Genomic DNA, 71,828 nt, shown 5'->3' with positions numbered 1-71,828 from the left:
ATAAAATAGAAATTATACATCTCTTCGTCCATTTTATTATTTTTGGCAAAAGACTTTATGTATATCAATTTTGATATAATATAATATAATATAATATAATATAATATAATATAATATAATATAATATAATATAATATAATATAATATAATATAATATAATATAATATAATATAATATAATATAATATAATATAATATAATATAATATAATATAATATAATATAATATAATATAATATAATATAATATAATATAATATAATATAATATAATATAATATAATATAATATAATATAATATAATATAATATAATATAATATAATATAATATAATATAATATAATATAATATAATATAATATAATATAATATACTCTCTTCGTCCATAAAAGAATGCAATTATGTGATTTGTGTCGATGAAACAAATTCAAATTTAACCAAGTTAATAGTATTTATTTCTCAAGCAATTATATGATTTGTGCCTTTATCATAACAATTTGTAACTTCGCTTAATAATATTTATCAAACAAACGAAAGTGCGACGATTGTGCCTTTAAATTGGGACTAAGGCCTTGTTTACTTCCCCAAATATTTTGGAAAATATTTCAAATTCCCTATCACATCGAATCTTACGGCACATGCATAAAGTATTAAATATAGGTAAAAAAATAACTAATTACACAGTTTGTATATATGTAATTCGCGAGACGAAAAAATAAACATGTCACACTGTTCACACTGTTCACATTTTGCATGTAGGAAAAAACAAACAATTTGTATATAGGTAAAAAATAACTAATCACACTTTTCACATTTTGTATAATTTTTTGTAAGTAAACATGGCCAGGAACGACAATAACTGCTAGCTCGGTGCCGGCCGGAGAAGATCGAAGCTCGGCGCAGCGCAAGTGAAAGGTCCAAATGGCTAGAGGGAGGGGTGAATAGCCTATTTAAAATTTCTACAAACTTCAACTAGACAAGTTGGTTAGTAAAACAAAAGGCGAAGCTATTCTAGCACTAGCACAACTAAGCTATGCAAGCCACCTACACAAAACTAGCAAGAAAGCTAAACACAAGTTACAACAAGAAAGCACAACTACAAACTTGCTACACTCCTAAACAAGAAGACTAAACTAAACAAGCTAAACAACTAGCAAGATAAACAAGTAAGTAAAGGAGTGGAGAGTAGTTGTTATACCAACGTTGTAGAGTAGAGATATATCCAACCAATCACTCACAATCACAAGAGAGTCCTCGGCAAGAGATGACACAAGATTTTTACCGAGGTTCACTTGCTTCCCGGCAAGCTAGTCCTCGTTGTGGCGATACACCCACTTGATGGATCACGAGCTAATTGGCAATCCAAAGCCAAACCCTCAGCGGGTGCCGCACATCCACTCACAAGATGGGGATCCTCCAAGCCACGAGCAATCCACTAGAGTAGCCAATTGCGATCTCCCGCGGGGAAGGCTCAAGAACCCCTCACAAATCACTTGGTGAGGCTCGAAACAATCTCCAATCACGAGCTCAACACCTCCCTTGCAACAAGCCGTCTAGGGCGTCGGAAAACACCCAATAGTAACAAGAAATCCACACTCGCAATCACCACCTAGTGCCACAAGAATGAAATCACAAATGCACAACACTAGGGTTTCCCAAATCCTCTCACCAAAGAGCACCAAGCTATGGGGATGGAGAGGAGAGGGAAGAGATGCTCTTGAAGCTCTCAGATCTATCACTAGAGCTCAATCTCTCACTTGAATGGAGCACAAAGCTTAGGGAGTGAGAGAGGAGGGGAGAGCTTTCTCTACTCTTTGGAAGAGCCACCGGAAGTCAGAAAATGTGTTCTATGCGAAGTCCCAGTTAGAAACAAGGGAAACGAGTATTTATAGTGTGGCACCGGAAGTTCCGGTGCCTGGGACCGGAACTTCCGGTCCGACCAGATCTGACCGTTGGAGCCTCGGTCCAAGCAGATCTGACCGTTGTGGCCAAGCAGATCTGACCGTTGTGAGAGATTCGGACCCACCGGAAGTTCCACCGGAACTTCTGGTCAGAGACCGGAAGTGAATCCTGACACGCGAGGCCATGCGCAAAGGCTCCTATGCGGACTTCCATTCATGGACCGGAACTTCCGGTTATGGACCGGAACTTCTGGTCATGGACCGGAACTTCCGGTCAGACACCGGAAGTGTTTTCTCAAACGCGAGCGCATCTCTCACAGCCCAACCGGAACTTCCTGTCAGGCTGACCGGAACTTCCGGTCAGGCACCGGAAGTCACACCGGAAGTCCCACCGAAACTTCCGGTCCTGCATTTTCAGCACCAACTCAAACCTTGTTAGGATGCTAACTTTTAGCTCCAAACTCCGAATTCGATGATCTTGGACATTTTGGAAAGCTTACTCAGAGGGCTATGCAATCCATATGGATACTCAATCCAAGTCATAATGGATCAAAGCAGTATTTCAATCTAAAAGCCATCCTAATGTCCAGAGAACACCGAAAAGCCTCTTTCTCTTCTCCAAGTTGATCAAAATCAACTTCAACACCTTCTCCTTTGCAAAAGTGCCATCACCACCAAGTGTACACCACCATGTGCATGTGTGTTAGCATTTTACAAATATTTTTATAGGCTTTCTCATGCAACTCACCACGTCACTAAGCGCTAGGTATATGCAAATGAGACTCACACTTAGTGGCACTAGATAACCATTGCAATTAAAGATTTCCCCTCTTTATAGTACGGCTATCTATCCTAAATCCGGTCAATCACTTCTCTACTCATCTTAGACCGGCAAAAGCAAAATCCTATGTTTATACCTTTGCCTTGATCACTTTACTACTTGTCCATCACCATGATCTCCACTTCATGCCTTCTCTCTTTATGACCTTGTGTCCACCACTCATGTCACGTTGCTCCTTCTTAAAATGTGTTGCTATGCCTAACTCAAATCACTTGAACACAAAGCATTAGCAACTTGGTGTCGTTAATTACCAAAACCAAACTTGGGCTTTCAATCTCCCCCTTTTTGGTAATTGATGACAACCATCACAAAGATATGAAATGAAATCATAATGAACTTGAATTGTTTGTCCAAAGCATTTTAATCATGAACCCAATATTGGACAAACACTTCAATTTCACTTTTGGTAGTACTAGCTCCCCCTACATATGTGCTTCCATGAGTTTGGTTCAAGTTTGCACATATGCATGAATTGGAATTTTGGGAGATTTATTACTACCAAAATGATGCTAAGGATATAGAATGGACCTTTGAAGCGTGATACCAATCAGAGTTGCCAATATACCATCCTTAGCACCAATGTAGCTAGACATACATCAAAAACTCAAGATACCTCGTGAGATCACATTATATGTCTAGATACCACATGAAAATAAAAACTCTATACTAGAATTCAAAGCATCATTCGAGTTTTATTTCTAGCAATCATTAATCAAACAAGAGTAGTGAATTTAAACTTGTAATGCAACATCTCATTATGTTAGTGCACATACAAATGCAACAAATGGTTCATGAGCTTGCTTCCCCTATTTGTGTGCTCAAGTTTAATTTATCCCTTTCTATTTTCAAAAGTTTTCTCTCCCTCTTAAGCACTTTTCTCCCCCTTTACGACTTAACTTTGTTTCTCTCCCCCTTTGTCATCAATGACTACAAAGGTTCAAATTTTTAATGAGAATTAAGTCAATCAATGTGAGGGTCAAATTATGGTTCAATCTAGATCACTTGCCTAGAACATGTAATTCGGTTTGATCCAAGAACAAGCTTTTTCACACCTCATGAAGTATAAGGGTTATCTTGACCATGTTGAATTACACATCATAAGCTCATATTCTAGACTCAACACTAGGCTTACAAGCTCACAAACATGTCATATGCTACCACTAGATCAATCAATCATAGAAACAATAGTGGTACCATACATACATCAAATCCTTTTGATTTCCATGAATGAGCCTATTTTCATGCAAGCATGTCTATATGTTCTAAACATGTCCTTAGCAAAGTATGAATGCTATGTCAACCATCTTTACCTTGCTTTGTTGGAGGAGAGGCATGTCATATATAAATATAGGGGTGCACTCATCTCAAGTTGGAGAAGTCAAGTATGTTCAATTCATTTCTCAACTTGCAAAATCTCTTCTCATCAAGTGGCTTTGTGAAGATGTCGGCTAGTTGATCTTCGGTGCCAATGCTTTCAATGCTAATATCACCCTTTTGTTGATGATCTCTTATGAAATGGTGCCTTATGTCAATGTGCTTGGTTCTTGAATGTTGAACCGGATTTTGTGTCATCTTGATTGCACTCTCATTGTCACATAGCAAAGGCACATTCTTAAATTTGATTCCAAAGTCATTCAAGGTAGCTTTCATCCAAAGCAATTGAGCACAACAACTACCGGCACTAATGTAATCGGCCTCGGCGGTTGATAGTGCAACACTATTTTGTTTCTTTGATGACCATGAAACTAGAGACCTTCCTAGCAATTGACAAGTGCCACTTGTACTCATTCTATCAATTTTGCATCCACCATAATCGGAGTCTGAATAACCAATCAACTCAAAGATAGACCCCCTGGGATACCATAATCCAACATCATGAGTGCCCTTGAGATACCTCAATATTCTTTTGGTTGCCTTCAAGTGACTTTCTCTAGGTGAAGCTTGGTATCTTGCACATTTGCACACACTAAACATCACATCCGGCCTTGATGCGGTGACATAGAGCAAACTTCCAATCATAGAACGGTATAACTTTTGATCTACCATGTTGCCACTAGCATCACTACCTAATTGATCATTTGTGCCCATAGGTGTGCTCATTGGTTTAGCTTCTTGCAACCCAAACTTCTTGATCATGTCCTTGATGTACTTGCCTTGACTTATAAAGGTGCCATCCTTCATTTGCTTGATTTGAAGTCCAAGGAAGTAACTAAGCTCTCCAATCATGGACATCTCAAACTCATTTGCCATCATTTTCCCAAACTCTTCACAAAAGTCTTGATTGGTTGATCCAAAGATGATATCATCAACATAGATTTGCAACACAAACAAGTCATTGCCTAGCTTCTTGGTGAAAAGGGTAGTGTCAACCTTTCCCATCTTGAACCCTTTAGAAAGAAGGAAATCTCTCAATCTCTCATACCATGCTCTAGGTGCTTGCTTCAAACCATACAATGCCTTCTTGAGCTTGTACACATGGTTGGGTTTCTTGTCATCTTCAAAACCGGGAGGTTGTTCAACATAAACCAACTCATTTATGAATCCATTGAGAAATGCACTCTTCACATCCATTTGATAGAGCTTGATGTTGTGGGCACAAGCATAGGCTAATAATATTCTAATTGCCTCCAATCTTGCAACCGGTGCATAAGTTTCTCCAAAGTCAAGACCTTCAACTTGAGTGTAGCCTTGTGCTACTAATCTTGCTTTGTTTCTCACAACTACACCATCTTGATCTTGCTTGTTTCTAAAGACCCACTTGGTACCAATCACATTGTAGTTCTTTGGCCTCTCAACAAGCTCCCACACTTGATTTCTTGTGAAGTTGTTCAATTCTTCATGCATGGCATTTACCCAATCGGAATTTTTCAATGCATCTTCTATCTTCTTTGGTTCCTCAAATGAGACAAATGAGTAGTGCTCATAAAAGGATGCTAGCCTTGATCTTGTTTGTACACCACTTTGAATACCACCAATGACTTGATCCAATGCATGATCCCTTGCTATGCTTGTAGGTTGGAGTATTGGGAGTTGATTGCTTCCACTTGCTTGATTTTGATTTTGATCATCATCATGAGAGCCACTAGTACTAGCTTGATTTGTATCAATTTGCACTTCTTGATTGATCATGTGAATGTCATTATCATCATCAACTTGCATTGGCCTTATGTCACCAACATCCATGTTCTTCATTTCATTTGCCAATTGATCTCCTCTCACATCATCAAGATTTTGGGCTTCACTTTGAGATCCCTCAGTTTCATCAAACTCAACATCATGAACTTCTTCTAATGTGCCACTTGCCAAGTTCCAAACTCTATATGCCTTGCTTGTGGTGGAATAACCAAGTAAGAACCCTTCATCACATTTCTTCTCAAATTTACTCAATCTAGTGCCTTCCTTAAGAATGTAGCATTTGCAACCAAACACTCTAAAGTATGCAATGTTGGGTTTTCTTCCATTCAATAGATCATATGGTGTCTTCCCAAGCTTCCCATGGCAATAGAGACGGTTGCTACAATAGCAAGCCGTGTTGATAGCTTCACTCCAAAATGAATGGCTAACATTGTATTCACTAAGCATTGATCTAGCCATGTCAATCAAGGTTCTATTCTTCCTTTCAACTACACCATTGGATTGAGGAGTGTATGTTGGAGAGAATTGATGTCCAATGCCAAGATCATCACACAATTCCTCAATTCTTGTGTTCTTGAATTCACTACCATTGTCACTTCTAATCTTCTTGATAGTGGTTTCAAACTCATTTTGCACCCTCTTGACAAAAGACTTGAATAGATCACAAACATCACTCTTGTCATAGAGGAAGAACACCCAAGTGTATCTAGTGTAGTCGTCTACTATCACAAATCCATATTTGTTGCCACCAATGCTAGTGTATGTTGTTGGACCAAATAAATCCATGTGCAATAGCTCAAATGCCTTTGATGTGCTCATTTCACTTTTCTTAGGATGTGCATTTCCAACTTGCTTTCCGGCTTGACAAGCACTACATGGTTTATCTTTCTCAAAGGTGACATCCTTCAAGCCTCTAACTAAGTCATGCCTCAATAGTTTGTTCAATTGTTTCATTCCAACATGACCAAGCCTTCTATGCCACAACCAACCCAAACTTGATTTGCTAATTAGGCACGATGTCAGTTGAGTGTCAATATCATTGAAATCAACCAAGTATAAGCTACCATGCCTAAATCCTTTGAATATCAAGTTTGATCCATCAACACTAACAACCTCAACATCATCACTTCCAAAGATGCACTTGAAACCAAGGTCACAAAGTTGTGCAATTGACAAGAGATTGAAATCAAGGCTCTCAACTAGCAACACATTTGATATGCTCATGTCATTTGAAATAGCAATTTTACCAAGCCCCTTGACCTTGCCTTTCTTGTTCTTGCCGAAGGTGATAGAATCAAAGCCACCATTTTGACTAGTATCAATTGATTTGAACATACAAGACTCTCCGGTCATATGTTGAGTGCACCCACTATCAAGCACTCAATGCCTTCCTCCGGCTTTGTAATTGACCTACAAGACAAGATCAATTCTTTTTAGGTACCCAAACTTGATTGGGTCCTCCAAGGTTAGCAACTAAGCTCTTTGGTACCCAAATGGCTTTCTTCTTTGAGCCCATCCATGGTGCACCAATGAACTTAGCATGAACACCTTTTGTGTCCTTAGTAAGCACATAGAACGAATTAAGCTTAATTGAGGATACATTTTGCTTTGGATTTCTTGTTCATGCATTGTTGCTCTAAGTGACCAACTTGCTTGCAAGCTTTGCAATACCGGCCATTGTTCTTCACAAAACGTGTCTTATGAGGAGCAAAGGCGGCCTTGCCTTTCTTGGGGTTATAGCCCAATCCCTCTTTATAGAGAGAAGCTCTTTGGCTACCCAAGCACATAAGCAAGCGGCCCTCACCACCATAAGCCTTAGCTAAAGTGTGATTGAGCTCTTTCACCTCCTTCTTGAGAATTTCATTCTCAACTTTTAGTGTGGTGTCACAAGTGAAACCATCACTACTAGATGGGGATGATGTAGATGTGCTACATGAAGGGTTAGTAGAAGCAATAACAATAGGCTTACTCAAGATATCACATGTTATGTCTATGTTGCAAGTTTTAGCTTTCTCAATTTTAGTTGACTCATTTTCACATTTGTTAACTAGAGAGGAATGAGCTTCTTCAAGCTTAGTGTGAGCCTTTTGAAGCTTCTTATGGTCTTCCTTTAGACTCTCATAAGATGCTCTAAGCTCATCAAGTTCTTGCTCAAGGGTTTTCTTATCCTTAAGCAAGGCCTTGCACTCCTTTCTAGTTTCTTTATAGTGATGAGTGCAATCTTCTAGCATAGTGATTAGTTCATCTTTAGTTGGTTCATCATCATCAATATCACTATCACTAGCATGGTCACTCTCATCATCGGATGATACCGTAGTGGCCTTAGCCATGAAGCATGATGGAGTGTCGAAGATGGAGCTCTTTCCTTGAATTGCAATGCTAGCGTGCCCCTTCTTCTTGGTGCTCTCATCATCACTTGAGGAGTCATCACTATCCCAAGTTGCAACATGGGCATCACCCTTCTTCTTGTTTGAGCCTTCCTTCTTTTCTTGCTTCTTTCTTTCCTTCTTGATAGCATCCTCATCGTCACTATCATAGGGACACTTGGCGATGAGATGATCCTTGCTATGGCATCTAAAGCACCTCATGGAATGGTCATTCTTCTTGGAGGAGTTCTTCTTCCTTCTTGCCCGATAGCCCTTCTTCTTCATAAACTTGCCAAATCTCTTGACAAGAGGAGCCATCTCCTCATCTTCATTACTATCACAAGAGCTTGCTTCTTCTACACTTGATGACTCTATCTTGGCTTTGCCCTTGGATGAGGAGGCCTTGAATGCCACACTTTTCTTCTTCTCATCATCCTTCTTCTCACCATCCTTCTTCTTCTTCTTGATCAACTCATCCTTCTCATCATCTTCTCTATAAGCATCATCGGTCATCACTTCTTGAAACACTTGTTGGGGAGTTTATTCACTAAGTGTTGTCTTGACTAGCACGGTGATCAATGTGTCAAATCTCTTGGGCAAGCTTCTCAAGAACTTCATAGAGAACTGACTATCCTTCACTTCTTCCCCAAGTGCCTTGAGCTCATTCACAATAACTTGCAACCGGTGAAACATCTCTGGCACACTTTCATCTTCTTGCATCTTGAAGCTTGAGAACTTTTCTTGGAGGATGTATGCCTTGGCGGTCTTGGTTCCCTTGGTTCCCTCAAATGTTTCTTCTAATTTTGCCCATGCATCATGAGCAATCTCAATGTTCTTGATTTGCTCAAAGGTCTTGTCATCAAGAGCTTCATGAAGAGCACTAATGGCAATATCATTGCATTGTAGCTTCTTCTCTTCAACCGGTGTTGGTGCATTCTCATTTGCAACCTCAAACTTTGTTTCGGTCACTTTCCAAACCTCTCTATTGATTGACTTAAGATGAGCGGTCATCTTGACCTTCCAATAAGCATAATTGGTGCCATCAAAGAAAGGTGCCTTCTTGGTGTTGTTGATATGCAAACTTAGAGCTATTTCTTCACCGTAGGTTGTTAAGCCTCAAATAAACGGTGCCTCGGCTCTGATACCACTTGAAAGGTCCAAATGGCTAGAGGGGGGTGAATAGCCTATTTAAAATTTCTACAAACTTCAACTAGACAAGTTGGTTAGTAAAACAAAAGGCGAAGTTATTCTAGCACTAGCACAACTAAGCTATGCAAGCCACCTACACAAAACTAGCAAGAAAGCTAAACACAAGTTACAACAAGAAAGCACAACTACAAACTTGCTACACTCCTAAACAAGAAGACTAAACTAAACAAGCTAAACAACTAGCAAGATAAACAAGTAAGTAAAGGAGTGGAGAGTGGTTGTTATACCAACGTTGTAGAGTAGAGATATATCCAACCAATCACTCACAATCACAAGAGAGTCCTCGGCAAGAGATGACACAAGATTTTTACCGAGGTTCACTTGCTTCCCGGCAAGCTACTCCTTGTTGTGGCGATACACCCACTTGATGGATCACGAGCTAATTGGCAATCCAAAGCCAAACCCTCAGCGGGTGCCGCACATCCACTCACAAGATGGGGATCCTCCAAGCCACGAGCAATCCACTAGAGTAGCCAATTGCGATCTCCCGCGGGGAAGGCTCAAGAACCCCTCACAAATCACTTGGTGAGGCTCGAAACAATCTCCAATCACGAGCTCAACACCTCCCTTGCACCAAGCCATCTAGGGCGTCGGGAAACACCCAAGAGTAACAAGAAATCTACACTTGCAATCACCACCTAGTGCCACAAGAATGAAATCACCAATGCACAACACTAGGGTTTCCCAAATCCTCTCACCAAAGAGCACCAAGCTATGGGGATGGAGAGGAGAGGGAAGAGATGCTCTTGAAGCTCTCAGATCTATCACTAGAGCTCAATCTCTCACTTGAATGGAGCACACAGCTTAGGGAGTGAGAGGAGGAGGGGAGAGCTTTCTCTACTCTTTGGAAGAGCCACCAGAAGTCAGAAAATGTGTTCTATGCGAAGTCCTAGTTAGAAACAAGGGAAACGAGTATTTATAGTGTGGCACCGAAAGTTCTGGTGCCTGGGACCAGAACTTCCAGTCCGACCAGATCTGACCGTTGGAGCCTCGGTCCAAGCAGATCTGACCGTTGTGGCCAAGCAGATCTGACCGTTGTGAGAGATTCGGACCCACCGGAAGTTCCATCGGAACTTCCGGTCAGAGACCGGAAGTGAATCCTGACACGCGAGGCCATGCGTAAAGGCTCCTATGCGGACTTCCATTCATGGACCGGAACTTCCGGTTATGGACCGGAACTTCTGGTCATGGACCGGAACTTCCGGTCACACACCGGAAGTGTTTTCTCAAACGCGAGCGCATCTCTCACAGCCCAACCCTGACCGGAACTTCCGGTCAGGCACCGAAAGTCACACCGGAAGTCCCACCAGAACTTCCGGTCCTGCATTTTCAACACCAACTCAAACCTTGTTAGGATGCTAACTTTTAGCTCTGAACTCCGAATTCGATGATCTTGGACATTTTGGAAAGCTTACTCAGAGGGCTATGCAATCCATATGGATACTCAATCCAAGTCATAATGGATCAAAGCAGTATTTCAATCTAAAAGCCATCCTAATGTCCGGAGAACACCGAAAAGCCTCTTTCTCTTCTCCAAGTTGATCAAAATCAACTTCAACACCTTCTCCTTTGCAAAAGTGCCAACACCACCAAGTGTACACCACCATGTGCATGTGTGTTAGCATTTTATAAATATTTTTATAGGCTTTCTCATGCAACTCACCACGTCACTAAGCGCTAGGTATATGCAAATGAGACTCACACTTAGTGGCACTAGATAACCATTGCAATTAAAGATTTCCCCTCTTTATAGTACGGCTATCTATCCTAAATCCGGTCAATCACTTCTCTACTCATCTTAGACCGGCGAAAGCAAAATCCTATGTTTATACCTTTGCCTTGATCACTTTACTACTTGTCCATCACTATTGATATTTGGTAACACAATTAGAAAATGATTTGCAAGCGCACGGATATCGGTGAGCATTTCACCCGGGAGGTTATCCAGAGTTATCGTATTTATATTTTTACCACTGGGAGAAAGGGTGCATCTGACTAACCAAATCTATTGCTACTATCCCTTTAGGCTACAAAGAATGTTTCTCGATGTGAGTGATGTATAGAGAAGACTGCAACCGTAGTCTCGTTCTAACCTTGGTAAGGATGATCTAGTGTTCTATTGGGGAGGCTCACGGAATCTAGACACCACAGAGGATGTTCGACCCGCACCTATAAACCTACCCGTCCTACTAACAAGATATGGGATACAAAGGTAACTCGGAAATGTCACGTTCCTCGCTACTACCACGGTCCAGCTAGTCAGGGGATATCTATGAGTACCCTAGCCTAAACACCACGTTTACGCTAGCAAGTGATTACTCTAATACTCAACCAGAAGAGGATTAAAGTAAACTCATAAACCAAAGAACAATAAAATAAGAACTTACTAGAATTAGAAGTCGAATTACTGAAGAATCTTAGAAGCAAGCCTCGGGTTAGGAGACTTGATCCCGCAGGTACAACTCGGAGTAGACACCGACAGGCCGGCCTTCCTCCGATCTACACCTCCACTCTATCTCTCTAAATCTAGTAGAAACTAGAAGATCTATTTCTACTTACATTGGTTGCTAAGCCTAAAAAGAAATATTATTTAGAGAAGAGGTTTTCCTTCGAGGGCACCCCTCAATCTCTATGATAATTTCTTGTCTTCTCCAGGGGCCAGGGGGGTCTCCTTATATAGTCCTCCCCTTCTATGCGTTTTTGGGTCGGTAGGCGATGTGGTACTACGTTATTCTGGATCCAATAGGTCGGTGGAGATCTCCCTAGAGAAAGAGTCCTGATTGGGCTCGGCAGGTGGGCGGGCGCCCAGGTCCTGGCCCCGTTTCGCCTCCGCTTCGGTCTCGTGGCTTCTGGAGTCTTCTAGATGGTAGAAAATTGCGCGGTGCGTTGATATCTCTATGTAATCCTGACATGTGGGCCTTTCTTCCTTATTTCCTGATAACCCCCTGCAGAAATAGACAAACACCAAAACTCGTGGAATTCTGTTAGATAAAACCCTAAGTCTAGATGTTGATTTCATTTGGATCCTTTTCTTTGTTTATTTGATAATTAAATTTGATACTTAAGGACCGTCAACAAACACCATGATCTCCACTTCATGCCTTCTCTCTTTATGACCATGTGTCCACCACTCATGTACGTTGCTCCTTCTTAAAATGTGTTGCTATGCCTAACTCAAATCACTTGAACACAAAGCATTAGCAACTTGGTGTCGTTAATTACCAAAACCAAACTTGTGCTTTCAGCAAGGAGGGTCCTCGGCTCGGGCCTGCAGGGACGAGGGTCGGTGCAAGGAGCTCAGTGGTGACGGCGCTCCGTACGTCCTTGGCTCGGGCCAAGGACAAGGGTCGTCGGTGCCGCGCGTAGAAGAGGAAGGGTCGTCGGAGCTCGACGCGGCGCTCCGTATGGTCCTTGGCTCGGGCCGGGGATGAGGGGTGGTGGCGTTGGCGGCGGCGGCGCTCCTGGGCTCGAGACGACGGCAGCACTCGGCCGGGGACAAGGGTGCGAGGCGGCAGCGGAGAGCGGCGCGCGGCGGAGGAAAACTAGGGCTCAGTCGAACTGGATCAAGGAGGAAGACGACTATTTTCTTATATACACGCGGGGACCTTTAGTCCCGGTGCGTAGCTAGGAACCGGGACTAAATGTAATTTTCAGTTTCTTATTTATTTATGCATACAATACTTTGTTGTTAATTGCATAGTAAATAGAATAATAGGTATTAATTTGTTAAAAAATAATAGTTTCATTTCTTTTTGTCTAATTGCTTACATAATCAATTTGGAAACATAAAATCTTTTCATCACTTATATTAGCAATCTTAAATATGAAAAATAATTAATATTTTGTTAATGCAAAAATGTATTATTTAATTTTAATATCTTAAAGCAGATGTTTTTGATAGAAAAATTTGTTTGTGCAATATTTAAACGTAAATTTTGTTTATTTATCATCATTTATCTCTAAAATCATAATATACGTGATATTCACCATTACATCGGATTATTTTTTAAAATTTTTTTCTCTATTTCTTATTTATTTATTTATGCTTACAACAATATTCACCATTACATCGGATTATCTCTAACAAGTTTGTATTCAAATTTTTTTCATTTGAAGTCATCAAATGGGTCATTTGACCAAGTTTGACCTAAGTCAAAGCATTGGTTTTTAGAAACACACACTTTGACCAAACCCTATATGGTCCCAAATGGAAAAGTAATGAATACAAAGTTTGTTGCACTCATCAAGTTCTACATTTTGTCTAATGGTCAACATTTCTTTTGGAAAAGTTTGAACCACTCAATTTTGAATTTTGAAAGAATTCATAGCCACGCATCGGTTTTCGGAACCCTAGATGGTCTCGAACGGAAAAGTCATGAATACCAATATTGTTCCACTTATCAAAATCTACATTTAATATATAGACCATTTTTGCATTTGACAAAGTGTTGCGAAGGTGTAGTTCAAAATCCACAATTGACACATGTAGTTTCATATAGTTTGTGTGAGATTCAAGAATTGGTGGGTATTGTGAACTTAAACTTTCTCAAATGGAAAAATTGTCTATATAAAAAGTTTAGATCTTGATGATATCTAACAACTTGGTATTCAAAATTTTTTCATTTTAAGTAATTTAGTTTGTCATTTGACCAAGTTTGACCAAAACCCGTCTTGGATTTTGAACAAATGTGCTTAGGATTGCCTCAAATTTATCCAAATGGAAAAATGGACAATATATCAAATGTAGATCTTGATGATCTCTAACAACTTTGTATTCAAATTTTTTTCATTTCAAGTCATCAAATGGGTCATTTGACCAAGTTTGACCAAAGTCAAAGCATTGGTTTTTAGAAACACACACTTTGACCGAACCCTATATGGTCCCAAATGGAAAAGTAATGAATACAAAGTTTGTTGAACTCATCAAGTTCTACATTTTGTCTAATGGTCAACTTTTCTTTTGGAAAAGTTTGAACAACTCAATTTTGAATTTTGATAGAATTCATAGCCACGCATCGGTTTTCGGAACCCTAGATGGTCTCGAACGGAAAAGTCATGAATACCAATATTGTTCCACTCATCAAAATCTACATTTAATATATAGACCATTTTTGCATTTGACAAAGTGTTAGGAAGGTGTAGTTCAAAATCCACAATTGACACATGTAGTTTCATATACTTTGTGTGAGATTCAAGAATTGGTGGGTATTGTGAACTTAAACTTTCTCAAATGGAAAAATTGTCTATATAAAAAGTTTAGATCTTGAAGATATCTAACAACTTGGTATTCAAAAGTTTTTCATTTTAAGTAATTTAGTTTGTCATTTTACCAAGTTTGACTATTTTTGCATTTGACAAATAATTGACACATCTCTTATAATAGCAAACTTAAATGTCATTTCATTATTTGAAATGATATAAAATAAGAAAAACTAATATAAACATCTTAAGTTACAATTGTCACATACACATACTCTATTGCAATCTATTTATTAGGCAGGCACAATAGTGATCTTCTTTTTGACGTATGTTCCTTGGTCATGATCTTGACTCAACCATTGAGTGTCCTCAGCATTTATCAGTATGCTCGGATCTTTGGTCACATTGAAAGGCGTGATTCGGTCATCCCTTTTATAATCTTCTGAAATATCTGACTTGTCCTCAATTCCCACAATGTTTCTTTTCCCTGAGAGAACTATATGGCGTTTTGGCTCGTTTGTTGATTTGTTGTCATTTTTTCCTCTCTTCTATTTTGTAGACATGTCTTTCACATAGAACACCTGATTCACATCAGCAGCAAGGACGAATGGTTCATCTTTGTAACCAACATTGTTGAGGTCCACTGTTGTCATTCCATAGTCTTTGTCAACTGTCACCCCGCCTCCGGTAACCTTCACCCATTGGCACCGGAACAAAGGGATTTTAAAATTAGGTGCGTAGTCTAGTTCCCAAATCTCCTCTATACGGCCATAATATGTTTGTCTGTTTCTATTCGGGTCTATGGCGTCTACGCGAACTCCACTATTTTGGTTCGTGCTTCTTTTATCTTGGCCTAGGGTGTAAAATGTACTTCCATTTATCTCGTACCCTTTGTACGTGAGGATGTGCCATGATGGTTGCCTAGCCAACAAATACAGTTGCTCATCAATCTGGTCATTACCCTGACATTCTTTTCGTAACCAATCACTGAAAGTGTCTATGTGCTGACGCATAAACCAAGCTTCATTCTTCTCTGGGAATTGCGATCGTAGGAAGTCCTTGTGTTTCGTGACATACGGCTCCACCACGGATGAGTTTTGAAGAACTGTGTAGTGTGCTTTATTGAAAGAATCGTCCCCCGTACCGATGTATGTTTCTTTCCTAGTGTTCCCTTTCCACTCAGTCTCCCCTCGTGGCGCGATTCAAGAACACCAGTTGGGTCAAGTTCAGGAATGAATTCAACACAAAACTCAATGACCTCCTCTGTCCCATAGCCCTCGGCGATGCTTCCTTCTGGCCGAGCACGTTGGTGAATATATTTCTTCAGAACTCCCATAAACCTCTCAAAGGGAAACATATTATGTAGGAACACAGGACCCAGAATATTGATCTCCTTGACCAGATGAACTAGGAGGTGTGTCATGATATCAAAGAAGGATGGAGGGAACACTAACTCAAAGCTGACAAGACATTGAACCACATCATTCTGTAGAGCAGCTAGTTCCAGAGGATTGATTGCCTTCTGAGAAATTGCATTGAGGAATGCACATAGCTTTACGGTGGCCAGACGTACATGTGGAGGTAGAATTCCTCTTAATACAACTGGAAGCAATTGCGTCATAAGCACATGGCAGTCATGCGACTTTAAGTTCAGAAATTTCTTCTCAGGCACATTAATTATACCTTTTATATTAGAGGAGAATCCATATGGGACCTTGATGCTGCTTAAGCATTCAAACATGATTTCTTTCTCTTCATTGCTAAGAGTGTAGCTAGCAGGTCTTAAATATTGGCGTCCATCATCTGTCTTCTCTGGATGCAGGTTGTCTCGTTCTTCCATGCGTTGCAAGTCTTGTCGTGCTTCAAGTGAATCCTTAGGCTTACCATATACACCCATGAATCCTAGAAGGTTCACACAGAGATTCTTTGTTAGGTGCATGACGTCGATCGCATTCCGGACCTCTAGAACTTGCCAATATATTGACTTCTTCCACATGGGTGCATGACCCGCTGCATCTTTTGGAACTGGTTGGCTGCCTTGTCCCTTACCAAAAACTACTTTCACATCCTTAACCATTACTTTTGGTGGTTGCTGCCACCTAGATAGATTGGAGCAGCGATAGAGGTCCGACACATATTGGTTATTGTTTGTGGCTAGGCCAATGCTTTTGTGAGGGGTTTTTGAATTATTCCGTGGCAGAGCACTAAAAGTCACTCTAGTATATTGCTCGTGTCATTGAGCTACCTTACTTATGGGTAGATTCTTATAATATCCAACTTGTGGATGATATTCATGCAACACCTTTGTCACACCCTGGCTTTTAAAATAAGACCAGAGTCGTCATATGTGTGCCCAGGAAGTCCACACATACAACAAAGAATAGAAATATTAGAAACAATGTTATATATAGCGGAAAACATATTTATATTAACACTTACAAACATCAGAGTATGCGGAAACAATAGCTAAACTTCTTAGGCTCCATTCTTCTCAGGGACGGTTGACTAGGGGCTCCGTACGCCAAGCACTTCTGATATACTTCTAGAAAACTCCATAATATCTCTGTCCTTCTTCTGAGCAGCATTTCACTACACACTGGGGGTGTGGGGGGAATAGCAAGGGTGAGCTCGTGTCGAACTCAGCAAGCACAGACGGAAAGTAATGACATGCAAGGCTTAAAACAAGGTAAAACTGACTTGGTTTGACTGCGGTAGCATTATAGTTGATCGCTTTTAAATATGATTAGTATTAGAACAACCTATTACTAATTATGAGTAGCATAAACCCAACCCTTAGTTAGTGTAAGTAGTAATTAGCATCTTTTAAAAGACTATCCTAATAATTATAGTAGTCCAGGGATTAACCCCAATTATTAACACAGGATAGCAATCCTACCAACACGGAATAGCCATTCCGCCAAAACACGAGGTAGCAACCTCGCCAGGTTCCATCTCCAAGTATCCAGTGAATCCAATTTGCTCATCAAGTGAGGGTCTGGGCCGCTTGTGACCGTGAGCACGGCTGATATATCAGTTTTACACTCTGCAGAGGTGTGCACGTTCACTCCAAGTCGTGATTCCCATTTGCCCGGGGTCATGACTCCCCAAAACACTGCCAAGGTGAGCAGGCAGGGTCTCACTACGAGACCTTTCACAGGGTCCAACTAATAGGATGCCACTCGCAAGTTTTTGCCGGGGCGCTCGGCAGTCGATACCCATAGCCATGGCGTACCGATCAACCGACAACTTAATATTCATTACCCAAGTTACTTCCTCACGCCTACCCGGAAAGTAACACCCTACTAGTGGAGGTCCTGATAATTAGTCAAGCCAGAGCCATATAGCTTGGAGCTGCACTGTATGTCCTAGGGGGCCGCTCCCTGACTAAGTCCTTATGGAGAGCGGAGACGGGTACGCCCGGCAAACCGGACCACCAACAGTACCCGCTCCCCCTGTCACCACCATCATCACGATGCTCGTAAGCATCCAACATCGCCATCACCGCAGTGACCAAAGATTCAGCACAGTTTAAGCATCAAGTTAAGTAGAGAGTAATTCTTGTTTAAGCATACGTATAAGATGAGTAGAGCAGCTAAGCAAACCTAGTATAGCCTAGACTACCCATATACATAACCCCAGGTGAACAAGGAATGGTAAGTAAAACTAGTCATGTCCTTAGGGTTTGCATTCATTGGACACATGCATATAAAGTAAATGACATTAATGAGTAGGTTCAAAATGATCAAACGGTGTCTGCACTTGCCTTTATTCCCAGTGTATATCTGCTCAGAATTCTTTGGCTTTTTTCTTCTGATCTCCAACTTCTGCTTCGACTGTCGGTCCTCAGCTCCTGGTCTTCACTGTTGACGAACCACGCTTCTACTCGTAGCAACCAAGCAACACAAATAGACAAACAAACAATCACTACTAAGAACAAACATCAATCACAAGAAAAGCTTTGAAAGAGCGCACTAACGACATGACTTATTGCTACGATCGAGACAACGCAAGAACGATTGAGAGCGGAGCTATAGTTAAATAGACACGACTATCGAGGATCGAAGTGTAACGGAGAAGACGACTATACGCTTGGATTATTTTATTAGATGAATTATAGTGACAGATATTCAAGAGAAAAGTCATAAAATGGAGTTAAACAAATCATAATTATCAAAGATGTAGTATAGTTCTAGTCATATTCTATTTATGAATAATAATAAATTATTTAAGTCACTTTATCATTTAAAGTTTAGAAAAGCGTAGGATTTGTGACATAAGTCGAACAAGGCATTTATGAACTGAGATTAGATTAAGTAAGTCACACTTGAAAAGACAAATCACATTGACATTAAACATATTAATATTTGTTTAAGAAAAACTAAAGTTATAAACTTAAATCACTTGTATAGATTAGAAAGGCATTTAATTAGACATTAATCATTTTGTATTTATGGTGAAAACATGAAGTGTCAAACATGGCATGCATCACTGCTAAAGCGTAGTTTACGTCGATACGAACCTAACGCGACAAGAATGGGCTCAAACGGAGTTAAAACACGGATTCTATGGCCAAAACAAGATCAGTGGCAAAACTGTGAATTATCAGAACTATTTTTCATATTTTAAATAATTAAAACTGAATTCTAAAAACAGTTCGGATTGCGGGCACTATTTCTTTAAAGCATAGGGGCTTAAACAGAAAAGGCAAGGGCATTATATTAAATACTTTTGAACTGTTTGGATGGCGGGTTCATTACCGAAAACTGTAGGGGCTTTTTCGCAAAATGGCCAGGGCTGACCGCGTCTGGCCGGTTGACCTGCCACGCGGCGCTTCGGGACTGGCCGGTCCACGACCCGCGCCTGTGGACCGGGGCGGTGGCGGCTGGTCCACCGGTCCACCGTGGACCGGGGAGGGTCGGGCGGCCGGCCGCGACGGCGGCGCCATGGCCGCGCCAGTGAGCTCGTCGCAGCGGCTTTGCGGGGCACGGGAGGCCGTGCCGAGGGCACGAACGCGTCGCGTGCGGCGTGGCGGGTGCAGTGCGAAGGCTGGTCGCACGGAAGAGAGGCCGGGGCGAGTGGGCTTCGCGGCGGGGCGGCTCGGCGACGACGAGAACTCCGGCGACTTCAAAGCTAGGGCCTCGGGGCTTCACGAGCGCGGCTTGGTGGCGGCTAGGGTTCTAGGGACGCGTGCGGGCGGCGACAGGGTGCTATTTATAGGGGGCCGGGATCTTGGGGAGACGCGCCCGGCTCGGAAGCCGAGGCGGAGCGGCGGTGGACTCTCCCGTCCGAATCGGGCGGGAGGTTGGGGGGAAGACGGCTGACGCGCGGGGCCCGGCTGGCAGAGGCTCAGGGCAGGCTAGCAGGCGGGGCCCGCATGGCAGCGGGTGCGCGCTGCGGCGGCTGCTAGCGGGCCGAGGCGGGGCGCTGGGCCGCGGCCTAGCTGGGTGAGCCGCTAGCAGGGAGGAGAGAGGGGAGGGGGAAGCTGGGCCGAGGGAAGGGTGGCCGGCCTAGGAAGAAGATAAACTCTTTTCTTTTTATAAAAATTGATTTCTAATCTATTTTACTAAACCAATTTCAAAACCCTTTTTGAATTCAAAAACCTGAGATTATTTTGGAACTTGTTTTACTATTTTGAAATCTAAATATATTTTAGTCTAAACATATTTCTAAATTGTTTTCCAACTCGAATTTGAATTAGTTTTCAAATAGGACTTTAGGAGTTTTATTTTTCCAAAAACCAACAGGACCTAAACGTGCTCGCCAGAAATTTTGAAATTCATTTTTCTCACACCAGCTAAACAAAGCTAGGGCACAAAGCACACAACAAATAAAACACCATCCACTTAATTTAATAAAAGTTTTAAAATTTCACATTTTTCTCATTTTATAATAACAATAATTAATAAAATCTTGTAATATTTTAGAAAAAAATTTTACATCCTTATTTAATTTAGTATTTTCTAATAACAATCCAAAATTAAAAATTTTGGAGTGTTATAACCTCTTAGCCATCGAATCACTAAATGTTAGTCGACATGGCGGGGAGTAGCGCGCTGGCAAGTACGTAAACCTCAGAAGAAAAAATAATTGTCTTTTGCCCATTGAATTATTTCTCTTGGTTTTCATATTGTGACCATTAATATATTGGTTGATTGATTCATCTCCTCAACACGTGGTATAAACCTCTTCATTCATTCACTTCTTGCAAACTAGTTATAACAAGCTTTTTAGTGTAATTAGTTTTGAGAGCTTGTTTTACCTTTGCTAATTTACCTTCTCACCTAGTTAAGCACTTTAGTGTATTTAGCCTTTGAGAGCTCTTAGTGACTTACAACCTATTCGTTTGGTTGATAAGCCATGATTAAAAAAAACTATTCGCTGATTTAGTAAGAGTACTGTTAAATCGCTGACAAATTCGACAGATAATCTTAAGCAAATAAGCTATTAGCGTTTGATTGTCATAGAGTTTATAGCAACTAAAATTATCGGATAGATGCAGATGTCTAAGGGCATCCCAAACAGTTGTGCTCCCAGCTAGCTAACGTGGTGTGTTTTCCAAAGGTGAGAGATGAGCTAAAAAATCTTGTCGCTGGTAATGAATTCTTTTTTTGACAACATGGTGAAGTTAGGTCTTGTTTAGTTCACTCCAAAAACCTAAAACTTTTGAAGATTCTCCATCACATCGAATCTTGCCGCACATATACGCATTATTAAATATAGATAAAAATAAAAACTAATTACACAATTTGTCTGTAAAATCACGAGATAAATCTTTTAAGCCTCGTTACTCCATAATTAAATTTGTTAAATATATTGTTTTTCAAAAAAATTGGAACTAAACAAGATCTTAAACAAGATCTTAGTTGATAGACTCGCGCACTAAAAGTTCTGTCTCAGTAGGCGTGACCTACATCCATATATGCCGTGGGGTCCGTGATTTTCTTCTTTCTTTGGCCAGGTATTAAATCTATTTTTTTATTTTGATATTATAGCACTTTTATTTGTATTTAGTAATTATTGTTCAACTATGGACTAACTAGATTCAAAAGATTTGTCTCGCAAATTACTGGTAAATTTTACAATTAGTTATTTTTTATCTATATTTAGTGCTCTATGCATGTGGCGCAAAATTCAATATGATGAGAAATCTTGAAAAGTTTTTGAATTTTTGTTTGAACTAATGCCTTGTTTAGTTCCTAAAATTTCTTAATTTTTTTCAAAATTTCCCGTCACATCAAATCTTTAAACACATATATAAAGTATTATAATTATCAAATACAAATAAAAGGCCTTGTTTAGTTCCTAAAATTTCTCATTTTTTTCAAAATTTCCCGTCACATCAAATCTATAAACACATATATAAAGTATTATAATTATCAAATACAAATAAAAATACTACAATAACCAAATCCAAAATTTTTCAGCAAACTAAGAGCATCTCCAGCCCAACCCCCTACTTGGGCCTCTACTCTAAATTTTAGGAGTTTGGACAAAAATCCAACTCCAATGGACATTCTAGTTGGGCCCATATTTTACATGTGCCTTCAAAATTTGATATCAGGCCTCCAAATCTGGCACCCCCCTATCCCGTGGGTCCCACCCACTTTTCCCCTCCCACCGCGTGACCGCGCCTCGTCCGCGAGCGAGCGCCGCCGCGCGCTCGACCGCGCCGCGCCGGAGCACCTCGTCCACCGAAGTCGGTGCAGGAGGCTCGTCACGCCGGAGCAGGAGCTGCGACCGCGACCGCGACCGCACCGCGCTGGAGCGTCTTGTCTGCGAACGCACCGCCAAGATCTGCCACCGTGACCGCGCCGCCAAGATCCGCGAACACGCCGGAACAGGAGCAGTACGTATAGTCCTATTCCCTTCATGCTAGCAGCGGTGGCCGGCGACGCACGCAAGCAAGCAAAGCTAAACAAAGAAACTGATGCTGTTGCTGCTCCCTGCAGGTTCCTCTCCCATGGACGGCGGCGCGTCCCATGGAATCCCCGGAGGCGGGCTGCCTCCCCGTCCGGCGTTGGCTCCCACGCGACGTCGTGCATTCATCGCGCCGCATCCCCGTCCTACCTCGGCTCCTGTCGACACCAACCTGTCTCGTACCCAAGAACGTCCATCTCCCAGCGGTGGCGGCAGCAGGATGCCTTCTCCCGGCGGGCGGCGGCGGCAGCGGCTTACCTCCTCGGCTCTGCAACGACCCGCCTCGACTCGGCCCTCGCGCATTGACCTTCATGGAGCCTCACTCCAACACCTGGGACGCCAACAGCAGCATATGGGACGCCGGCAGCACCACATCATCACCAGCACAAGCACATGTCTACGAGGTTGCCGACGACGACTTCAGCCAGATTCATTGGACGCCTGAGTACTCGGTGAGTTGTGCTAATTTCATTCCCAAGATACATGGACAAAGCAACAAGCAGCCAAGAGTATCTATCTTGAGAAATACTGTTGGTTTCTTATTACTACTTTCAATTCCTATCTTACTTTTATATCAATTTAGTTCTATAGCAACATATGCTTGTTTCAGACTTTGAGCTTGTTTCAGACTTTGAGCTGTCTATACCTTTCATGGTAGTTTCTTTTGAAAATGAAGATCCAAGATTTTTTTGTTCTATGGTAGTTTCTGCAACAGTCCAGGATTACACTACTTTGGCACATTCCAGGATTACACTACTTTGCATGCTGCACTTTTTAATTTGTGAGACTGTTTAGTGGTATATCTTTTGTTGTTCAGTGCAGGCATACATTGTTTCTAACTTTCTATATGCCTTAGATTTTCGCTGCACAAGTCCACTTGCTTTATCTGCCTTTGGTAATTCCCTAGAGGTGATGTTCTATGCTATTTCTGAAAACTGCATTTGTTCCATCTAAACCTGGCTCATTGAACTGCATTTGTTCCCTCTAAATCTGGAAACCAACCAACCCAAATTCATGGTAAGCACTTGATTTCAATCTGTGCAACTAGGTGATTTCCAGGGCTGCAAGTAGTTCAAATTTCTCCTGTGATACTCCTATGATACTTGGATATTATATTTTCCTCACTCTGCATTAGTTAAATGATGGGATCTTTGGGTGGTTTTTCTGCTCAATCACAGCTGCTCTATGGACGTTTCTGCCAAGTGCTATTATTAATATTACCTTATGTTTAAGTGTTTGAACCATGTATTGTTCTCAAGTGCTCTGTCTTGAGCATTTTTAAGCTGCATATTCATTTTCCATACAGATACATGTATCTTATAAGCATTTTATTATGGGATATAATCTAACACTCATATTTTTGTATACTTCTTTGCAGCAAGCAAGGGCTTCAAGTGAACCACTAAGTGGATATTACTCAAATATGTTGACACCAGGAGTTGATGGTGATTTGGAATTGCCAAGGCAGCAGGATACCACTCCAAGTACTGGTGGCAAATCCAAGCGAGGCAGCAACTACAGTAATCTTGAAGATATCCAACTTTGCAAATCTTGGATTAATATCAGCAATGATCCTATCATAGGCAATCAGCAGTCAGAAAAAACTTATTGGGAGAGGATCGCTAATCATTTCCACACGAACAGGGACTTTGACTCCGATAGGACTCCCAATTCACTTGAGCACCGCTTTGGGATCATACTAAAGGAGTGCATGAAATTCCATGGCTACTACGAGGAGGTCGAGCGTCGTCATCCAAGTGGCATTCCATACCAAGAGCATGTAATTGTTCTTGCACTTGGTTCATCCATTATCTTGTCATTGCTATATATCTAATCATGCACTTGATCTTTGTTGCAGCTGCTTGAAGCCCAAGCAAGGTATGCCAGAAAATCCAACGGCAAAAATTGTCAATTCGAACATTGCTGGCTCACATTGAGGCACACTCAGAAGTTTGAATCAACGCTTCAAGGCAACAAGGGGCCAGCCAAGTCCAAAGAGGTCAACTTCTCGGTAAGAAGTGAACAAGAGGACGATGACTCAACCACCCAAGGCCAACAGAGCTCCTCACTCCCTTCAGCTAAGAAAGCCCGACCTCCAGGTAGAAGGCAATCCAAAGAGAAGCTGAAAAACAATGAAGGAGATGACGAGTATAAGGAAATGATGCAAAAACTGATGGTAATAAAGGCCGAGGAACATATGATGAAGAAAGATAGGTGGGAGAAGGATATGATGGTTGAGCAGCGTAGGCTTCGGATAGATGAGGAGCGACTGCAGTGGGAGCAGGAACAAAAGATCATGTTTTGTGATGTGACCACCATGGATGATGATCAAAGGGCATATGTCAAGGCGAAGAGGGCGAAGATTGTCAAGGCGATGAGTGCTAGTGTAGGCGAGACGGCTAGTGGTGAGAGTGCAGTGTAGGTTTTTGTAAACATACATTTGCCATGTTCAGGCAGTTCAATTATGAGTTATTAGTTGAAGGACTTTGTAAACACTTGCTATTTCCAGTATATCTGTACTTGACAGCTGGTTTATTCACAGCTGGTTTATATTATGAGTTTAGTTGACTTATGAACAGTTTTGGCTTTGTGCATCTTCTGTACTGTAGTATGTCTTTGTTCAGTGAAGTTGATAGTGTCTTTATTTATCAGTACTCAGTCTTTGGCTTTGTGCAAGTTGCCATTTCTAGTTATCTGTACTTGATAGTGTCTTTATTTCCATTATATATGACTGGTTGGTGCTTATCAGTACTCAGTCTTCTGGATATGGTTGGTGCTTAGTGCTTATCAGTACTCTCATAGTGGAAGCCTGTTATCTGTTTTTCAGAAACCTATTAGTGAAACCTGTTACTGAAACCTGTTATTTTCTTTAAAAAGCTTTGTTGGATACTAAAAGCTATGATACTACCCCATTGTGGAAGAAAACCAGTTGTATTTCTCAGTTGTAATGAAAAGAGATTCTTTCAGTTCAGTTCAGTGATGCTTTATTTTCAGTTCAGTGAAGTGTAGAAACTTAACTGGCTCAGTTATCTGAACAGTCCTTCCAGGAAATGGTTAAGAGAAGATATTGCTATTCTTGCAGTATCACTGATCAAAGGTTATTCTTCTTCAATTGCTTTCCTGTTGGATTTGTAGTACCTGGGTCAATGTTTGTGGAACAATAGCAAGTTTCTGTTTTTTAAAGGTGTTTACTGTTTCTGTTCAGCTATAGAAACAGCAGTCAGCTGTTGACAGAGTTTGTATAGGTTTTCATGTGGTTTGTGCAGATTTCAATAGCAGTTCCTGTAAATCCAGAACAGTTTATTTGTGCCTCGGCTGCCAACTTCGAACCAGCACACTGATAAAAGCCATGAGTTATTCTTGTGTGCATAAATAACTGTGAATGCATCTTTCAATTTCGAGTCAAAGCATAGTTTACTGATAAAAGCCATGAGTAGCAGTGGGTGATATTTGATTCAAATGGTAATAATGGCCGTACAAAATCACTGCATATTACATAATTTAGTCTTCCCTGTAGACCTACACAGCTGAACTAGGGATTACAAAATCACTAGAATCTCAAACTACCTAGAACTATGAATTGCCCACAAATGCTCTACAAGATCATCACGAAGTCGCTCATGTAAAGACCTATCCTCAATCTCGTCGTGTATCTTCAGGAAGTCCTCTAGCACAAGAGGATTACGACGTTGGTAGTCCACAGGTTGCAACACCGGGATACCCTCTTGATGGTAGTTGAAGTCATCTTCCTCATCTCGCTCATCCTCAATTATCATGTTGTGCAAGATTACACAAGCTTGCATTATGTACCATAGATCTTCCTTGTGCCACATTCTTGCAGGACCCCGCACTATTGCGAAGCGAGCTTGGAGTACCCCAAACGCTCTTTCGACATCTTTCCTCGCTGCTTCTTTTGCCATTGTGAAGTGGACTTTCTTGTTGCCCTGAGGTCTTTGAAAAGCTTTGACAAATGTTGCCCAGGCTGGGTATATCCCATCGGCAAGATAGTACCCCTTTGTGTACTTGTTTCCATTGACCGTGTATTCCACTTGTGGTGCCGTCCCAGAAGTCAGACTTTGGTAGAGTGGAGAGCGGCGCAAAACATTGATATCATTTAGAGAACCTAGAAGGCTGAAGAATGCATGCCAGATCCATAGATCTTGTGATGCAACGGCCTCAAGGATCATGGTTGGCCCATCTTCTTTCCATTCGTATGCTCCTCTCCAACCCACTGGACACTTGTCCCATTTCCAATGCATGCAGTCAACTGAACCAAGCATACGTGGGAACCCTCTTGCACTATTAATTGCCAACAACCTAGCTGTGTCCTGGGCATTGGGGGCCCTCAAGTATTCTTCGCCGAAGACCTCGACGACAGCCTTCACAAAATGCTTTAGACACTCAATGATGGTGCTCTCTCCCATCCTCACATACTCATCCAAAAAGTCGGCTGAGATACCGTAGGCAAGCATCCGAACGGCAGCAAGAACCTTCTGTATGGGAGAGGCACCAAGAGTTCCGATGGCATCGGGCTTCTGACGGAAATGGTCATCATGAGACTCCACTGCATCCACAATCCGCAGAAAGAGCGACCTGGACATCCGAAACCTCCTTCTAAAATGTCTATCACTATATACACACTGGTCCGCGAAGTAGTCCAGGTAGATGCGATTGTGACCTCCCAAAATGTCCCGTGGCACTTTGCGGCGACCTGGCAACGATCCACGAAACTTTTTCTTGCGCTTGTTTCTCCTCGAGCCCTCAAGAAGACCAGCAATGATGAAGAGGTCGTCAACATCAGATTCATCCTCGTCATCCCACCATGGACGAGCTCTAGTTCCAAACGTTGACATCTGCCATAGCAACAAAAAAATACATTAATAAAACAAGAGCAAAGAACTTATTTTGATGACATGACATACTGGCTCTGAATTTGCAGTAAGAAACATCTCCTTGTTCCAACCTTCTGTATTATGTGTTTCAGTCATAGTAAACATAAACATGCAGAGCCAGAGCAATGTGTGGAGACTTGGGACACAATGTGCAACTTATACTAGCAAGAAGTCCCCACAACTACAGGATTCTCTTGAATTTTCTGATGTTTACCTACTCTATAGCAGCCCTGGTTGCATCAAACAGAGGACTGACGGTGTGGTGCTCATGCTTTGAAAATAGGTCTATCAGCGTCAACAACTCTACTAATAAATGATATCGTCGATTTCTGCATTCCTTGACTATGTAGAGACTTGGGACACATTCCTTCATCTGTACTAGTAATTACATGCAGAGGCAAGTCATTTGTGTAGAGTAGAGATTTGGGACACATTCTGCAAAGTGTATTCAGCAAACATGTCTACAGATCTAAAGGAATTTTTCTCTGAAATTTTCAGATGTGTTATGCTACTCAAGGTGAACAAAGGATGTGTGAGTGTGGTGAATGGGTGGTGGTAATTAACAGGTCAGCTCGCTGTCAGCATCACAGACTAGATCTTCTACTAATAAATCAGAATCATTTGTGTCCAGTAATAACAAGTGTATGTATATAACAATTAACAAGTTGGATGCAGCAGGCTCCACATAATTCAGTAGGGGTGCAAGAACAAGATGCTGCAAAATTCAGTAGGGGTGCAAGATCCATCACCGGTGAATTTTGCAATGAGCAAGAACTCAACAGTGAAGAAAACTAGAATTTTCAATAATTTGCAGAGGCAATCACGAACTAACCTTGTTGGACATACTGAGAATTGGGCAAAAGGCACCGGCGGCCGGTCCCTTCCACGTTCAGAACCTAGTCGATGTTGGTGGCGACGAGAATGGGCATCTTGCCTGCAACTGCATGTGGATCGAGATGGAGTCAATCAAGCAGAGCTCGTCGGGCGGCCGGCCAGGAGGGCGGAGCATAGGATGGGATATTCGTACCTTCCGCGGAGATGGAGTGAATCGAAGCTGCGGAGCATACAAGGGCGGAGCTTGTTGGTCGCCCAGTCGTCGGCCGTCACGTCGCCCAGCTGAAAGGTCCTAATATGGCTAGAGGGGGGTGAATAGCCTATTTAAAAATCTACAAAACTCACTAGAGCAAGTGGTTAGTAAATAACAAAGCGTAGCTTTTTGCTCTAGCTCTAAAGGGAGTGTTTGCAAGCCACCTATCCAACAATTCTAGTTGATATGATCACTAGGCACGCAAAAGCTAAGTCACTACTTACACTAGAGAGCTACCTAAAGTTTCTATACAAGAAAGTAAGCTACTCTAGTTTGCGGGAATGTAAAAAGAGATAGTTTGATCTTTATACCGCCGCGTAGAGGGGATGAACCAATCAATAATATGAAGTCCAATCACCGGGAGAAATCCAATGAACAAACACAATGGAGACACACTATTTTTCTCCTGAGGTTCACGTGCTTGCCGGCACGCTACGTCCCGTTGTGTCGACCAACCCTTGGTCGTTCGGTGGCTAAGAGGTGTAGCACGAACCTCGTCCTCACTAGGACACCACAAGAACCTACCCACAAGTGAGGTAACTCAATGACACGAGCAATCCACTAGAGTTACCTTTCGGCTCTCCGCCGGGGAAGGTACAAGACCCCTCACAATCACCGGGAGATGGCCACGAACAATCACCAACTCGTGACAATCCTCCTCCGCTGCTCCAAGCCGTCTAGGTGGCGGCAACCACCAAGAGTAACAAGAAAACCGCAGCCAAATCGATCCCCAAGTGCCACTAGATGCAATCACTCAAGCAAATGCACTTGGAATCACTCCCAATCTCACAAAGATGTATAATCTATGAAGGAGATGAGTGGGAGGTGTTTGCTTAGGCTCACAAGGATGTCTAGTATGTTAGAATGCCAAGAGTATATGCCCTAAGCCGGCCAAACACGTATATATAGCCCCTCAAACAAATAGAGTCGTTGGCTCTTTCACTGGGTGAAATACGGGGTCACCGGACGCTCTTAAAGGGGCACCGGACGCTCAACACCTACGTCCGGTGCTTCAACGTCAGCCGTGTGTCAGAATCTAATGGTAACCTGCAGAGCACCGGACGCTGAGCAAGTTTCCACCGGACGCGCCCGGTGCACACCGGACCCGTGCGCAGAGAGCTCCGCAAATTCGCAGGGTCACCGGACGCTAAGCACCGGTAGCGTCCGGTGCTCACCGGACCCATGCGCAGAGAGGGTCGCAAAACGTCCGCACACCGGACGCTAACCACCGGACGCTCCAAGCTGCGTCCGGTGCCCATCGTCCGGTGCCTAACCCTAACCGAGTCAGGCTGCCTACTCACCGGACGCACAGGAACAGCGTCCGGTGCTACTGAGTCAGCGTCCGGTGAGTGTTCCTCAACGAGAAACACTCCCGTGACTTCTCTAAATTTCCCACCAGCGCAATAGAAAATATGCACTTCATTTTCTCGAAAAGCGCCGAAACTCTACCTCCTTCTCAAAGAGTGCCAACACCATCCTCTCTCTACCCTTGAAACTCTACCTCCTTCTCAAAGAGTGCCAACACCACAAAGTGTGTACCAACAAGTGCATGTGTGTTAGCATTTTCATAAACATTTTTCTTCGAAGGAGTTAAGTTAGCTCACTAGGTTCTAAATGCATGCACATGAACAATGACACCTAGTGGCACTTGATAACCGCTTAGCCAAAGAATTCCCCTCTTTATAGTACGGCTATCTATCCTAAATGTGATCACACCCTCTACGGTGTCTTGATCACCAAAACCAAAACCCTAAGCAATACCTTTGCCTTGATCTCCATAGGGTTTTGTTTTTCTCTTTCTTCTTTTCCAAGTTGAGCACTTGATTATCTTGTGGTTATCACCTTCATCACCATGATCATCACTTGCTCCATCACTTGGCATGTACCAACCTCATTAAGTCTACACACACTTAGTATAGAGGTTAGTATTAGGGTTTCATCAATTATCCAAAACCAAACTAGGGCTTTCACCAGCCGCCGGCCGTCACGTCGCCGAGCCGTCGGTCGTCACGTCGCCCGCCCAACCACCGGCTGTCACGTCGCCCGCCTAGCCACGGCTGTCACGTCGCCCGCCCAGCCGCCGGCCGCAACGTCGCCCAGCCGTCGGTTGCAACGTCGCCCAGCCGCCGGCGTCACGTTGCCCACCCGCGGACAGGGCTCGAGCTGCTCTGACATATGGCTCTCGCTGATTTGCAGGCCGAGATTGAGAGGCCCGTTGGAGTTGGGCTCTGATTTTGGCCCTCAAATTTTACAGGCCGGTTCCAAAAGGGAGATATTGGGGCCTGATTTAAGGCCTGTGGCGTGTTGGAACCAAGCTTGATCCTGGAGCTTGAGTGCGCGAGCGGCTATGGTGGCTCGGCGGGAACACGGTCACCACGACGAGGGCAAACGCTAGATGCAAAAGGAAACAACAAAACAAGAAGTTTATGCTGCCGTATCTAGCGTTTGCCCTCGCTGTGGTGACCGTGTTCCCGGCGAGCCACCATAGCCGCTCGCGCACTCAAGCTCCAGGATCAAGCTTGGTTCCAACACGTGGTATCGGAGCCGAAGGTTGTCGAGGAGGAGGCGTAAGACGGTGGTGAGAAGGTGCTGAAGGAGATCGGTGAAGAAGCTGTCAAGATCCATCGCCATTCAAGATGGCAGCGTCGGGCGAGAAGGAATCTATGGATCGGGCACTCAACCAGGCTGCTAACAACTTAGTGTGGCCGATGCTTACCCATACCAATTATCAAGAGTGGTCCTCGCATATCCAGTGTAATCTAGAGGGCATGTTTCTTTGGGACATGATCGAGTCTGGTGATAAACCGGAGAGGCGCCGAGATCGTTTGGCTCTTGGAGCCATGCTCCGCGGGGTTCCGCAGGAGATGCACTCGATGCTCCTAAATAAGAAAACTGTGAAGGAGGCATGGGAGGCAATCAAGACGATGCGTCTAGGTGCTGATCGCGTCAAGGAAGTCAATGCTCAGAAGCTCTTGGGTGAGTTTGAAGCTGTCTCATTCAAGCCCAGGGAGTCGATTGATGATTTCTCCATACGAATCACGAAGTTGGCAACAGATCTGAAAGGCCTTGGAGAAAAGAGCGTGGATGACTCACGGGTGGTGAGAAAATTCCTCAGGGTTGTACCACCCCGGTACAGCCAAGTCTCGGTAGCCATCGAGATGGTCAAGAACGTGAAGGAGCTCACCATCGAGGAACTGATCGCTCATCTTCGGGCGGCAGAAGATAGATTTGAGCCCTCGGTGGACCAAGTTGCTGAAAAGATGCCCAAGCTTTTGTTAACCGAGGAAGAGTGGGCGGCCAGGAGCAAGAATCATGTCGGATCAGACTCATCGTCTGGGACCGGAAATAAGGGCAAGGGTCGTTTTGTCAAAAAGGAGAAGCCTAGGGCACGCGCCGGCGGTGATGGGCGTGACTCAGGGGTTAAACTCACGTCGATGGGAACACCACGACGGAGAGGTCGTTGTCGCAAGTGCAACATCTATGGGCACTTTGCGAAGGAGTGCAAGACCAAGATGGAAGTGAACGAACGTCAAGAAGCTGCGCATCATGCCACTGGGGACACAGAAGGTGCCCTGCTGGTAGCACAAGTCTGCAATGTTGTGCGGACAGTCGCACAGGGAGCGCAACATGTGTTCCTCAACCAGGAACGCGTATTCCCATCCAAGTACGATGAAGGCGCGTGGGTGCTCGACACGGGGGCCACGAACCATATGACTGGGTGTCGTAGCGCGCTAGCGACTCTGGACGAATCGGTCTGGGGCGCAGTGAGATTTGGCGATGGATCAACGGTGGAGATCCAGGGCCTTGGAGCTATAGCCATTGCTGGGAAGAACAGCGACCATCGGGTACTCACAGAGGTATACTATATCCCATCTCTCAAATGCAATATTGTGAGCCTTGGTCAGTTGGAGGAAGCAGGTTGTCGAGTAGAAATAGATCATGGCATCATGACGGTGTTTGAGAGACATCAGTCCAGCGGCAATGCAGATCTCGGTGTATTGATTAGGGCAGAAAGGAAAAATCGCCTGTACATCATGAAGGTGAATCTGACTGCTCTTGTTTGTCTGTTGTCCAAGATGGACGAAGAAGCTTGGCTTTGGCATGCACGTTATGGACACCTGAATTTTAGATCTCTGTGTGATCTTGGCTCCAAGCAGATGGTGGAAGGGTTGCCGGTAATTCGGCGTGCAGAGCAGGTGTGCAACGGGTGTGCGTTGGGAAAGCATCACCGGACTCCGTTTCCTAAGGCGTCTAAGTACCGTGCAAAACATGGCCTTGAACTGGTTCGTGGTGATCTGTGTGGGCAGATAACTCCACCTACCCCAGGTGGGAAGTCTTATTTCTTGCTGACTGTAGATGATTACAGTCGCTTCATGTGGCTGGAATTGCTCGCATCAAAGTCTGAGGCGTTAGAATACTTCAAGAAGTTCAAGGTGGGAGCAGAAGTGGAGTCTGGCCATCGGCTAAAAGCTTTCAGAACCGATCGTGGAGGTGAATTCCACTCGCGTGCTTTCCTGGTCTTCTGTAATGAACAAGGAATCCGACGCAACACCACCACAGCATATACTCCTCAACAGAATGGGGTTGTCGAGCGACGAAACCAAACCATTGTTGAGATGGCAAGGTGCTTGTTGAAGAGCATGAATGTGCCGGGCAAGTTTTGGGGTGAGGCGGTCAAAACTGCGGTGTATCTGTTAAACCGTTCACCCACTAAAAGCCTCACTAGGAAGACTCCGTTTGAAGTTTGGTATGGGCGTAAACCGAGTGTCAGGCATCTACGCACTTTTGGGTGTAAAGTGTATGCAAAGAGGATGACGCCGGGCATTAACAAGCTTGCAGATCGGTCAACCCCAGGTGTGTTTCTGGGCTATGAGCCTGGGACAAAAGGTTACAGGGTCTATGATCCCGTAAGCAACAAGTTACTCATCGCTAGGGATGTGATCTTCAGTGAGAAGGAACCATGGAATTGGGGGGAGAAAGCTGGGCAAGAAACGGGTGCTGTGGTCGAACTGGCACCAAAATTTTCAGTCGAGTATGCTGACGAATTTCAGGACAACACTGTTCCTGGTCCGACAATACAGTCAGGTTCAGGCGCTGATTCTGCTGATTCTGATACCGATGCAGAGTTCGAACCCATCTCTCCTGCACCTTCAATTCCATCAGGTGGGGGAGCAGTAGAAGCTTCACCTCACACCCCTGGATCGTCAGTCGGGTCCACACAGCAGATTCAGTGGGCCACCCCACCAACAGATGCATCGGAGGGTACCAATGAAGCACCAAGAAGATACAGGACCTTGCCTGATCTGTTTGAGAGCACTGATGAGATTCAGAATTTTGAATATTCAGGGTTGTGTCTTATGGCTTCTGAGGAACCAGCAACGGTGGAGGATGCACTTTCAGAACCTTGCTGGAGAGAGGCAATGGAGTCTGAGATGAAGGCAATCAAGGACAATCAGACTTGGGTTGCTACTGATCTACCACCCAACCAAAAGGCAATTGGCCTTAAGTGGGTGTTTAAGGTCAAGAAGGATCCAGATGGAAATGTGGTGAAACACAAGGCTCGTTTGGTGGCAAAGGGCTATGCACAACGGCAGGGAGTGGATTTTGAGGAAGTTTTTGCACCTGTTGCAAGAATTGAGACAGTGAGGGTGTTATTGGCACTAGCAGCTCAGAGTGGATGGGAGGTACACCATATGCATGTCAAGTCGGCATTCTTGAATGGAGATCTCACTGAAACTGTGTTTGTTCAGCAACCTCCTGGTTTCAACATTGGCAACGAAGGAAAAGTGCTCAAACTGAAAAAGGCACTCTACGGGCTTAAGCAGGCACCTAGGGCCTGGAATGCTAAACTCGATAAGGAGTTGATCTCTCTAGGTTTTGTGAAGAGTAAACTAGAACATGCAGTCTACAGGAGACAGAACAAGAACTCTTTCCTGCTTGTGGGGGTATATGTTGATGATCTTGTCATCTCAGGGCCAAGTGTCAGTGACATAAGGCAGTTTAAGTTGGAGATGAAGACGAAGTTCAACATGAGTGATCTCGGGCTTCTCAGTTACTATCTTGGGATAGAGGTGAAGCAAGGAAGAGATGGAATCTCTTTGAGTCAAAATGCTTATGCAATGAAGATTTTAGAATCTCCTGGGATGTTGAATTGTAATCCTTGTGCAACACCCATGGAAGCAAGACTCAAGTTAAGCAGGAGGTTAGAGGATGAGGTGATTGAACCAACCGCATATAGAAGTGTAATTGGAAGTCTCAGGTACTTAGTCAACACCAGGCCAGATATAGCATTTGTTGTTGGTGTTGTCAGCAGGTTCATGGAGACTCCAAGCAAGGACCATTGGGCTGCTGTGAAGCACATACTCAGATATTTGAAAGGCACAATCAATTTTGGCTGCAAATATGGGCGAGGTACTGACCTGAAACCCTTTCTAATCAGGTTCAGTGATAGTGACTTTGCTGGAGATTCAGAAGACAGGAAGAGTACTACAGGGGTGGTATATTTTTTTGGAAAGAATTTGGTGACTTGGGCATCACAGAAGCAAAAGATTGTGGCTCTTTCATCGTGTGAGGCAGAATATGTAGCAGGTGCAGCAGCTGCCTGTCAAGGAATATGGCTCAGTCGACTCGTGGGTGATCTGATGGGAACAAAGGAGACGCCAGTAAAGCTCCTCATGGATAATATGTCTGCAATAGCGCTAAGCAAAAACCCTGTGCATCATGACAGAAGTAAACATATTGATACTAAGTATCACTTTCTGCGTGAGTGCATCGAAGAAGGAAAGGTGGAAGTGGAACACGTTGGCACTGAAAATCAGTTGGCTGACATCTTCACGAAATCGCTTGGGCGAATCAGATTCATGGAACTGAGGAAGGCGTTGGGTGTCGTCGATGTGCAACAAGTTTAGGGGGTATTTTGTTAGATAAATTGTTGCATAGGTTAGTTACAACTTTGTTCATTGTCATCTAGAGTTAGGGTGCAGGTTGAGCGTGGCCTAGGCGTGCTAGAGTCCACGAACACAACTTGGTTGAGTCCGTTTGCTGAACGTCATGTCGCGCGCTACAGCACGTGGTGCGCGCCGCGGTGAAACGGTGTCGCACACGGTGTTCGTCATGGCGTGGGACTCTCGGAGCGTGTTCCGTGATCCCATTGTATCCGGTTATAAATACAAACATATTTGGTTGGTTGGAGCAACTCCAATCCACCTCCTAAACAAGTCCCTATTCTAAATCTAAGAACTTGATAAAAAAATCAACTCTAACCCACCTCCTATTTGGGCTCCTATTTTTCATGTCCTCCCAAATTATAGTTTCAGCCCCTCACATCTAGAACTCCTATCGAAGGTGGGTTGAAGTTGGGTGCTCTACTTTTTTTATCATGTAAATAAAAATTTAAGGGGATTAATTTAGGGGGCCTTTTCCCTGTGTGCCATTATAAAAGATGCTCAATTTCCTTGTGTCATTAAAAAGTTCGCTCGTCCCTGTGTGACCAGACACTAATTTCTTTTGCCCTGTGTGCCATTCCGTTGCCTTTTGCCTCTAACGGTGGATAACGGCTGAACCATTTGACACTGATGCCCATAGAAAATGAAATTGCTTGACTTCCTCTGTGCCATCTCACGGACAGCAGCTGACGAAAAGGTGTGGATATATATGGTCAGAATTAGATTTCTCCCTTCTTTTTAATGAAATGATATGATATAAAAAGCTTGCAAGTACCTACATCTGTGAGCAACAAAAACAAATAGGCTAAATAAACCTTCAAGAATGGAATTGAAAAGTACGGCTGTTCACTAAAGAATGCCCAATGTTTGATTAAGTTGCTGAATAAGCGAACTACATCAGAAACAGACTACAATGTTTAAGAAAATAATAAGGGTGGAGCAATATTTTATTTAATTTTCTGTTTTTGTGTTACGGGTCTAATGCATGCAGCTCAGTAAGTCGAGGTAGACACACAGAGTGACAGAACACATCCCCAGATAACAGTTTTATTGATTGTCTGGTTTCCCAGTGTTTCTGGCGACATAATCGGCATTCAACCAGGGCCTGTTTATCACAAACTGGCATCGAGCCAATGCTATAAAGTTTGATAGACAGGTCCCGGTGCGAACCAATCACATGTTTTTTTATGGGAAACCAATCACGCATGTTGCACCAAGGTTTGGCGGCTATATCAAACAAGCCGTAGCTTGCTCAATCTTGTTTCTCTTCTTCCCCTGATGAATCAACCTTTGCTGCTGCAGATGCATAGCTTACACTGCTATCCCTAAAGTTCTTGCATTGGCTTGACTGCTCGTAGCGAACAAAGCCAATCTTAATTTTTGTTGAGCAATGTTTCAACATCTGAAAAAAAAAGAGATTTATGCAGTGAATGAAGACATAGTAAAATGAAAGATACGCATTGACTAGATTATTGACAAGAAAGCCATTTACATGAAGGAAAACGCTGATGGGGTGGCGTGCATGCATGCATGCTACTTGATCGATCGATCGATTACCTTGTTCGTCGCAGCAACGCCATTGCCACCGGCGCCAGAAAACCTGGCGGCAACACCCCCGCCGTTGCTCGCCTGCTGCTGCTTCTGCATGCCGCCGCCGTTGTCCGAGCTGCCTCTGCTCGCGCACCCATTCCCGTTGCCGTTGCCGTGATGAGGCGCCGTCTGAGACAGCGGCACCGCGGCCAGCACGGTGACGGGCGGCGCCGCGCCGCCACCGGACCCCGCCGTGTCCTGCGACTCCGCCGGCGGCGGCGCACGGACCACGATCTCCTTAGTGCCCTGTGGATGCGTCGGCGGCATCGCGGGACACTGTATGAAGGAGACCCGTTGTATGAAGGAGACGACGGCGGCGTCGTGGGACTGGGCGAGCGCGTCCTGCTCGCGGGCGAGGCGCGCCAGCCTCCTCGCGGATCATCCGGTCCTGCTCCCGCCGCTCCATGGCCTCGATGAACCGCATCATCTTGCTGCTGCTGCCGCCGAAACCGTCCCCATCGTCCCGCTTCCGCTTCCTGCCATCGCCGCCGCCGGTCTCCTCTGTGTCCGCCGAAACCAGACATACTTAACCAACGAAAGGGCAGTGCGGTTTTTTTCTCAGCTCGGTTCCACACGTCAGAGCACCCAAACGGCCAAAAACAAACAGAAAGGCAACGGAATGGCACACAGGGCAAAAGAAATTAGTGTCTGGTCACACAGGAACGAGCGAACTTTTTAATGACATAGGGAAATTGAGCATGTTTTATAATGGCAGCTAGGGAAAAGGTCCTAATTTAGAAACTTGAGCCGGACAAGGCCACCACGCCAGCCAGCAAAGTTTGACTTTGGACAAACGGGAGGCGATCGGGCGCCACGAGGGAAAAAACGTTGAGTCAAAGGACGGGCGCTGTCAAACAGAACGCAAGCTCACCCGTGCCCCCAAGTCTCCAAGTGAACACAGGCTTCACATCTTGGATCCCGTCGCCGGCGGCCGCCCATGGACGCGGTGGGCGCGGCGTCCTGGATTGTCCAGGTGGTTCTGGAGAAGCTCATCGGCGATGGCATGGACGCCGCCTGGGCCGCCGCCGCGAGCGGCTCCGATGTCGACCCCGGCAGCGACGTGCGCCGCCTCCGTTCCCGCCTCCAGAGTCTGCACCTCGTCCTCTCCGCCGCCCAAGAACGCGTGCCCAGGGCTCGCGGCGAGGCACTTCTCAGCTCCCTGCGGCGTCTACGCAGCCTCGCTGGCGACGCCGACAACCTGCTCGACGAAATGCTCTATTACCAGATCCACCGCCAGCTCCATCCGGACCAGGCTAGTGACTCTTCTTCTTCTTCAATATCAGCTGTCCAATCAGCCATCTCCAAGATTCGGGGTGCTACTACCAAGAGGGCACGCCTAGGAGATAACGATACTACGGGTAGAATAAAGGAAATTTTGGAGCAGATGTGTGAGGCTGGGAATGATGTCCGCGAGGCAATCAAGCTGGAAAAGTTGGATGCTTTTGTTGATTTGGGACGCCATGATGCTTATGTGCATCCACGGGGGCAGACAACATCTTTCTTCACGGAGCTGAAGGTGTTTGGGAGGGACACCGTGAAGAAGCGCATTGTGGCGATGCTGACAAGCAAGGAGGCCTGTGGTGTACATTTATCGGTTCTTCCAATCGTGGGGAATGGTGGCATTGGGAAAACTACATTAGCACAGCTTGTGTACAATGATGCAGTAGTGCAGGATCATTTCAACAAGCGGATATGGATATCAGTCTCCATCCATTTTGATGAAGTAAGACTCACTCGTGAGATGCTGGACTGTCTGTCGGATGGTGTGAGCAAGCATGATGAGATTATCAACCTGAATAAGCTTCAAGAGATTCTTGAGCAGAGTGCGAAGTCTAAGCGACTGCTACTTGTTTTGGATGATATGTGGGAAGACAATGATAAAAGCCGGTGGGAGAAGCTTTTAGCACCCCTGAGGTGTAGTTTACTGAAGGGTAGTGTGATCTTGGTCACAACAAGAAATCACTCTGTGGTGAAAATGATTGCTACGATGGATCCCGTCCATTTGGATGGCTTGGAAGATGATGACTTTTGGCTTTTATTCAAGTCATGTGTATTCGGTGATGAGAAATATGAAGGACACGGGAATTTGCAGATTATTGGGCAGAGCATAGCTAAAAGGTTGAAGGGATACCCCTTAGCAGCAAAAAGTGTTGGCGCGCTTTTGAAAAGAAGCCTTGATGGTGGGCAGTGGATGGAAATATTGCAAAGTGATGAATGGAAACTGCAGCAGGGGCCAGATGATATCATCCCAGCACTCAAAGTTAGTTATATACACTTGCCTTTCCATCTCCAAAGATGTTTTTCGTATTGTGCATTATTTCCCAAGGGTCACAGATTTGATGCACTGGAGTTAGTTCGTATTTGGATATCACAAGGTTTGGTTTCTTCTAAAAACTTGAGAATGGAGGAGACTGGGCATCAATATTTAAATGATTTGGTGGATAGGGGTTTTTTCCAAAGAAGTGCTTATTACTCTATGCATGATCTAATGCATGACCTTGCATTGATAGTTTCATCAGAAGAGTGTCTTGTAATTGATAGTTTTGGTTCAAGAAATGAAACTTTCTTCCCAACTATTCAACATTTATCTATAAATGTGAGATTTGCTTATAAGTGGAACACAGATGATCGAAGATTTAATCCCAATGATATATTTCAGAGGAAGCTAGCTTACATTGGAGATGTGGTGCAAACAAGAAATTTGAGCACTTTAATGCTATTTGGGAAGTATGATGCTGGGTTTTCTGAAACCTTTTCCCATGTATTCAAAGATGTGCATCGTCTACGTGTTCTGAGATTACGCACACTAAGTTATAACAAAGACTTTCTCCTTAGTAATTTCAGTAAGTTGATCCATCTGCGCTATCTTGAACTAATATCCAGTGGTCCTGCTGAGCCTTTTCCAGAGGTTATATGTCAACTTTATCATCTACAGGTCCTTGATGTAGAGTATTGGGTTCACTTTTCTGCTTTACCAGGATGCATGAATAATCTTGTCAACTTGAGACATTTTGTTGCTCGAGGTGAATTGCATGCAATGATTGCTGGGGTTGGTAGATTAAAGTTTCTCCAGGAATTAAAGGTCTTCCGAGTAGGAAAGACTACTGACTTTGAGATAGGACAGTTAAATGGGTTAAGTGAATTGGGTGGTTCACTCGAAATATACAATCTAGAGAATGTGGGAAGCAAGGATGAGTCTCAAAGTGCTGGATTAAAGGATAAAACATACCTACAGGATTTGCTCCTGTCATGGTCCAGTAATCGGTGTGTGGTGAGGTGCATAACTGAGGCTGATGTGCTTGAGGGCCTTCATCCACATTCTAGGCTCAAGCGGCTTCATATAACAGGGTATGGAGGTATTTCTTCTCCGACGTGGTTGTGTTCCAATCTTTCTTTCATCTGCTTAGAGTCTATCAGTCTTGAGAATTGCACAAAATGGGAGATCCTTCCGCCACTTGGACAATTTCCATTTCTTAGAAAACTGTATTTGATTCAGTTGCCTGCATCAAGGGAAGTACCTATGGTGTCCTGTAACTACTGGACTGGTTCTGAAAAGCAGGTCCTGTTTCCATGTCTAGAAGAACTTGTGGTTAGGGACTGTCCTGAACTAAGGGTATTTCCATTGTCACAATGTTCATCTAAAGATGAATGCTTCCGTTCATTTGGCTATCTCCGTGAAGTTACGATCTACAACTGTCCTCGGCTAATGAATTTACCCCCATTTGGTCAGGTGAAGTCTTTATCCACAATATCTATAGAGGGAGTAGGATCATTTCCTTACATCAGATTATTCATGAAAGCATTGTTTATCAAGGGATGTATCGGCCCAAGAACCTTGGATGATATATTATTATTGACTGAGTGCAGTCTGAGTATTATTGAGAAATTGACGATTGAGAGCTGCTTGGATCTTGCATATTTACCATGTGAAAGTTTTAAAAAACTTGTCTCGTTAGAGAGATTGGTAATTGTAGATTGTGCAAGGCTATCCTTGCCATTGTATTCATATAGCCAATATGAAGTCAGGTCTCATTTCCCATCATTACTCAAGAAGCTTGTAATCCGAGCATGTGGCATCACAGGGAAGATGTTAACTCATGTGTTGTCACAACTGCACTTTCTGGTTTGCTTGACAATCATGAAGTGCCCAAACATAACATCTCTAGCAGTTGGTCTGATTACTGGGACTGTCAGCTCCTCAACATCTGACTGCCATAAGCAGACAACTGATGGCTTGTTACAGATCCCATCAGATACCTCACATCGGCTTCAATATTTGTGCATAGAAGATGTCTCAGATCTGGTTCTCTGCAAGGAATTTTTTCATGAATTTATCTCTCTCACTACGCTACGCATAACAGGATGCCCACATCTTATGGTCACAATGACCACTGAGAAAGAGAGATCCAAGCACAGCCATTCTCTTCTACCACCATCACTAAAGGACCTTATGGTTTCTCACATGCATGACAAATTATGGCCCTTCATGCTCTCTAATCTCGCCTCATTGTCCAACTTGGAAATATCTAAGAGTCCAGAGCTGACCTCTCTTGACCTTCATTCATGCAAATCTTTAGAGACATTGATTATCGACAAATGCGTCTGGTTGTCCACTCTAGAGGGCTTGCAGTCCCTCACCAGTTTAAAGCATCTGCGGATTTTTGAATGTCCCAGTTTGTCTAAGCCTTGGGAACCTTCAGCTAATGGGGAGAGCCAGGGCCTTGATTTCCCATTGCATCTGGAGAAGCTTGAGATTGACAACACCTCATTCTTTAAAATATGTATTTGCAAGAAGCTCCCGTTTCTTCAACATGTTGTGTTTTTCATGGTAACGACCAACAGCTGTTTCAATAAAGTATTGAATTGATGAGCTTGCACAATATGTAATGGTTTCTACTTTCTTGTCACTATTATGCAGGCTAATAATGTGAGAGCCTTCACAGAAGAACAAGAGAAAGCACTTTGTCACCTTACATCTCTCCAAGTACTTGACTTCTGCTATTGCCCTGATCTGCAGTCACTGCCCAATGAGTTGTATTGCTTTCAATCCCTTAAGAAGTTGTCAATCAAGGCTTGTCCAGGACTACAATCACTACCAGAAAAGGGCCTTCCAGCTTCACTGCAGGAGCTTTATGTGAGCAACTGCAGTGTTGAACTAAAGGAACAGTGCAGGAAAATGAAAAATGTTAGGCGTGTCTATGTTGATAGACATCGAAGCAAATTCATAACTGTGTGCAAGATGTTGCGTCTCTATTTCAGGTGCCTGTTTCCTTACTCTAAAATGTCCACTCGATTCTTGTGCTTGACGTTCCATAGTTGCATACTATATAATTTAGGGAAGGTACTAAATACATTTTATACATGTTTCTATTCTTTTGTACATTATAATTATATATACAGATAGTAGTGTACCAAACTGATACAGATCGTGGTTGGCTTGCCCATTAACAGGAATAGGAGAAGATGAGACTGGAGCCTAGCAGATTCAATAAGCCTATGGAGTTGAGGTTGGCGCAGAGTTCGAAATCAGGATTTTGCTCAACCACTGTAACTCTTGTTTGCTGTTTCTTCTTGCTTGACATTACTACACAAAAGAGCCGTAGGTTAATATGGCCAAAAAACATGCTCAGTTAGTGCTGCTGTTTGAGTCTAGGGCTCTACGCCACAGAGCGATACTGAATCACACTTGCGATGGAGCTTTTCATGCTCAGATAGTCAGATGGAATCTTGGGAAGGAATTTGTGCACTGGATCAGTCACGAGAACTCTCAAGGTGTGTAATGATATGTAATTATGTGTGATCCATATTTAGTTAGAATACTACTCCATAATCTGCCAGCTTGAACGCCGTTTGCAGTGTGATTCCTTGTTATGCAATCCTTTTTGGATATTGCATCGGAACGCTAAAGTTTGCTCTCGGATAGTTCCTCTGATACGCGGTTTGATTGTTTGAAATATGTGATTCATCATAAGGATTTTGGTTAGTTTTATTTGTTTTACACTAATTTAATAGAAGGTATCTGACTCTGCTCTGAAAGAAGCATTATTTTGTTTTATTGTTGGATATAGTTTACCCGAGAAGCTTGCTTTGCTTCATGGATATTCCCAGCAAATATAATTTAAACTAGCAGGCCCCATGCGTTGCCACGGGACGTCTATTCTAGTGTTATATATTTGAAGTGATAATATGAGAAGTAGCACAAAAGGAAAATTAAGGAACTACTGTTTCAGGTGACGTGTACTATTTTGGCGGTGCAGGAGTGTTCCACAAATACATATATGAAAATAGCATAGGAAAATGTGGTTTAATTATCATACTAAGTAAAAGATTTGTTTGCAGTATTCTGTAGTCTAAGTGTTACACACGCTGAGTTGTAAAAAAAGCTAGGAAAATGTAAGGCTCGTTTCGCTGCAGGATGGTTTCTCTCTCACGTTTACTATTCTCTAAGCTAAGTTTCACAATGTTGAGTTGCTAAAAAAGTTAGAAAAATGTAAGGTTTAATTATCGTACCATGTAAAAGATAGACTCACACTATTCTCTTATATAAGTGTCACACTTGATCAGTAAGCAAGAGGGGGAAAAATAAGGAAACAAAAAATGAAAAAGGGAAAAAACGTTGGCTACATTTACCGGGGCGGAAATGGAAAAAGGGAAGGGGGAAATAAAAATAAGGTAAGTAAAAAAAGAGAAGAAGTGTCTACAACGGCTGAGGAACAGTGTTGAACAGTGCAACAGTAACACCCGTCCGTACATCTAGTTGATTATTATACTAGGGCCTTGTTTAGTTCCGAAAAGATTTCCGATTTCGGTACTGTAGCACTTTCGTTTGTTTGTGACAAATATTATCTAATTCTGGACTAACTAGAATTAAAAGATTCGTCTCGCGATTTACAGATAAACTGTGTAATTAGTTTTTGCTTTCGTCTATATTTAATGTTTCATGCATGTACCGCAAGATTCGATGTGAAGGGGAATCTTGAAAACTTTTTGCTTTTTAGGGTGAACTAAACGAGGCCTAGGCTCGTCTCTTTCACATGCAAATTGCAAAAGCAGATCTGGCCGTTGCATCACGGATGACCGGCACCACGGCCGTGAGAGGCATGCATGCAGCGGACGGACGCAGCAGTGCGGCCCCAGCGTTGATGGCCTTTGGAGCCGCCACCATAGGAGACGCAGGCGCAAGCGCAAGCGCAAGCACAGCCGACAGCCGACAGCTCCATGAGGCTCTTAGGCTTTATTTAGTTCCATTTTTTTTAAAAAAAATAGACACAGTAGCATTTTGCTTATATTTCCTCGTAAATTACAGGTAAACCGTGACTGCAGGTTTCAATTGAGCAGATGTGTGCTCGCGTTCTGAGTTCTGACACTTGACTTGGCAGGGTTGTTATTCATGGCTGAGAAATTCTGATTTGCTATGCCAATGGAACTCAGTCATTTTTAAGTTTTTTTTTCGAGATCGGCGTTCACCTATTTTTTGTTAAGAGAAGAAAAGTCACGGTAACAAATCTAACCCCGACGGCGAGGAGCCATCGACGTTAGGCCAAAACCAAGGACCTAGCTACTGGAAGAAGATACTTAGGATTACATGTCAATACCAAAAGGCGACTAGAGCGGTAAAGCTACAGCAAGGGTCCTAAAACTCGCCAACACCCAATCATTAGCCTCACAAACTGCTCTACAGAAGAGCTATGGAACTCCTGCCGATTCCTGCAAGAATGTCCTGTTATTCCTCTCCTTCCAGACAACACTACGGGAGACAGAGGCTTTGCCGAGTGTCAAAAACACTCGGCAAAGGCCCAAATACACTCGGCAAAGGCTTTGCCGAGTGCCACACTCGGCAAAGAGCACACGACAAAATTCTAGCCGGCAAAGAGGTCTTTGCCGAGTGTTTTTTATCGGGCACTCGGCAAAGAAAAAAATAAAAAAAAGCCGAAAAAATAGAAAAAAAAAATTTTTTTTGGAAGGGCTGCCCATCAGCTAGCACCTGCTAGCGCACCCTCCACATTTTTTATCAGCTTTTTTCCTACAAAATCAACAAATACGCCGCGAGCAGGATTCGAACCTGCGACCGTGAGCTCGAGGGGCTCCCTCCTTCACCACTGCACCAGACCATCAGTTGTGAATACATTACGTTTTGGTTCCTCATGTATCATACTAAATCATATGTAAATTGATTATTTGAGCCTCTAAACGATTTCAAATCAAAAGGTTGTCAACTACAAAGTTTCATAACTTTTTGAGATCTATAATTTTCATTTAGGAAGTTTCTCCATCCGAGGTCGTTTACAAAATTTGAATTTCAAATTTTAGAAATTTAAACGTAGTTTTTGCATGACAACATGATTTCAAATCAAAAAGTTATCAACTACAAAGTTTCATAACTTTTTGAGACCTACAAAGTTTATCTAGGAAGTTTTTTCATCCGAGGTAATTTCAGAAAATCAAAATTAAAAATTTTCAAATAAAGACACAGTTTTAAATGATAAGATAAACTCAAATGAAAAATTTGTCAACTATAAAATTTCATAACTTGTCAAAATCTATAAAGTTTATTTTGGTTGTTTGATCATTTGCTCATCTGACACGGTAATTCTAATATTTTTCACAAATCTTATATCTCTCTCTTGTAGTTCTAGAAACTATAAGAGCTCAAGATAAAATTTGTGAACAAATTTATTTTCACTTTACCAAATGAAGAAATGTCCAAAATAAAGATTATAGATCTTGAGAAGTTATACAACTTTGTAGTTCAAAACTTTTTGATTTGAATTTGTTTAGGGCTTCAAATTTTGATTTGAAATTTTCTTTGCCGAGTGTTTCTTTTTTTGCACTCGGCAAAGAGGGTCTTTGCCGAGTGTAAAAAAAACACTCGGCAAAGAGGGTTCTTTGCCGAGTGTCAAAAAAACACTCGGCAAAGAGTGTCAAAAAAACACTCGGGCAAAGAGGGTTTTTGCCGAGTGTTTTTTTTGACACTCGGCAAAGAACCCTCTTTGCCGAGTGTTTTTTTTTGCCGAGTGCTCTTTGCCGAGTGTTTTTTTCGACACTCGGCAAAGAACCCTCTTTGCCGAGTGTTTTTTTTTGCCGAGCGTTTTTTCTTTAGTGCCTGAAAAAAAACACTCGGCAAACCTCTAGACACTCGGCAAAGAGCCGGATTCCGGTAGTGCAACCTAAGAGACGAGTAGCACCAAGGAGTTGAAAGGTGGACGAAAAGTGGCGTCGAGGCGAAGCCATTGCCGGAGCCACCAATCAGTCACGTTCACCTCGCTGACCGGTGCGAACATGGCTAGGCCTAGCGGCATCAACAACGCGCACCAGAGCTCCTTCGTGACGACACAGCCGATCAACAAGTGGTCTACGGACTCGGCTTTCTGTTCGCACAGCACACAAGCATCGTCATCCTGTAAACATGGCGTTTATGACGCTCAGCCGTCCACAACTGCCGATGCAACGCAAGTCAGAAGAGATTGCAGCTGTGGGGAGGGGGACACTGCAGAGGGCATCAGGTTACACGTGGTTGCTTGGCGTGGTAACTCTGTTGAAACGGGGCAAAATAGTGAGTGCTTCTGCTGATTTGGATTTTGCACTTGTCTAAACTGGGGCATTAATCTCATAAACTCTCTTGCATTGTGATTAGGTCGACAAACATTGGTACGAGGTTATTACTGCAGAAAGAAAGCAATGGTCTGATCTCTGATGCATGTATACTGGAAAGACCGGCGCGGCTCTCCCCTTTGATCGGCTAGTCCTGTAGTTCATATCGCCTGTCGCTTGTTTGTGATCTCGGTCATTCGTCCAGATTAATAAAGGCTTAGATTTAGTCGGAATGGTGTTGTTGGGCCTACGAGTGATATTTGGACCGTTTTCGCGTTTTGGGTTGACCTGAGATTGTCTCAGCCTTTTATGGCTGAATACTTTTCTGTTTTCTTTTTCGTTGTTATGTTATGGTATTGCTTCATTTTATGTATTGCGTGGTTACAATAATGAGTATTGCTTAAATTTATGTCGCTATGTCCACTGCAACCGCAATTTACCTTTCTATAATTAAACTTTAACCAAATGGATGACTGTTAGCTCCTTTTCCTTTCAAAACTTTTTCACCCAGTGCAATTTGAAGATCCTTAACACAATACAATTTCTCTCGTTGCGCATGTATACAATAGAAGCGTCCCTATCAACCTATCTTAATCAGGCCAGCCCGTATAGTCAATCCAGCCCACGATACAGTCACACAAGGTCAACAAAAGGCCTCAATGAAAAAAAAAATCCTTAAGTAGATCATGTAATGTTAGTCACAACAAGCACCAACATTATTCTAAAAGAAAAAACACGAGCTAAGGAAACCGATATCATCTACGAGTCCACACTAGCGTTGTTGATATACAGTCCTACCACATCTACCTGTATTCATAATAATGACAACCACAGATCCAGTCACAACTATGAATCAACTAGTATATATTCATTTGACGGCACAGATGTCCAAGAGGGTACTTATGTTCTGAGAGGGCTTAGGGTAGCCATACCCACTGTGACCACATTACACACACATCACCAGGTATTGAGGTATAACAGTAAGTCTGCAAGAGATAATTATTTCTCTGAAACATTAGCTGGCTTCGCCAGAGACATCAGCAGAATTCAGGGTCTTTACTATAAGCCTGTAACTACTAGTTGATCTTTTGTGCCTTCTCCATCTATCTTTGCCTGTCAACAAAACAGGACAAGCTTTGGTTAGATTAGTAAGTGACATCAACTCAGTATTCAACAATTCTGCAGGTGCAGCACCCACATATTCAGCAATACAACAAGCCTATCTTCTATCCTTATACTAGTTGTATCACTTAAAACCAATAACATGGACCTTTGATACAACAGGTTATCAGCAACCACATTTATTTCTACATTTCACAACAATCATCGTATGGAACTATCAACATGTTTACTTATACATAAAAGCTAGTGGTGCAGTAAGTTATTATCAACATGTCACTGAACAAAAAAAGAGCGACAGGGATAAAACTTGTGCACCATGAAAGGATCTCTTACCACAACCAAAAATATATTTCACAACCAAAAATATATTTCCCAATAACTACTGCAAAAATGCAGTAGAAACTAGATAAAATACTAAAAATGGGCCTGAAATACTACCATGTATAACCAAACTAAGTTTTCCATCAATTTACTCAAACATAAAAGGCATTAATATTATATATAAAAATGTTATGTATTTGACAAAGGCAAACCGAGTATTATTTCGGTTACCAACCAAACATAAAAATATTAACACAATAATGTACAATAAACAGAACAAGATAGATACACAAAGGCCATGTGAAAATGCATGCAGATAAGTGGATTACACATGGCCCTTATTTTCTTACTAGAGTTGTGTATAATCACATTAGGGGAAAATAGCAAACCCCCACCCCCCGCGTGCGGTTTCATACACCACTCCTCAGCGGAACAGAATGCATGTGTGCATTCAAAAGAATAAACAAATGGCCAAACCAAAACACTAAATGGCCCAGACAATTATCTGGCAGTAACCTTCGTATGGGTTAGATCTCTAGCGTCAGCAAGACACAAGAGGTGTGCCTCCTCCAAAGTTAGTCCAAGAACAAGTTGAATGCTAGGGTTAGTCCCACTGAACACAGTCATTGTGGTGATTCCACAAAGTGAATGCCCCCGTTAGCAAGGAGTTGAGACATCTTTATTATGTCCCTGGGCACCAAGGCCAGCAATTCTCAATCACCATCCATAGAACTCCTTATCTTCATGGATAGATGAAAAATGCGGCAAAGCATATCAATGAATTAGGATTTACAGTTGTCCTAAGACTGGGTTCAACTACACATAATTTCAAAAAAAAAAGTACTTTCAAATATTTAGCAACCTCTAGCAGATTTTATGCTAAGTATACATGAAATCTATTGTTCAATAACTACCTATTCAAGCACGTTTCACAATCAGATACTGATTTATGCCACTAAAGGAGCGGTTAACATACTAATAAGAGGCAAAGAAAGCACAACTATGTACAGAACAGCATCTTCATTATAGAAAAGTTTATATGACACATGAACGCAAGATGGCCAGAGAAACTGTTGGGTACCTCAGATATCGCAGTGCTGTGCCTTGTGTGGCATCGCCACCCTACATGCCCCTCCAGAGCTTCAGCGCAAAACTGGGTATAATGATAAAGCAATACATTGACATGGCACCCAATACCCCCACATCAGAGAGCACATAACCAATCCTTTCCCTGCGAGATTCCTCCATTGGTAAAAGCCCCACAAACACAAGAACACTTGCTCCAAGCAGGAGGATGAAAAGGAAAGATGCGAGCCACGCAAGCACGATAGGGTCCTGAAGTGCCTTCCACGTTAACGCTCCAAACATCTGACAAGGAGGACCGAGAGCAAGTCAGCAACAGCAAGCAAACCAAGTCACATTTCCTCGAGTGAAATAATCATATGGACTGGATTTGTATTCATGTTTCAATATGAAACTGGAAAGATGCAAATGCACTCACAAAAATACAGCGCACAAATTAAATTTTCCCTAGAGAAACTAATACAGCATAACTGAAAGCAGCTCTGGAGCAAACAAAGTAAACATTTTACTTTTGAATAACACGACCATATTGAGAGGATATGTATGATTATTCTTTGAAATTGGACAGATTCAGATTAATTCTCCTTTGAAGAAATAACAACACAGGCTAAAATTGAAGGCGCGAGCATGTATATACAGTATCTGATTCCATCAACCCAGAGAATTAGAGCCTAGCCAGCCACTAGTATGCATATATCTACTCGTAAAACTAAAACCCAATCGAATCGAATACCTTCCTGGCTTGGATCTGAATCTCCCTGGCGTGGGTGCGGAGCGACCGTCTGAACCCCGCCGCAAGCATGGCGCGCAGGACCCGCACGGCGAAGATGAGGATGAGCAGCGCGGGGAAGACGAGGGCTCCGATCGAGACCTTGAGGAGCGCCCAGACCACCGGGGAAGAGTCGCCCAAGGCCCGGCGCGCGACGGTCGCGGCGGCCACGCCCGCGCAGGCTACCCACGCACTCGCGAGGTACAGGTACTGGAGCACTCTCGGCACCACCGCCGGCTCCCGCGTCGCCGCCGCCGCCGCCGCCGGCTGCTGCTGCGGGGGAACCTCAATCGCCACTTCGGCGACGGCCATCGGAGCGGCGAGCGGGGGAGGAAGTGGAAATCGTAGGTTGTTGAAGCTCCAGTGGCTGTGGTTTGAGGACTGGAGTCTGGACTCTGGAGTGGAGGGGAAAGTAGGGGGGAATGCGAAGGGGATAGCGACGAACACGGGAGGGGATTTAACACGTGTCGCGTTCTGGTTCGTTCCGAGTGGCCGAGTGAATTTGGGAGAAGTTTTGCGGGCCTTGTTTTACTTCACCCTGAAAACCAAAAAGTTTTCAAGATTCCCCGTCACATCGAATCTTATGGCACATACATAAAACATTAAATGTAGACGAAAACAAAAACTAATTACACAGTTTAGCTGTAAATCATGAGACAAATCTTTTGATTTTAGTTAGTCCATGATTGGATAATATTTGTCACAAACAAACGAAAGTGCTACAGTACCGAAAACTTTTCACTTTTCGGAACTAAACAAGGCTAGTGGGAAACCACTGTGAACGAGTCTCTCGGACATTGACCAACATTTTTTTTATTGTGAGTCGCAACAAAATATTTTTTTTATTGTAAAATATATCATATCATCATATATTTTTATAAAACTAAACCCCACTAGATAAATTCTCTCTTCATGCAAGGTATCTACATCATTCCTCAACCCACTAAATATTTTATCTCTTCATACAAGGTGTCTACATCATTCTCCACTAAGTCCATATCATCTCATATTAATTAAAAAAATGATCATGTCATCTATAACATGTGAAATACTTTAAATCTTTAATCTAGTAACTTATAAATCATGTACATACACTATTTGATTCATCACCGATTCCTCTATAATATAGCCAAATATTAGTTTTTCTTCTATTAACTTAGCAAATTTTTACCTGATCTAATATAATAAAATACATGCAAGTCAAATTCATACATATGTATACATATATATAATATACTAAATATCATATAGTAATGCTATATATATAATAATTTGTTTTTAAGAAAATCTCGCAGCAACGCGCGGGGAATTCACTTAGTATCCTATAAAGATAAACTTCACTAAGCTAATTATTTTGCATCTCCTTGAGCCACATCATTATCTACTCCTCCATACAATTAAATGCCCACACACAAATGGTTTTAGCAGTGGATACAATTATCCAGGGGAGAAGCTAGGCACGAAAATCACTGGGGTCGGTTCTATTGATATCACACAAAATGCACTATCAAATAGTGAATTTATATAGGATTTGCCAAAATCTATAGGGTCGGCTGACCCCCATTAGATACACGTAGCTTCGCCCCTGCAGTTATGATCATACACGTATACTGCTAGCATTATTCTCTCGAGTAACTTACTCTCATCTTCTTCAAAAATTGACTACTAATAATCAAGCTATATATAGATGACTTGATAGACTATAGTGAGACTATATTTATATTCCTCCTTTATACCCGTGACAACGCGTGGGAATCATCCTAGTTTATTATAACAACACGTCATTAGAGTTATAATTTTAAAAAATTAATCATTTACTATTATAATTTATATCATATAATGATATACTCTATTTATTTTAAATTATAAGTCGCTTTAGATCTTCTTTAGTACATTATTTTGATATGCATCTAGATATAATAATAATATGTCTAGATAGAATGAATAAAAAATTAAAAGCACCTTATAATTTAGAACAGAGGAAATATTAATAGAGCAGTTGTTGGTCAAAGTGTTGTCTAAAAAACTGTGGGTCTATCTTAGACAAAGATATTTGTCATGTCATCAAGGAAAGCATTTTAGTATGGTTGTGAATCTTTCCCTAATATATAATTGTTAAAATTTTAGTTCACCAGAAAATTCTGTCCGCCAACTCTTTGTTGCTAGGTTCGGTTCGAACTATGTTTGAACTGGTTCTAGATAGAATTGGTTTGCTATTGGGTTTTATTATAAGATGATTTAACCAGATGATGTAGTAGTCTGGGACGGGACAAATGAAAAAGAATAATAAAAAGGTAAACCAAGAAAATAGAAAATTTTATATCTTTTTTATTTGGATTACTTAAAGATGTGTAATCTATTTATGTTAGGATTAGGATTATGATTCCTAGCTATCAAGGTTACCCTATATAGTGTCAATATAAATCTAGAATCAAACTCTTGAATTAGAATTCCCATTTAGCTTACTCAAAAGATTGAAGTAATCTATTTATATTAGGATTAGTACTCTTCCTAGCTATCAAGGTTACTATATATAAGACCTAAACTGGAATCGTTTGACAAGAGCTATTTTAACTCGTATAAGCACGAGTTATATATAAGTTTGGACGAAAGAAACTTTGCATTGTCGGGTAGCTAGAGGGATACGGGGAGTGACTACACATCTTTCGATTGATTTTGTTTCAATCCATCAATCAGTTTTTGTGTCCAATTGTTTCATGAGACGTAGGTTCTAAAACCAGGCCAGAATCTGGTTGATAAAGGAAAATGAATTCATCCAGAATATACGGTGACCTAAAACAATTGAAGCGATTGAAATTCCAATGAACATCACCCAGATCTTATTTAAATGGGCAACGCGTGCATGCAACGAAATGACCATGCAGCAACAAACCTCACAGGGATCTCACGTGAAAAAAGATGAGCTTCAGAATACGGAAACATAGTATTTATAATATTTAAAAGGGTTAAAAAACGCATGAAAGAAAAATAAAGCCAAGTGGTTGACCAAGCAAAGTGCCTGATCAAGACCAAGTGAAGCAACACTACTTCTAAAACTGACCAAGAGCTAAGTGCCTGATCAAGGCCAAGTGCAAGTGCTTTACCAAGTAATCAAGTATAGACGGAGGAGTTAAAAGGAAATAAAAAATAAATTGAGAAAACAAAAAACAATCAATAGAGAAACAATGACAAAAGAACTACAAACTAATGGAAACATCGCACTAACACACAGTTTCTAAAAATCAGATTGGACCCTAACCCCTCACGCACCTCATGTCAGGAGCCTTGGGCTTGTTTAGTTCACCCTAAAATCCAAAAACTTTTTAAGATTCTCCGTCATATCAAACCTTAAAAGTACATGCATAAAGCATTAGATATATATGAAAATAAAAACTAATTACACAGTTTGCCTGTAAATTACGAGATGAATCATTTGAGCCTAGTTAGTCCATAATTGGATAATATTTGTCAAATAAAAATAAAAATGCTACAGTACCAAAATCCGAAATCTTTTCAGAACTAAACAAGGCCTTGGTCATATGGTCACCAAGGAAAAAACAAAAAAATGATAAACTGGAGATACCGCACGAAAACACTAAAACAATACATCGAGACAACTAAAGAACAGATCAAGGCTCTCCGAGAACAGAACAATAAACAAATAATAGGGATATAAACAACAATGGATCCACAAAAGCTGAAAACACTCAATAATGAAGAACAACTAATATCTATGATTCAACTATTCAAGTAGGTAGCCATCTGAACCTTAAAGGGTAAACTAAAACTCTGATAACCTCAAATTCAAAATGAATATTATGCAAAAAAAAATTTATCCACTAACTGGAACTAATATCCAGGATTTACGAAGCCATCAAAACCCTAACAAGAACTGAAACATTGAATCTCTGAACTCATTCAACTAAAATTAACGGAAACATTAAAACAGAAACATAGTTTCTAAAAAATTAGATAACTGAAACTGAACATTCACACATCATACAATTACATTACAACTTGCAAAAGCTACACTTAAAAAATTTAAATGTGCTGACAATGTGTGCAGAAAATAATGAAATGACTTAAACTAAAATATAATTAAAAAGAACAAAGTAATAACAGGTTAATACTCAATAAAGAAATACATATCAAAAACTAAAACTAATGAACATAATGAAAGGAAAAAACTCAAATTAATGAACTTATCTACTAATTACAGTGCAGACATGTGATCCTAACATAGATAGCGTGCAAGTACTTTATTAGAATGACCATTTGTGTTCATTAATTTACTTACAGTTGTTTAATTCCTGAATGTTTAGGAGCACAACGAACCAATAATTACACGGTGATGCCTTCAGAGCTCAAGCATATCGAATCTTTAGACGCATATATGAATTATTAAATATAGATAAAAATAAAAAACTAATTACACAGTTTGGTCGAAATTTATAAGACGAATCTTTTGAGCCTAATTAGTCCATGGTTGGACAATAATTACCATAAACAAACGAAAGTGCTCGAAATTTTTTTGTTTGGGAACTAAACACAGCCTACGACATCAGATATGTTGCTGCTACTATTGCACTACTCGTCGATGTCCATATTCAATGATGGGCGGATGACACAGTGGTGTCATGGTAGTGGCTCCAATCTTGAAGCCATCGAGGGTTTGATCCCTAGTTCCCACACCTAGGACCAAGCTAGCGGAAATCTTTCCGTCCAAATATTTCGACGGGAGACACCGTCGGATAATTTCCGCGCATGACTCCCGCACGAGCTTCGTATGTGACGGGTCCAGGTAAGTATGTTTTCTTTTCTATTTTCTTTTCTTTTTTTATTTTCTTTCTTTCTTAATTTTTCTTTTCAATTTTCTTTTCTTTTCCTCTTCCACTTGTTGTCGTTTAATTTAATTTTTTTTATTTCTTTTAAATTTTTTGGTATATTTTCTTTTAGTTCATGTGTTTTCTTTTATTTTCTTTTTTTCCTTATTTCCTATACATTAATTTCTTTTTTTGTTTCATAGGTGATGTTCTGTAATATATTTCAGGATATTTTAAAGTATCCATGTGATGTTTTTTTAATTTTTCTCTATTACATGTTTTTATTCTTTCTTCCTTATGTGTTTTATCTAGATGTTATTATTTGTACTTACGTTATTTTTTTGTTTTTTTGTGTATATCATATTATAAATTTTACGAATCTAAACTAGAATACCTACTCAATAAAAAAATGTTCTATCTTTATAAAATAAGTGGCCGTTAATTAAATTTATTTAAATATATTTATGTGAGATTTTATTTTGAAGCATTTGCTGCAAGAAATCTGATGGTGTAATTAGAATTTAATTTTTATATTTGGTTTAAGAGTTATGACTTTTTTTTAATTTGTTAAGATTTATTAGCATGTATGGGTGAGTAGGTCCCATGTAATGGGACAGCCTGTCATCTATCTCCATGTTCTCCTGCTTTACCAGTGGCCTTGTGAAAGGTCCAAATAGCTAGAGGGGGGTGAATAGCCTATCTAAAATTTCTACAAACTTCACTAAGCAAGTGAGTTAGTAAAACAAATGGCGAAGCAATTCTAGCACTAGCTCAACTAAGCTATGCAAGCCACCTATACAAACTAGTACGAGGCTAAACACTAAAGCACAACAACAAGAAAGGCTAGTTACACTCCTAAACAAGAAGACTAAACTAAACAAGCTAAACAACTAGCAAGGTATACAAGTAAGTAAAGGAGTGGAGAGTGATTGTTATACCAACGTTGTAGAGTAGAGATATATCCAACCAATCACTCACAATCACAAGAGAATCCTCGGCAAGAGATGACACAAGATTTTTTACCAAGGTTCACTTGCTTCCTGGCAAGCTACTCCTCGTTGTGGCAATACACCCACTTGATGGATCACGAGCTAATTGGCAATCCAAAGCCAAACCCTCAGCGGGTGCCGCACATCCACTCACAAGATGGGGATCCTCCAAGCCACGAGCAATCCACTAGAGTAGCCAATTGCGATCTCCCGCGGAGAAGGCTCAAGAACCACTCACAAATGACTTGGTAAGGCTCGAAACAATCTCCAATCACGAGCTCAACACCACCGCTGCTCCAAGCCGTCTAGGGCGTCGGGAAACACCCAAGAGTAATAAGAAATCCGCAGCAAACTCAAGAATCAAGTGCCACTAAATGCAACTCTCAAAGCAATGCACTTGAATCTCACTCAATCTCACTAGGTTGAGCAATCAAGCAAGGAGATGAGTGGAGGGAGTGTTCTCTAGCTCAATGTATGTCTCAAGTAATCAAATGTGCAAGAGAGAACCTCCCAAAGCCGGCCACCAAGTATTTATAAGCCACCCTCAAAAACTAGTCGTTGGCTGTTTTCACTGGGCTGAAAACGGGGGCACCGGACGCTACTAAGTGAGCACCGGACGCTCGACTCCCTGCGTTCGGTGCACTGGAGTTGGCCACGTGTCCGTCCTGAATCTCGCGTGTCAGATCCTAATGGTCACCTGCGGATCACCGGACGCTCTGCAGGTCCACACCGGACGCGTCCGGTGCACACCAGACTCATGCACAGAGAGTTCGGCAAACCTGCGGGTCACCGGACGCTCTGCAGGTCCACACCGGACTCATGCGCAGAGAGTTCGGCAAACCTGCGGGTCACCGGACGCTAAGCACCGGTAGCGTTCGGTGCTCACCGGACCTATGCGCAGAGAGGGTCGCAAAACACCCGCACACCGAACGCTAACCACCGGACGCACTGAGAGAGCGTCCGGTGCTCAACCATAGCAGGGTCAAGCACACCGGACTCTGAGGCCAGCGTCCGGTGCCTCTGCACTTAGCGTCTGGTGAGTGTTTTTCAGTGAGAAAACACTCTCGTGACTTCTCCAAATTTCCCACCGGTGCAATGGAAAATATACACTTATTTTTCTCAAAAGCGCCGAATCCCGCCGAGCTTGCGAGGCGGGAGGGAGAGAGGAACCCACACCCCTCTCAACCCTAGGAACTCCACCTCCTTTGTAAAAGTGCTAACACCAACAAGTGTCCACCACCAAAGTGCATGTGTGTTAGCTTTTCACAAACATTTTCCAAAGGAGTTAATTTAGCACTTTACTAGATCCTAATGCATATGCTCAAGATGTGGACCTAGTAGCACTTGATTCGAGAGATAACCGTGATTTCCCCTCTTGATAGTCGGCTATTTATCCTAAATCCGGTCAATCACTTCTCTACTCATCTTAGACCGGCAAAAGTAAACCCTATGTTTATACCTTTGCCTTGATAACTTTGCTCCTCGTCTATCACCATAATCTCCACTTCATGCTTCATCCTTTTGTGATCATGTGGCCACCTTTCCATGCCACAAAGCACCTTCATCACATGTGTTGCTATGCCTATCTCAAATCACTTAAACACAAGGCATTAGCAACTTGGTGCCATTAATTATCAAAACCAAACTTGGGCTTTCACCTTGTTTAGTTCTAAAAAATTACAAAATTTTTCACATTCTCCATCATATTGAATCTTTAGACGCATGCATGACGTATTAAATATAGATAAAAATAAAAATTAATTACATAGTTCACCATAATTTGTGAGACAAATCTTTTGAGCCTAGTTAGTCTATGATTGGACAATATTTATCAAATACAAATGAAAGTGCTACAAAGCCAAGTAAACGAAGGGCACAATAATTTACGTGTTGCCACAATTCATAGCCAGTTACGAACGGTCAACATTGTCACGTGCGTCAAAATAATAAAAAAACAGTCTAAATTGTCCACACTGACACTACTACAGAACAGGCCTTTGGTCACTTGCCCAAAATGAACAATAATCTCGGCCCAACCAGCGTCCGGGACAAAAACATATTTAGTCCCGGTTGGTGAGACCAACCGGGACTAAAAGTCCCCTGCCCAACGGCTATGGTGTCGGACATCGGCAGAGGGGACCTTTAGTCCCGGTTGGTCTCACAAACCGAGACAAAAGCCTAGCCTTTAGTCTCGGTTGGTACCACTAGGATTAAAAGCTGTTGTCCCGGTCCGTCTCACCGGCCGGGACTAGTGTTGGAATTTAGACTCGGTTTTTAAAAGGAACCGAGACTAAATGTCCTTCCCCATATTTGAACTCTTCTTCCCCTGGCCGAGCCCATCGATCTTCACTCTTTTGCTGTGTTCTTCATTTGGAGTTGCTTGTTCTTGCTCTCATCTCTGGCTATTGATTCATTTCATCATTTCTACGCGGTCATCGACTTGTTAAGAGGTCACTAGCTTCATCTTCTCAACATTTAGCAGCGACATATGTCATTTCCTAGTGTTATGTATATTGTTTTATTTTATGGTTTTTAAGAGGTCAACAGCGACACGTTTTTTTAGAGAAATAGTGATAATATGTTTTTTTTATTTTAATTAGTTTAGAAAAAAATTAAAAACATATAATACTTTAATTTGCAATTTTTGACCGATTTAATTAGTTAATTATAACTAGTATGCATACCACATTTCATGATTATTTAGGAAAATAGAGAACTTTTGTGCTTTTTTAATTTTGCTTATTTAGAGAAATTAGAAATAGAGAATTTTAGGTTTTTTGTTACTTTAATTTCTCTATCAAAAATTAGAAACTTATAATACTTTAATTTGCAATTTATGACAAGGTTAATTAGTTAATTATAACTAGTATGCATACCACATTTCATGATTAGTTAGAAACATAGAGAACTTTTGTGCTTTTTTAATTTTGCTTGTTTAGAAAAATTAGAAATAGATAATTTTAGGTTTTTTGTTACTTTAATTTCTCTATTAAAAATTAGAAACTTATATTTCTTTAATTTGCACTTTATGACATGGTTAATTAGTTAATTATAACTAGTATGCATGCCACATTTCATGATTAGTTAGAAAATAGAGAACTTTTATGTCTTTTTAATTTTGCTTGTTTAGAAAAACCAGAAATAGAGAATTTTAGATTATTTGTTACTTTATGTATAAAAAATTAGAAACTTATAATACTTTACGTTGCAATGCAGACAATGACACGTCATTGGATGTACAATGCCGATCGCCGCTCCAAAGAATTCATTGATGGTGTGCATTATTTCTTAAGAGTGGCCGAGGAAAACAAGCGGGATGGATTCATATGTCACATGGACGCTCTTGACAAATCTCTAATGAGTTGCTTCTGTCTGTAAGTGATTCTTCCTTTCAATAATGTCTATGTAACTTATCATGTATATATATAACTAATTACAGAAACCCTCTGTACATATGTAGAAACATGATGAGGGACCTCAGAGTTAGAAATGACAAGGAGATTGGATTTGTGGATCCAAATGTTGTATTCAAAGACCACAAGACCCCGTATGTCTTATGGAGAACTCAAACGGAGAGAAATCTACTAAGGTTCTTGATCAACCAAAAAGATAAAAGATATATACTCTTTCCCTACAACTTTAAGTAAGTGTCGTTATCGTGTGTACATTCTATTTAACTAATTAATCAGATCAATATGAAGATATATACTAATTTTGCCTACATATGCACACAAATGCAGCTTTCATTGGATACTAATTGTCATTGATCTCTGGCAATGTCAATTGGTAATCTATGACTCGTTGAGAAAACCACAGGACGATTACCAAGAAATGATAGATATTATCCAAGGGTAACTCTGATCACTATATATTAAATTCTGCTCTTTTAACTTGGTAATAGATAATTAATAATGATCGTTTTATTGCTAGGGTTTGGGCTGGGTTCGTGCAGAAACACCGTCCAGAGTTGAATGCAGCACTTTCAAAGCCCATCTTACTTCAATGGGTTCTACGGCAGACACCGGGCAAACAATTTGTGTGGCTACTATGTGTGCGAGTTTATGACGGTCTATGCCAAAGAACTAATCTTGAGCACCTAAAAGTATGTAACATGTATATATAATAAGTTTATTTCATTTATTTGTTGCTATTTAATAAATCCTATTCATACCTCTAACTTTTTTCTTTAATGTCTATTAAAGGAGATGTGGCTGAAGGAGCAGGTGTTGGATGCGGTGCGCCTAAAATGAATTCAGGAGACAATCACAGGATTTCTTAACGACCAAGTCCTGGATCCCGGCGGTGAGTGCTACTTCAACCCTCAGGAGCCAATGAAACCAAATAACGATGATCATTTGTACGATGCTTGAGTGGCGGAGATAAATTGTGTTGTAAATACTTTGTCCGTGAAGCATATGTGTAAATATTATATTATGGAACTATAGATACATATTATTTATATATATAGTGTTTTATAGTATATTTATATGTAATGCTTTAAATTACATAAATTATAGGTGCGCGTTCCATAAACTACCAGCAAACAATACGCATTCGAAAATAACAATAACATAATCGTAAACCCTAAATGGAAAACCAAATGAAAAGAAAAAGAAAAAAAAAAGAAAAAAGTCTTTAGTCCCGGTTGGTAGCAACAACCGGGACTAAAAGTGGAGGCCAGGTGGCACACCCTGGCGCATCTTTTAGTCCCGGTTGCTGTTACCAACCGGGACTAAAGGTGGACCTTTAGTCCCGGTCCTCGGAACCAGAACTAAAGGTGGGACATTTAGTCCCGAAACCTTAGCCCTGGTTCCGTAGCCGGGACTAAAGGCGCCTGGAGCTAAAGTCTTTCCCTGTACTAGTGTGAAGGCCCAATAATCTAGACATGCCCGGTCTTAGTAGAAAACAATACAATCGAGAAACAGTCCGAGAAAATTACCGGACCGAGAATTCGGTCCGAATGGCCGGACCCCAAGAGGCCCCCTAAGGGGCTCGACAGGTTGTGTTGAGTTTGGAGCTTAGTAGTCCACTCATGAGCAATGGTGTCTCTCTTCTCCCTTACATGAGCTAGAGTTTTTGGCAACTTTTTAAAAAAAAAGTAGTTTAGTGGTGGTCACGGGGCTTAGGCCACCCATGAGCTTAGGGTGTTGGAAATCTAAACACTGACGAGACACCCGAGAATCCAAGCACCTTATTCTTTCCCCTCTATTTTCCCTCTCATCTAGACTAGTATGCCCCCGACTCTAGCTCTGACTCCTTGTAGCTCCTTGCATTGTAAGGTGTCCTGCCAAATGGCCATATGAAAGACAGCTCCTTTGCAAGGAGTCTCGAAGAGCTAGAGACATTCTTGTTCTAAGAAACCAGATGCAAAAAGTGGCTTCTCTCGATTCCTCCTCAAAAAATATAAATTATTATAAAATGATACTAGAACCATTTTTACTAAATGTTTTTCCAACACGGCATCCACTAGAGGTGCTGCTCAACAAGAGCTGGAGTTGGATCCCCTTTAGGAGGAGCCGATGCCAAATTAACAAAACTAGCAGTAGCTCTCATCAATCTAGCACTCAACCTCCTTGCTCAAATCCTAATCAGTGCTGCTACCACTTTCCTTTCTCTTTGTCCAATCTAATCAATGCAAAGCAAGAGTAGCTTGGGGGCTAGGAGTGAAGCTCCACCAGCAAGTAATCAATGCCACTGCACTCCAATCACGGATCTGCGGCTGCTTGCAACGTCTTCTCCACGCGCACTGCCGCAACAGCACCTGCGTGTGCTTGCTTGCCTCCCCTACTTCTCTGCTCTCACCCAGCATAGTCGTCGATGCGATGCCAATGTCTACCAATTCTGCACCATTTTTTTTTTCTCGACCATGCACATTTCACATATTTCATTAAGAGGATAGCAAGATTTACACGGAGTGACCAAAGGCTAGCGAGATGCCCACACTTTGACACCCCCCACAAAGATAGATAGATAGATAGATAGATAGATAGATAGATAGATAGATAGATAGATAGAGATTACACAGGTTGTTATTAACGTACTGGCGACTATGGAGCTCGCAAAAGCTGCTTAAGGCTGTGCCCATGAAGAAGAACGACAAAGAGGCTAGCCCTGCCTCGTTCCATTTGCTACCCTCTTCCAGAATCATTTCAGTTAATCTTGTCGGCATGCACTGGGTCCTCTTGAACATCCTCCTGTATCTCCTTCCAAATGCACCACGTGACCAGCAAGGTGAGAGAGTCAAATCCGCGGCAAAAGATCCCTGGAAATGATTCCCTGGACTTGCAACCACTAGCTGAGTAGCATGTCTGTGCCCATCGGAGCCAACCTGTTCCTGCCGAAGTGCCTGAGAATGGTGAACCATACCTCTCTCGAATACACGCAGCTCACTAGCAGGTGGTCAGCGGTTTCATACTTTCATCACTTGCTTGATCGCACAAACAGCGAATCGTCATCTTGAAGCCCATGCCTCTCCCTTGGATCACCCGTCCACAATCTGCCATGGAGTCCCAGCCAGAAGAATAGCTTCACCTTCGGCGATACTAGTTGCTCTCCAAATTTGCTTTGCTCCGGCCGTCGAAGTCATGCCGAAGAAAAAGGATCGGTATGTGCATGAAGCCGTGTAGCTCCCATTGGCTATCCACTTCCAAACAAATTGGTCGGACACCGAGTGGTCTTTGCCAAGTGCAATTAGGTCTTTGCCGAGTGCCCATTCTCGACAAGCTCCTAGACCTTGACATAGTCACAGAGAACAGGTGCTGTTAGCGCCCCATTGCTGATGGAGTAGTGAGTCCCCTGACAGTGCTTCTTGACTGCTCCGAACAGATGCGGTGCGATTGCTGCAATTGAACCTTGCTGCAACCATCGGTCCGTCCAGAATAATCTGGCCGGCGTGCGGTCAATGAAGCGTCAAACCTCAAACGTCGCCAGTACCTGCCGTTCAGGCTTGGACGGCATAGGACTCCAGCCTCCAGGTCGTCGCTGTATTCGTTCTTCGCATCCACTCCCACCTGGGCCTTAGAGTGAAGCCAACGATCCTCAGGTCGGGTACTCCCAATACCCCATAGCAGGATGGCGCACAGATGACTCACCGGCAGCGACCTTTGTACCACACCAAATGAATGCCTAGCTGATCGCCCAGGCATTGAGGCAGTGGAAACATGAATCAGTATTGCTGATAGTGTCGTCTTCATCAGAGTTAGTCTTCGCCTCATCGGAAGTGGTGAGCAAACCCGCCTTCCAAGTCGGGATGCGCGCAGCGCGCGATTGCGTCGACCAACGACTGTTCTTCAGCGCAACTCAGCCTCTCGAACGATAGTGGTGTGCCTAATAAGTAGTAAGTATACTTGCAAGGGAAGGGGGATTGCCTGCAACTGCAAGGAAACACTGCTTGTAGTTCGGCGACTTCTTCCATTGAGCACCGGATTGGTGAAATTTGACACTTATCAATGTTCATGATCAGGCCTGATGCCCTTGCGAACAGATCAAGAATGGGACCGAATGCAGATGAAGTCCTCCCTTCGCGGCATGCAGCAGGAAAATTACCAGGTCGTCCACGTACAGCGACATACGGTGCTTGATCACCTCCTCGGGAAGCGGCCACATAGCAGACCGCGACTGTCCGCTTGGGCAACTAGCGCATTGAGGACTTCCATGACAATCACAAATAACAGCAACGGATCTCCTTGGCAGTTGGCGCAGTCCTCGCGCCGCGCGTGACAATTTCTCCTTCCCGGTCGTCCATTCACCAACAAGATCCTGATACGTACTGGCACTGGATAGCAGCGACGCGACCCAATCCTGCCACCGCCTAGAGAAGCCAACACGTTCAAGAACTTCAAGCAGGAATGTGTACTTTGAGGAGCACGCAAGGGCGGCGTTGTTTGACATGAAGCCATCTGCACGCCAACTGAACTGACCCGAAGTTATCATGGACCTTCCTTTGGTTGAGCTTAAGAGCAAGGTCAATAATAGAGCCAAGTGCTTGGCTATAAGCTAAGTGATTAAAGTTAAGTTATACAATAAGTTGTCTCATACTTGTCTCTAAAACACATTCTTTTTTCTCTTCTTTCTCACAACACATGCTATTTGGACCCACTACTACCTATGCATCCGTGCCCAGCTTGGTGCTTGCATAGCCAAGCTGTCATCTCTCTCCTCTCTTCTCTCCTCCACATCAGCATTAGCTTAGCTATAAGCCTATTATTGTACCTGCTCTAACAATCTCGGCCATTCTCGGCTGCAGGCGCATGGTAAAGTTTATTTTGCCGGGCAGTTGGCACTTGTGTTTTGCGAAGAAGCACCATCAGTGCATCATTTACCAGGAACAAGCTAGCTTCTGGAATCCAACGACCAGGACAATACAACAATCACTCCTCTCAAATCTCTACTTCTCAAGTATCGCTCAGTTCATCACAAGCCTGCTTCCCTGGAGAGCAAACATTCACGAGCTCACCACATCGCTCGCCTCACACCTTTCCTCTGCGCCTTCCTTCGCGTAGCACTGCAACTCTTCTCGTTTCGTGCATTGGCGGGCAGCAGCACCATAGCAGCTTGGCCACCGCCGCCATTGCCACCACTTGCTTGGCCCTGACACAATAATGTAGGATTACGGAAAAACAAAAATGGCATCTCACTCTATTGCTTATCTTCTCGTATATACCCTCCGTTCCGTAATATAGTGGAATCTCCTTTGTTGCCTAATATACACACGTGCCCAACAACATGAACTGGTGAAAACAAAGGAGATTCCATAATCGTTCATCAAGGAATAAATGTATTTAGGACCACTTCTGTTCGGATAGGATAAAACCAACACAGCGACAATATTCCACACATTCACAATCTGTGTCTGGATACGAATTCTTGCAATATATATACAGCACACCATCAAAATTTGCAAGATAAAGTGCAAAGGCAAGCATTGGGTATCATCTTTGACACACAACTTGGTAGTGTAGTTCATATGTATAGGGAATCAGAATCTTGTAGCCCCAGTAACATGTCTACTCTAATTATTTCAGTATAACCGCAAACTTTGAGAACTTTCAGGCTCATGTGTCACAGCCACTTAAGCATTCCTCGATGCCATTTCTCCTTACCGTCATTGTCTGTTAATAAAACAGAGTACATGTTGGTCAGCATAGTTCATGTATCTCAACTTAATAACAGATGACACACATATGTCAAATAACTCAACTTCTTGCTGTTGCAATTGTAGCTGTTCAAAGGATGTTTTAATTAAAAGTTACAGCTACTAATATGAACCTTAAATGCCCAAGCGAACCACCAACCACATGCAATATGTTTTTAAGCAACCATGCTATGAAACTATTTCGCCTAGTATAATTTGTTTTTGCAATAGGTCATCATCGAAACCAAGCAGCAGGAAAACAATCTCTGAATGATGAGATGGTCGCATCAAAACAACTAATGAAACATGCTTCAAAAGTCAAAATGCAGTGGCGCAGCAGAACCGACAAGTAGAGAACTAACTAAGGGGGTAAAGTTGAGCCCGCTTACTCGCATTATTTAGTTATTTACTTATTCACACAGTTTTGACACTTTAGTTCTTTTACTAAAAATAGAAAAGGGGCAATAATTAAGTTTGTACACTAAAAATGAACAGGTTATGCAGACTTGTAGAGGGAACACATGAACAAGCGTCTATGTGGAGAACAGAGTTAACCCTTCAAAAAAAATTATACAATAGCATCAATGGAAAAATTATCAATGACAGACAGCAGACATTTGAGCAGAGATACTTGCAAACATTAAACACTAATGTGGTAATCCAACTAAACCCAGTTACAAAAGATCATGCTGATGGCTGTGCCTAACCACTTATTTATATGCTTCCTAATAAACAAGATTTATCATTTTTTTTCATTGTCTTGAGATGATAGGTTTCTTGTTGAATTGGGTCAATCGGCCACAAACAGATCAATTCTGATGCCAATGACCAGGTAAAAACTATACGTGCCTGTGGGCTTTGCTGTTAAGAGTAATGCACACAAAACATCCATGTTTTCAGATCGGACGACTAATCGCGATTAATCGTGATTAGTCGTCCTTATCGTAACTGCGTGCTCGATAAGTTTCGTCGATTCGATCAGGTTGATCAGAAACCTTATCGTCCGATTAGATGCGATTAGTCGCGATTAGTCGTCCGATAAGGGTAGCAGGACGATAAGTTGGGCCAGTACAGGAATATTGTATTTAGGCCTGTAGGAAGAATTAGGCCCACCTTAAGCCGGCCAATTAGGGTAAGAAAAGAACAAGAGTGAGTGAGTGAGTGTCCAGGAGGCAAGAGCTCATGTTTGTGGCCAAATCAGGCATCAGCAAGCTGCAATTACATGTAAGTGGCCAAATCACCATGATAATGATTCATTATGCCATGAATTCATATATTTACATCATATATATATAGTATATACATGGTCGATCAGGTTATCTAGGCATAAGGACGACTAAATGTCTGATCAGCCCGATCAGACCGACTAATCGACCCTGATCGATGACTAATCGCGATTAGTCGTCTGATCGGTGGTCAAACAACTAGATTCGATAATACGATCTGAAAACATGGCAAAACATCATGCCCATAATAGAGAATATGTACTAGTACTATGCCACAATAACAAAAGTATAGCCAGAGAGTAAAGGGTGCAGAGACCTCAGACGATGCTGTCAGCAGGTGCATGGCTTTCAACGCCCGGCGAAATCCTCCACAGCTTAAGTGCCAGACTGGGTATGGTGACAAAGCAAGAAAGCACCATGGAACCCAGTATCCCCACGTCAATGACGGCTGTACTGATCCTAGTCGTCAGAGATCCCTTGGTCGGCGACAGCACGGTCAGCACCAAACAACCAACGAAGCTGAGCAGGAGGAAAGGTAGAGACGCGAGCCATCCAATCACAGCAGTGTCACCCAGCATGCTCCCCATTGACTCTCGAGGTATCTGATGAGGACAAGCATTTCCAGGTGGTCAGGCAGGCCAATGAAACACAACAGTTTCAGCGATCACAGGAACATGAATTCCAAATTTCCAATACAGTCTAGAGTCCCCAGTATTGGTTAATCGATCGAGTACAATGTAATCTGGTAGGATTAGGAACAACAATTCGTAAGCAAGTTGAATTTCTGTGGCGTTACCTTGTCGATCCCCATCCCCATGTCGCCTCCGAGATCCGTGACGACCAATCGGAAGGCGGCGCGCAGTAGCAGCAGGACGACGACGAGGGCGAGGAGCGCGCCGAAGTGGACGGCATCGCTGGAGAGCTTGAGCAGCGCGCTGAGCACCGGGAAGCCCATGTCGGAGGCGCCGCCTGACGAGGCCAGGTCGATGAAGGCCGCGGTGGCCACGCCCGCGCCGCCGACCCACATGCTGGCAAAGCATAGGTAGGTCAGCGCCTTGGCCGCGGCCCAGTCGGGGCGCCCCAGCGCCGGAACCGGCGGCGGCGAGGCCTTGGCTGCGCCGCCCGCGACGGCGACCGTCATGGGAGCGGGGGAGAGGGAAACCCTAGGTTCGTTGTGGTGGACGCTTCTTCTCGACGGCAGTGGGAGGGTTTTGGGAAATGGGGCTGGGTGGAGTGGGGAGGGGGATTTGCGAGGAACACGGGAAGGGATTTAAACGTCTAGTATAGCCGTGAAACAAACGGCGTGCGTCCGGTCCATCTACACTAGTACACAGAATGCTCTAGGCGGGGAAAAAAAAATTTTCAGGCGGTTTTAGGTACAAATTTGTACGGTTTGCTTAAAAACCCGCCTGTGTAAAAAGGTCTTTACAGACGGTTCACATAAGAAAACCGCCTGTGTTAATGCTCAATTTACACAGACGGTTTCCTTATATGAACCGCTTGTGTTAATGTATTAACACAGGCGGTTCACATAAGGAAACCGCCTGCACAGGCGGTTTTCTTATGTGAACCGCCTATAAAGACCTTTTTGCACAGGCGGTTTTTGTGCAGACGGTTTCCTTATGTGAACCGCCTATAAAGACCTTTTTGCACAGGCGGTTTTTTAAGCAAACCGCCTGTGATATTCTTTCTATCAATACCCTACAACCCCTTCTTCCTCCTCGGGCAGAACTGTAGCTCGCAGCCACATTCTATTGGAGCACATCTTGGAGGTCTAGTTTTTCCAAAATACAAGGGGGGAGGTTTTGATCTTCGTTTCTTGGAAGGATGTGGCTAAGAAAGGTTAGTTGATGCCTCTAAAGGCTCTTTTTGTGCCCTCTTGCTCAATTAGAGCTACTTTTTGGATTTAGGGTTTCACCATGAGAGAGAGAGTAGAATAGCTAGGTATGGACTATATTTGCTCAAATGAGGTTGCTTAAGATAGTTAGATGAAGTCTCTCCTCTCTTTTTTTCTATGTTTTCTTCTCTAATTAGTGAATCCAAGAAATATATATGTAGTGCTTTCCATGAATGGTGTTTCCATGCTTGGGAAGAAAGAGAAAGATAAGTTTTCTATTGTTTAGGATGTTCATTTTTATGTAAATTTGATTTCATTATGCAATATGTATTTTTCATGTATGAGGTTGCTTAAGATGATGTCTCTCCTCTTACCATTTCCATGTTTCCTTCTCAAATTTATTATAGTGAATCAAGGTATATATTTAGTTGATTCCATCAATGGTGTTTTTCTACCTTGTCAATTTGATTTAGTTGTTAGTTTTTTTATTATTACTTAGGGTTTTGTCTTTATTTTTAATGTTAGCTCCGAGGTCTACAAATTTGATAGATATACAAGTTGGAGGTTTTCATATTCACAAGTTGTTGTTTGAAAGGTTAGATGACAATTTTCCTAAACTACTTGTTTTGCATTGAGATCAATTAATTTACTAATTTTTGCACAGCTCATGATGGAGCGGTCCTTCTAGATGTATAACTTATCAAGACTAGATCCATCATACATACCTGAGGTCCATAGGTTTGTTGATGCTGCTAAGAACCATGCTTTGAGAACAAAGACGAAGCACATATATTGTCCATGCATCGACTACAGAAATATTAATATTTATGAAGATACTGAAGCAATCATTTCTCATCTGGTATGCCGAGGATTTATGAAGGATTACTTGATTTGGACAAAGCATGGAGAGGGTAGCTCGGCACCTTATACAATTGGGGACCCTGCGAATATTGATGTCGACGGTCCAGGCATGCCTGATGAAGGATTTCAGTTTTTGCACGACACACACCAAAGTGAACATGTTGTGCCAAATGTTACTGCTGGTGGTTTTGCTGGGAGAAATGCTGATGACAGAACTCATGTCTTATCAAATGATACAGCCGCGGAAGATTTAGAATTTTTAGAGGCAATGTTGCATCGTCATATTGAACCATCAATGTTATTAATGAAAGGGATGGAGGCCTTGAAGAAGGCGGATGAAGAGCCTCTGTATGATGAGTCCAAAGGTTGTATCAAAGAGTTCACGATGCTGAGATCTGTGCTAAAACTACTGATGGCAAAAGCCAGGTATGGTCTGTCTGATGTTGGATTCGATACGTTCTTAAGTATTATCGAAGACATGCTTCCCAAGGAGAACAAATTGCCTGCTAACACGTACCATGCAAAGAAGCTGATCAGTCCGCTCACTATGGGTGTCGAGAAGATCCATGCGTGCAGGAATCATTGTATCCTATATCACGGTGATGAATACAAGGACTTGGATAAGTGTCCAAAGTGTGGTGCAAGTCGGTATAAGACAAATAAAGACTATCGACATGAGGATTGTGCTGCCTCCATGTGTAAAGCAGGGAAGAAGCGAAAGAAGACCCAGCAGAGTTCAAAACCCACCAGCAAAGATAAAGAAGAGGTTGATTATTATGCGCAGAAAAATATTCCTACTTTAGTGATGTGGTACCTTCCAGTGGTAGATCGACTGAGGAGTTTGTTTGCTAACCCTGACGATGCAAAACTTATGAGTTGGCATGCTTCGGATGAGCACAAAAATGATGGCAAGCTTCGCCATCCAGCCGATGGAAAGCAGTGGCAAGATTTTAATGAGAACCACCAAGACTTTGCCAGCGAACCAAGAAATGTTAGGTTTGCACTGAGTACCGACGGAATGAATCCATTTGTTGAGAGGAGCAGCAAACACAGCACATGGCCGGTGATTCTCAACATCTACAACCTTCCTCCATGGTTGATGCAGAAGCGAAAATACCTTTTGCTAACCATACTTATCTCTGGACCAGTCCAACCTGGAGTTGACATGGATGTTTTCTTGGAGCCCTTAATGGAGGAGATGAAAATGTTATGGATACAAGGTGTTGAAATGATGGACGAGTATTGCAAAGATTCATTCACACTAAGAGCAATTATTTTTGTTACGATCAATGATTACCCTGCTCTCTTCACATTGTCAGGGCAATTCAAGGGAAAGGTTGGTTGTGTGGTGTGCATAGATGGAAACCATTATGTGTCCCTTAATGCATCTAAGAAAATAGTGTACATGAGGCATAGACGCTTCTTATCAAAAGGGCACAGGTACCGCCTAAAAAAGATGGATAAGTACTTCGATAATAATGATGAAAGGAACTCAGATGCACCATCAGGTAATAGCAAAGGCCAGAGAGTTTTTTTCAAAATAGTGAGCAACATCAACTTTGTGTTCGGAAAGAAGACAAAGGATGGAAAACCAAGAAAGGATGTCAAACCAACTCCAGGGGCAACATTCAAGAAGAAGTCCATTTTCTTCGAGTATTTGCCATACTGGAAAGAATTGGACATACGACACGCGATCGATGGTATGCACGTCCAGAAGAACGTGTTCGAAAGCCTAATTGGCACATTGCTAGATATCAAGACGAAGACAAAAGAAGGACTCAATTCACGCTTTGACATGGTACAGTTAGGTATAAAAAAGAGCTTCATCCTGTTCTTCAAGAAAATGGAAAGTACCATCTCCCAGCAGCAAGCTACAACCTCAGCATAGATGAGAAACATGTGATGGTTGAAGAATTTGAAAGTCCCCTCTGGATTCTGCTCTAGTATACGAAGTATTGTGTCAATGAAAGACCTTACACTCACCAACTACAACTCACATGATTGTCATGTAATGCTGACTACTTTCCTCCCTATTGCAATAAGGGCTATAAATCCAGTGTTCTTGAAGATGGCAGTCACACGATTGTGCTATCTTTTCAATAAGGTCACACAAAAGGTAATTGACCGTGATGAGTTAGAATCCCTTCAGGAATTCGCAGTGGAGACAGTGTCACAGTTTGAGATGTGTTTTCCCCCATCATTCTTTGATATCATGGTGCACCTTGTGGTGCACTTGGTTCCACAAATACAAGTATTGGGTCCCATGTACCTGCATGAAATGTGGACGTACAAGCATTTTATGGCAATACTAAATTTCTATGTATCAACTCGTGCTCGTCCTGAGGCATCCATGATAGAGGGGTACTGTACTGAAGAGGCAATTGAGTCTGGAGGACCATTCTGCAATAGTGTCCTAAAAGACCAGGTCGCAATAGGTTTGCCTCCATCAAGGCATGAGGGTAGGCTGCATGGAAGTGGGAGGATTGGACGGAAATCATTCATCCCGCCAGATTACAATACAGTCCTTGAGGCACATCACAGCATCTTACATCAGCTCTCGATAATGGAGCATTTGCTCGGTCAACACTTGAATGAGCTTCGAGAACATAATCCTAGACAAACGAATTATTGGATAATGAAGGAACACAAGAAACAATTGTACACATGGCTAAGGGAGGAGGATATTCCATCTGGGGAAACAATTGAGGAACAAACCATCAAGGCTTTGGCATCTGGACCATCACGCCAAGTGACAACATGGCAAACCTATGACATAAGTGGATTCACATTTCATACCAAATCCAAGGATAAAAAGAGCATGACACAAAATAGTGGTGTTCGATGCGAGGCCATAGACGACGAAACTGGTGATATTATTACATACTTTGGCTTCATCGAGGACATATGAGAACTAGACTATGGTACATTTCAGATCCCCGTGTTTCGATGTCAATGGGTAGAAGATAAACATGTCACAGTGGATAATTATGGGGGTCA

The 71,828-nt window shown here is 42.5% G+C and overlaps 5 protein-coding genes and 1 long non-coding RNA gene across 8 annotated transcripts; 2 read left to right on the top strand and 4 right to left on the bottom strand.

Annotated features, from left to right (window-relative positions):
- On the top strand, window positions 19,431-25,066 carry LOC110437285. Its single transcript, XM_021465678.1, has 5 exons — window positions 19,431-19,850; window positions 22,208-22,492; window positions 22,596-23,015; window positions 23,942-24,343; window positions 24,422-25,066. The coding sequence occupies exons 1-5, from the start codon at window positions 19,431-19,433 to the stop codon at window positions 24,983-24,985; spliced, it is 2,091 nt and encodes a 696-aa protein (XP_021321353.1). The 3' UTR covers window positions 24,986-25,066.
- LOC110437284 (putative nuclease HARBI1) lies at window positions 26,127-27,551 on the bottom strand. Its single transcript, XM_021465677.1, has 2 exons — window positions 27,486-27,551; window positions 26,127-27,416 (listed from the first exon to the last, which is right to left on the bottom strand). The coding sequence occupies exons 1-2, from the start codon at window positions 27,549-27,551 to the stop codon at window positions 26,127-26,129; spliced, it is 1,356 nt and encodes a 451-aa protein (XP_021321352.1).
- LOC8075621 lies at window positions 36,506-37,172 on the bottom strand. The gene is made up of 2 exons (XR_002455279.1): window positions 36,979-37,172; window positions 36,506-36,888 (listed from the first exon to the last, which is right to left on the bottom strand). It is a non-coding gene; the product is annotated as an uncharacterized LOC8075621 (long non-coding RNA).
- LOC8070093 (putative disease resistance protein RGA4) lies at window positions 37,862-43,026 on the top strand. Of its 3 annotated transcripts, none has more exons than XM_021464182.1 (3): window positions 37,863-41,904; window positions 41,995-42,417; window positions 42,528-43,026. In XM_021464182.1, the coding sequence occupies exons 1-3, from the start codon at window positions 38,014-38,016 to the stop codon at window positions 42,531-42,533; spliced, it is 4,320 nt and encodes a 1,439-aa protein (XP_021319857.1). In that variant the 5' UTR covers window positions 37,863-38,013; the 3' UTR covers window positions 42,534-43,026. The 3 variants fall into 3 exon arrangements, with proteins under 3 accessions (XP_021319859.1, XP_021319857.1, XP_021319858.1); XM_021464183.1 differs by having other exon boundaries at window positions 37,864-41,904; window positions 41,995-42,335; XM_021464184.1 differs by lacking the exons at window positions 41,995-42,417; window positions 42,528-43,026 and having other exon boundaries at window positions 37,862-39,919; window positions 40,012-40,124.
- On the bottom strand, window positions 47,506-50,387 carry LOC8070092. Its single transcript, XM_002444298.2, has 3 exons — window positions 49,927-50,387; window positions 49,192-49,478; window positions 47,506-47,780 (listed from the first exon to the last, which is right to left on the bottom strand). Exons 1-2 carry the CDS (start codon window positions 50,272-50,274, stop codon window positions 49,233-49,235), a joined length of 594 nt encoding a protein of 197 aa, XP_002444343.1. The 5' UTR covers window positions 50,275-50,387; the 3' UTR covers window positions 47,506-47,780; window positions 49,192-49,232.
- LOC8075620 lies at window positions 64,534-67,356 on the bottom strand. The gene is made up of 3 exons (XM_002444297.2): window positions 66,930-67,356; window positions 66,450-66,735; window positions 64,534-64,884 (listed from the first exon to the last, which is right to left on the bottom strand). Exons 1-2 carry the CDS (start codon window positions 67,272-67,274, stop codon window positions 66,451-66,453), a joined length of 630 nt encoding a protein of 209 aa, XP_002444342.1. The 5' UTR covers window positions 67,275-67,356; the 3' UTR covers window positions 64,534-64,884; window position 66,450.

The sequence above is a fragment of the Sorghum bicolor genome, chromosome 7 (assembly GCF_000003195.3).
Source record: "Sorghum bicolor cultivar BTx623 chromosome 7, Sorghum_bicolor_NCBIv3, whole genome shotgun sequence".
Classification (NCBI taxonomy): Eukaryota; Viridiplantae; Streptophyta; class Magnoliopsida; order Poales; family Poaceae; genus Sorghum; species Sorghum bicolor.
Note: the sequence above shows the minus strand (reverse complement) of the source record. Positions and strands in the feature narration are given on the sequence as shown.

Bases quoted from the DNA above. Each gene is read 5' to 3' on its own strand.
- LOC8070092 (XM_002444298.2), bottom strand. From the start codon at position 50,274: ATGGCCGTCGCCGAAGTGGCGATTGAGGTTCCCCCGCAGCAGCAGCCG. The intron at 49,479-49,926 runs GTATTCGATTCG...CCTCCTTGTCAG, and splicing joins TTCAGATCCAAGCCAGGAAG to ATGTTTGGAGCGTTAACGTG.
- LOC110437284 (XM_021465677.1), bottom strand. From the start codon at position 27,551: ATGACTGAAACACATAATACAGAAGGTTGGAACAAGGAGATGTTTCTT. The intron at 27,417-27,485 runs GTATGTCATGTC...TTGCTATGGCAG, and splicing joins TTACTGCAAATTCAGAGCCA to ATGTCAACGTTTGGAACTAG.
- LOC8075620 (XM_002444297.2), bottom strand. From the start codon at position 67,274: ATGACGGTCGCCGTCGCGGGCGGCGCAGCCAAGGCCTCGCCGCCGCCG. The intron at 66,736-66,929 runs GTAACGCCACAG...TGTCCTCATCAG, and splicing joins TGGGGATGGGGATCGACAAG to ATACCTCGAGAGTCAATGGG.
- LOC8070093 (XM_021464182.1), top strand. From the start codon at position 38,014: ATGGACGCGGTGGGCGCGGCGTCCTGGATTGTCCAGGTGGTTCTGGAG. The intron at 41,905-41,994 runs GTAACGACCAAC...ACTATTATGCAG, and splicing joins AACATGTTGTGTTTTTCATG to GCTAATAATGTGAGAGCCTT.
- LOC110437285 (XM_021465678.1), top strand. From the start codon at position 19,431: ATGGCCAGGGCTGACCGCGTCTGGCCGGTTGACCTGCCACGCGGCGCT. The intron at 19,851-22,207 runs GTGCTATTTATA...ATTTGATATCAG, and splicing joins CGCGTGCGGGCGGCGACAGG to GCCTCCAAATCTGGCACCCC. The intron at 22,493-22,595 runs GTACGTATAGTC...TGCTCCCTGCAG, and splicing joins AACACGCCGGAACAGGAGCA to GTTCCTCTCCCATGGACGGC.